This window comes from Marmota flaviventris, chromosome 10 (genome assembly GCF_047511675.1).
Source record: "Marmota flaviventris isolate mMarFla1 chromosome 10, mMarFla1.hap1, whole genome shotgun sequence".
Lineage (NCBI taxonomy): Eukaryota > Metazoa > Chordata > Mammalia > Rodentia > Sciuridae > Marmota > Marmota flaviventris.
This window is the reverse complement of record NC_092507.1, coordinates 65,224,964-65,297,052: the sequence shown is the minus strand read 5'-3', so window position 1 is coordinate 65,297,052 and position 72,089 is coordinate 65,224,964. Positions and strand designations below refer to the sequence as shown.

Below are 72,089 nucleotides of genomic sequence, written 5' to 3'. Positions count from 1 at the left end.
TCTATGACCATGTTCTGGAAGCTTTGGGTTGTGAGAAGTCTCATTATCAAGCAAAGAGAAAGTTACAATTCTAGTCATTCATGATAGATGCATTAATCAACTTTCTTTCAATGCAACAAAATATCTGAGATGATCAACTCATTAAAAGAAAAAGGTGTTTTTGTTTTTGTTTGCTCACAGCTTTAGAGATTCAGTGCATGATCATTTGATCCTATTGACTTGGGCCAATGGTGGCACAGTATATCATGGAAGCCCATAGCAGAGGACAGTGCTCACCTTATGACAGCCAAAAAGCAAAGAAAGAGAGGAGGGGCCAGGATCCCAATACCCCGTCCAAGGGCATGCCCCCTACCGACCTAGCTTCCTTTCACTAGGCCTTACCTCCAGAAGGTCACACTACCTCCCATGGGCTAGGGACTAAGTCTTCAACACATGGGCCGGGAGGGACATTAAAGATCCAAACTACAGCAACCTACTCTACATGATATACACACACTAATACCTATATGGGGCTAGATATGTAGATAGACAAGAAGATAAATAAATGGATAAATTGATAGATGAATGAATAAATAGATCCTGGACCAGTGTCTAAAATAAATGAGAGCAAACATGAAACAAAATAGGCAATCACAGTCAAAAATCATCAATTTGGTAAACATTGATGTAGATAAAATTATTTAAAACAGCACCCAGCACCTGAATTGGTTCAACAAAAGTAAATTTCTCCCTACTTTTAAAAGAAGATTAACGAATCTAAATGCCAACCAATTCTTGGATTCTAGATGTCTCGTTTACTTTAACTCTTTTTCAAAACAGAGTCACTTAACTTTCTTTCTTAAATTGACAGGTGTTCAGTAAAAGCTTTCTGAGCTATATTTCACACACCACCACCTTCTCCACTCCTCATCTGCTCTCTGAATTTTCAGAGAACCCAAGAGACACATACAATCAAGTACATGGTTCCTCTCTGGGTATCTATTGCTGTTCAGCTGCTATTTATTCCCATTGCTCCTATATACTGCAAGGGTACTGACGAACGCTGATTCTCCATCTGTTAGCCTCTGTTTTAAGTTCATAGTATTCCTTTGACTCAGCTCTGGCATGGGCAGGCATGGTCCTTGGAAGAAGAGTGACTCAGTATATGACCTCACATCCTGAGAGAGCATATGTTGGGCCTAGGACACTAAAATATTAGTGTCCAGCGCTTTAAGCACTATACATACAAGGCCCTGATGTCCTAGAGCCACAGAAATCAGTTTGCTCTAGTATCTGACCCTTGAGTAATTGATCCAAGGCCACTATCTCTCTTTTGAGTCTAGGGAAACCAGTATTAGTGATTTTTTTTCCATCTGGGAAAAAAAAAACAACACAAGCTTATTCTATTGTCTTTCCTTTGATAAAAGACTGCCTTTGATACAGTTCAGATCTTTAAAACCAAAACATCTATTTCTAGATTTTGGAGAGAACATTCTAGAGCTCCCACTTCTACCAGACTTAAATAGTTGATTTACCCATCCTATCCACTGCTTCAACCTTCTGAACAGTAGACCTTGATTATCTCTAAGGAAGCAAAGATTTTTGACATTTCCCCTCTCTTTTGTGCTTCATAGGTGATTTATCTTCTCAAAAGCAACAGGTGGTTACCAAGAGCCTAAATGGAACACACTAAAATAAAGTTCCCTACGACATCCCATTGCATATATATACACCACATGCTCAGCATCCTTGCAGAAAAAGTAGTCAGTGTGCTCAAATTTCTTCCAGTGGCATTTCAATGGATCACTCACTGAGGCAAACAATCACAGTTTATTCCTAAGGATTGGAGACTTTTTGTTTGTTTCTTCACAAATATATGCCAAGTAGTAGAAGCAGTAGCTACCACAGCATGGGTACATGAGAAATATTTGATGAATAAATAAAAGTTGGCATAGTACTCTGCTCCTAAGTCTTGTTTGTATCCAAACTGTGTCAGGTTAGTTATTTTATCCAAATGAATTAGAAAAACCTCATTTAAGACTTTAACATGAACTTTATAAATTTTATTTTTGGCCTATCTCTGGGACACCATCCTGCATTGGAATTACTTAAATTTTGCTGATCAGTCTCTGTATGGTAATTCTAAAATGCCTATTTGTTTTGAATGTGAAGGAAAGATACAAAGTCATGCTGAGCAAGCAGCAGAAAAGCAATCTGCAGGAAAAGAATCTGGAAGAAAGTTATTTTAAGTGTTGAAACTCAAAGTATATACCACCGTTCTTCATGCATAATGAATCATTGGAAAGCAATTTGAAGCTAGAATGGCTAATGCAAAATGATTCATCACAGGGTTCGAGTTTTTATCATCTGTTCTTCTTGTAAAAGATGCCTGGGAGTTTTAATAGCCACAAGAATGCAGTTGTTGATTTGTCAACAGCTCTAAGATTTCACCAACTGCCAAACCATGTCAGCTGGCAATAGGAGGCAGCACAACGTGGGGTGTGCAGGGGAGACCTCTGCAGTCCTGGTCAGCAGGATGAGGTTGTGTGAGACTGTCCCATGCTTCAGTTTCTTCATCTCTAAAATGTGAGTAAATACAGTACCTATCATTCTTATGTCATAAGATCCTACACTACTGCAATGTCATTATTTATATCAAGGCCTAATTTTATAGAAATCTTCTGTTTTTAAATTATGGATTAAAATAATCCATAAAATCATCTGAATGTTTTATATGCTTGAAATAATTTCCTCCTCTGCTAATGAATTGAAGTTATTTCATTCATTTCAACTTGTTCATTAAAAGCTTCAGTTAATCTGAGTATAATCCCAGTAAACAACTTCTACAGAATCCTCCCTCAAATCTCAGTGGTTAACCCAAAAGAAGTGCTTTCCTTGCTTATGAGAAAGTCCAATGCAAGCTGGCAGGCAGGTAGAAAGAGGGCATCTCTTTGCTGCATAAAGTCAAAGACCCAAGCTGAAAACATTCCTCCACCTTCAAGACACATCTCTGGGAAAGAAAAATATATAGAATCATGCAAGAGGTTTTAGGAGCTAGCCCCTAAGGAGTTTATATAACTTCAGTATGAAAAGTACAGTACTTCTCCCTGCTCAGTACAAAATGAAATGAATTTAATGAACATACAGCACTGTTCCTACCATCATCTCCTACCAAGGCCTCTGTTACTCATGTTATGTTCTATACCTGAATGGGAGAAAATCGTACCATTATGCCCTGTCATCTCAAAATGTAATAAATTCATGGTTAAGTCTGAACTGTGTCCTCACCTCCCCCAAATTCATATGTTGAATTTCTTACCTCAGTACCCTAGAATGGGACTGCATTTGGAAAGAGGATCTTTAAAGAGAAAAATAAGTTAAAATTAAATTATTAATGTAGTCCCTAATATAATATGACTGGTATCCTTATAAGAAGAAGAAATATGGATATAGGACAAAGAGGGAAGACCATGATGCAGAAGGCAGCCACCTGCAAAACAAGGAGAGAGGCCATAGAAGAAACCAACCCTGCTGACATCTTGATTTTATATAGACTTCTAGACTCCAGAATTTGAAAGAGTAAATTTCTGTTTTTTTTAAGCCACACAGTCTACGATGTTTTCTCATGGTAGCCCTAGCAAACTAATATACTCATTTTATTCATAAAGAAAAAACTAATATTACATAGTGTATTAAGTGATAGAGGTGGCAAAAAAATGAAGTAAAAAACAAAGTAGGACAAATGTAAACTCTACTGCTATATTTGCCTGATAATTTTTTTTCCAAGATGAGAAGAAAATAAAAATGAACTCTACATGTATAGACCACCATTTTTTAAATTAAGGTACTTTCTTTTTTTCTTTCTTTCTTCCATATCAGGGATTGAACTCAGGGGCACTGGACCAATGAGCAACATCCCCAGCCCTTTTTAGTATTTTCTTTAGGGACAGGGTCTCATTAAGTTGCTTAGGGCCTTGCTAAATCGCTGAGGCTGGCTTTGAACTTGGATCCTCCTGTCTCAGCCTCCAGAGCCGCTGAGATTACAGGCGTGTGCCACCACACCTGGCTGGTATTTATTATCTTGATCAGCTTTAAGAGTCCTTAATCAGATATATAATTTGCAATTACTTTCTCTAATCTTTTTATTCTCTTAATATTGTCCTTTAATCAAGAAAATATTTTATTTTGTAAAGTCTAGTTTATCATTTTTTTTTCTTTTTTGAATCATGTTTCTGTTTTTATATCCAAGCTCATTACCAAAAAATAAATAAATAAATCCACAGGGATTTTCTCCTCTACTTTGCTTTGCATATTTTAGTTTTGTATTTTACATTTAGGTGTATGATCCATTTCAAGTTAATTTTCATATAAAGTTACATATGTGTCAGGCTCATTTTCCTGCATATATTTGTCCAACTGTTGCAACATGGTTTTTGTCTTTGCACCTTTGTCAAAACTGAGTTTAACTATATTTGTGTGGTTCTATTACATGCAAGTCGACCTATAGTATTTGTAGGGCCCAATGTAAAATGAAAATGCAATGTTCTTTGTTCAAAATTTCTGAAGTATTTCAAGATTGTGGGAGCACAGCATTAAACCAAGCATAGGGTGCTTCTGATGACACTATGTGACTACACAAGACACATATTACGAAGCTGGCTTTATAAACATGTCTATTTTTACAGTTTCTTTATTATACAGATTTATACCAACTTCAAAAATCATTGTATGTGACTCTGTCAACTTTGCTCTTCTTCAGAATTGTTTTGCTATTCTAATTATTTAATTCCTTATACAATTTTAAAATCTGTGAGATAGCTTCCCAGCATTTTGAATGGATTATATTGAATATATAGATCTAACTGGGAAGAACTGATATCTCAATGTTGAGTCTTCTAATCCACAAACACTAAGTATCTACCCAATGATTTACATCTTCTAAAGTTCCTTTCATTAATCTTTTAGTTTTCAGCACTCAAATCTATCCATATGTTGTGAAATTTCCATGTAAGTGTTTTGCTTTTGTTAATGCCATTTTAAATGGCATTTTCCTTTTTATTTCAAAATCTAATTGTCCATTTCTAGTATACAGTAATATGATTGATTTTTTTAGTGTAAGCCTTGCATCCTGTGACTTTGCTAAACTCCTCTATAAATCCTAAAAATTTTTGCAGTTTTTTTCTATGTACATATTCATGTCATCTGAAAAAAAGAGTCTGATTTCTTTCTTTCTTTCCAATTTTCTCTGAATAAGTATATTCCACTATCCTACACAGACCTTTAGTTCTGTAGGCTTTTATGGCATTACTGAAATAAATATTGTGTCCAATGTACTATCATTTAGAAATTTAATCTATGTGATTTTCTCCTCTTAAGGAAAATAGGAATGATATTAAAGTAGCTTAAATTTAACCAACAGATATCTGTATCTTTGTCATCTAGTTTTTACCTCTATTTCAATATAGCACCATTCATTTTTGTTTATATTTACAGAGCAGACAAAAACTTTTAATCTTTGAATCTACTCTTACATCCAATTTTTTTTCTTTTTTGAGAGAGAGAGAGAGAGAGAGAGAGAGAGAGAGAGAGAGAATATCTTTTTTTGTAGATGGACACAACAAAATGCCTTTATTTTTATGTGGTGCTGAGAATCGAACCCGGGTTCCGCCCATGCTAGGCAAGCGCTCTACTGCTGAGCTACAATCCCAGCCCCCAATTTTTTTTTATTAAATTTTCTAAGGATCATAAGTTTTATTTCCATTTGGATATTTGAATTATCCACATAACTCTTTGTTTTGTTTGATGAAACCAGATAGCTTTCAAATCATGCACCATAATTTAATATAGGGATTTCCAGTTGTATTTTCTAACCTAATGGTCTAGAATTTTTCTGCCCTTTTTTTTAAACAAACTATAAATGTATAGAAACTAGTTATCCATATTTGCACTTGAACATATAATGAGAGAAGATATGATTGTTTCACTCAAGTTGACTGACCCAATTCACTATCTAGTCGGTCATCAATTCTTTCTAGGTCTGGTCTTCCTTAACTCATTCCTGAATAGAAGCACTTATTTAGATTATGCTGTAGGAATAAACTATAGGAAATTTGAGAGGAAACTAGATGATTATTCTTTTCTCAACAAAACCTTCAGCTGAACTTTTCATGTACTTGAAGTACAAGTGGTGATCTTGGCCTGATAATCAGGAATCTATCTCAGTTCTGTATTTCACTTGCTTCCCCTAGAATCAATCACCCACCTTTCCTTCACAATATTAGACTCTGTACTAATTTCTTACTTGTTTGACTGTTTATGTTAGTCCCTTCAGGATGCTATAACAAATTACCATAGACCAGGTAGCTTAAACAACAAGTATTTATTTCTCAAAATTCTGGAAGCTTGAAATTCCTATATTGAGGTGTTAGTAGATCTAGTGTCTGGTGAAGGTCTGTTCCTGGTTTGCAGATGTCTGTCTTTTTGTTGTACTCTCACATAGCAGAAAGAGAAGCCTGCTCTCATCTTTCCTTATAAGGGTACTAGTTGAGAAACTGATGTGACTCCATTTTTAAAAATAAATAAATAACAGCAGCTTCTACCTCAAGGCCTGTCCTAAGGAAGGGGGCGTGACCCTTGTCCTTGGAAAAACCAACAGAGCACTCCTAAGTACATACCCACCCTGCTGAGTTGTTTGTCTGTAAATAACAGGAGAGGTCTGTGGCCCAGGTGTCCCTGACTCAGTTAGGCTAGGTGAGGACCCATAGCAACCCCCCTAGCAACCTCCACTCAGCATGAGACAGGGAAAATACCTGGAATGCCAGATGACCCCCAAGTAGTTTATGGTGGTTGATAACATGTTGGGAAACTATGTAGTTTAGCACATACACCCCTCGTGGCTTAAACCAATCAGTTCAAAGGAATCCCCCTCTAATCACCCCTACCCAAATTGTTCCCACCATTGAATGTGCTAATCAATGTTAAGAGTTGTTGTTTGATTTTTCCGCAGAATGGAATGATTTGCTGTGTGATGTTGTGACGCATAGAGTATCCCCCCAAAACCTATAAAATCTCACTGAACAAAGGACCAGGACTCACTCCCTGGGACCACTGCATCAGGAATGGTTGTGAGTCCAGGCTCGAGCTTACAACAAAGACTCTTGTGTGATTGCATCGGATTCTGCTCCTGGAGGTCTATTGGGGTCCCAGGAATCTGGCATAACACTAGTCTCATCACAAGGGCTCCAGCCTCATGATCCCATTTAACCCTGGTTAGGTTCCACAGGTCCCATCTCCATGAACAACACATTAGGGATTAGGGTTTCAGGGTATGAACTTGCAACTGACACAAATGTTCACCCTAGTAATATTATAGCTATTACTTGACAGTATACAAAAGTAAAAATATTTTACAGCTTTTCTATAAATAAGTGGGCTTTTTATTTTTGTTGTTGTTGTTGTTGTTGTTAAATAGGTAGGATGCAGAATCATTTCAAAAGAAAGGAGTGCTAAAATCTCAGGTTTATAGGTCTTTGTCAAGCAAAAATGATTAGTGCATCACTGCTATAACTGAGTAAATTAAAATAAAATGAAGTAAAACCACATTGCTAAAGAATATTCAGTGTACATTTTTACATCTGACACATTAGGAAAGTTTTAAAATATAAACAATTCATCCCTTTTGTGTCCATAAAACTGTAATGGTAGTAAAGAACATAAATACACTGTAAAGTCTCTTATCTCCACTGTCCAGCTTTATGGAATGGAGAGTATGTCCGTATATTATAATCCATATAGTACTTTTTGGTTATTATATAAGATTAATCTCTTCTCCCCGTTTATTTATTTACTCATATATTCATATCCATATTGGGTTCATAAATGCTTACTTTATATTATAACCCAATATTACAGTTTTTATTTGTGGCTCAAATTATTTCATTTTTGATCATCGTGAGCTCTTTCAGTCCATGGCTGAGTTCCTTTGACACACTCCCAGACTTTAGTGTTTGATTTTTTGGGGTTTTGTCACTATAAGATACTGAAGACTCATCTAATTTTATTCCTGCCCCTGAGAAGCAAACCATTTCTCCAAAGAGAAAATGGTTACTTTCATTTGAAAGTGCAACAGAGAAACCAACATCAGGGCATCAGGTGAGAATCACATGCGATCTAAAGGGAAAAAAAAAAAAGCAAGATATGTTCATGAACTTAAAAGAGATTATGAAGCCAAGAATAATTTAATCTTAACAACTAAAGAACTAAAGGTAACATTAATTAAGATAATGAAATACGGGGTAAGTACATTCATGGGACTTGAGGGGATATCAGGTCAAGTGTTGGGTGTAATTAAAATACTAGGTATATGAATAGTAACGTTGAGTAGACAACCTGGTATTTCAGTCTGGACTTCCTAGAGGTTAGTTCTGTTTCTAGAAATGTTTTATTTGTGCATTACAATTATGCATATTAGTGAAGTTCATTTTGACATGATTACACATGCATTGCATATAATTTGCTTCATTTCAGTCCCCATTGCTTCCTCTCTTCCTCCCCTCCTCCCTCCTACCATTGCCCTTCCTCTTGGGTGATGATCTACCATTTATGATATTTTAAATTGATGCTCCATAGATATATATAGAGGTGGATTCACTGTGGTACATTCCCATGCATGCATAGCATAACTTTTTTTTAATTTCAAGCTGCATTTCCTCCCTGTTCCATCCTTTCTCTCTCCCTTCAATCTCTTTCCTTCGGTCCATTAAGATAAGTTCCCTCTTTCCCTAGCTTCTGAAGTGTTCTCAACATAAATTGATGCTGGATTTTGTCAAAGGCCTTTTCTGCATGTATTGTGAGGATCATATGATTCTTGTTCTTTTTTTATTATTGATTAAAAAAATAAAATAAATGACAGTGGAATGCATACAATTCTTATTACACATATATACCACAATTTTTCACATATCTGTATATAAAGTATTTTGACACCCAATTTGCGTCTTCATACATGTACTTTGGATAATGATGTCCATCATCCTTGCCAATCCTTGCCCCCTCCCTTTCCCTCCCACCCCTCTTCCCTATCTAGAATTCATCTATTCCTCCCATGCTCCCCCTCCCTACCTCACTATGAGTCAACCTCTTACATCAGAGAAAACATTCAGCATTTGGTTTTTTGGGATTGACTAACGTCACTTAGCATTATCTTCTCCAGCGCCATCTATCTACCTGCAAATGCCATGATTTTATTCTCTTTTATTTCAGAGTAAAATTCCATTGTGTATATATGCCACATTTTTTTAATCCACTCATCCACTGAAGGGCATCTAGGTTGGCTCCACAGTTTAGCTATTGTGCATTGTGCTGCTGTAAACATTGATGTGGCTGTGTCCCTGTATGCTGTTTTTAAATCCTTTGGGTATAGTCTGAGGAAAGGGATAGTCTAAACATTACACAAGGTATACATGTATCAAAACATTAGATACTACCCCATTAAATGTATAACTTTTATACATTTAAATGTATAAATTAAATGTATAATTTTTATGTATCAGTTAAAATAAATTTTTAAAGTGATAAATAAATAAGTAACCAAAGCTTTTTGAAAACCTTGTGTCTACTTTATTACCTCACAATTCCATTCCTATTTACCTAATAGAAATCTAAACATATGTAAACAAAATGATTCGTACTTATATGTTCTTGGTAACTTTATTATAATAACCAAAATGTCTACCAACAGGAAAAAAGAGAAATGAATTATATGTTCAAATAATGGAGTACTAATAATTAAAAAGAACAAATTGCTGATACATAAATTAATCTCAAAAACATTTTGCTGAGTTAAAAAAACAGACACTCTAATATATGTGCATGATTCTGTTTTATATGACTTTCAAGAACAGACAAAATTAATCTGTCATAATAGAAATCAGAAGAAATTTCTTCTTGAAAGAAAGGTGGTTGACTAAAACAAGGGTATAACAGAACCTTTGTCTGGGAAGAGGAAATATCCTGTCTTGTTTTAATGGGTGGGTACACACATATGTTAAAAACAATCAAACTGAACTCTTAAGATCTGTGAATATATTATTCCATGTAAATTATATTTAAATTTTAAAACTAAATGCACTTTTTCAGAGTAAAGTTGGCCTGCCATAAACTGAAACTCTGATACTGTGAGCCAAAATAAACTTTCCCCCTCTTAAATTATTCTTGTCAGGTATTTTGGACACACCAAAGCAAAAGAGATTTAAAACACTACTCCTGGTCATTTCTGGTTTCCATTTACATGAAATATCTTTTTCCTTTTGCTTTTAGTCTATATATATCTTCACCAGTGAGGTGAAGGTCATATATAGGTAGTATATAGTTGAATCTTCTTTTTTTATTCATTCAACAATTTATATCTTTTATTTAGGAGATTTGTTCCATTTGCATTCAAGGTTATTACTGATAGGTAACAACCAACTCTTGTCGTTTTGTTCATTGTTCTCTTGAGATTTTGTTTTGTTTTGGTTTTTAGTTTTTGTTTTGTTTGATTGTATAACTTTATTCTTTTCTGCCTCTCTCATTGTTGAGCTTTATAGTTTGCCATTTTTCCATAGCAATATGATTTTCTTTCTGTCTCTTTCTCATCTGTGTATCTAGTGCACTCAGTAAGTTTTACAATTCTGTGTGATTTTTACCATAGAAATTATCATTCTTTCATTTGTAGATACAGGATTCCCTCATGTATTTGTTGTAAGGCCAGTCTAGTGTAGATGAATACCTCAGTTTGTTTTTTTTTTTTTTTTTGTCTCACAAGCAATTTCTCCTCTACTTTTGAAGAATTAGTTTGCTGGATATGGTATTGTTGGACAGCAATTTTTTCTTTATTTTCTTTCTTTCAGCAGTCTGAGTACAGCACTTGTGTTAGTCAGCTTTTTGTTGCTGTAACCAAAATACCTGACAAGAGAAACTACAGCAGGAAAAGTTTATTGGGGGCTCATGATTTCAGAAGTTCAGCCTATGGTCAGCCAATTCCATTTCTGTGGGTCTGAGGTGAGACCAAACATCATGGCAGAAAGGCATGGCAGAGAAATTTGGTTAAACTCAAGGCATCCAGAAAGTAGAGATACAAAGAGAGCAAGGAGCCAGGGATAAGATAATCACCAAGAGTATTCCCCCAGTGACCTACTACCTTCAACCACGTCCCACCTGCCTACAGTTAACACCCAGCAGTACATTCAAGTATTAATCAATTGATGGATTAATCCACTGATGCAGTTACATCTCTCAAAATCTAATCATTTCATCTCAAGATTCCTGATTTTGAAGGAGCACTTCATATACAAACCATTACATTACCCTATTATCTCTTGGTGTGCAAGGTTTCTACTAAAATATTTAGTGTTAGTCTAATGGTGATTCCCTTACATGTAACTTACAATTTTTCTCTAGCTGCTTTAAAATTTTTCATTGTTTTTAACTTTTGACAGCTTGATTATATTGTGCAAGACTTGATTATAATGGCAAGACTTTTGGATGGCGTCTCCTTGGGGCTTTTTGAGCTTCATGTATCCAAAAGCTGATATCTTTCCCAAGACTTTGAGAAGTTTTCAGCGATTCTTTTGTTAAATATGTTTTCTCTGTCTTTCTCCACCTTTCTTCCTCAGGAACTCCCACAATGTGATTATTATACATTATATTTGTTCACTTAATGATGTCCCATAGGTCTTGCACACTTTCTTCTCCCCTTCCTCTTTCTTTGTTTATCTCTTCCCTCCTCCCACCCACCTCTTTTTGATGTTGGGTCTGGCTTAGGGGCATGCAGATGCTACAAGCTGGCTGGCTATGCAGTGGGCTCACTGGGGAACGGAGCAGAGCCATCACCAGGCTGGGCTTGGGTCATGTGGGTGCTGCAGCACAGCCAGTTGTATTTTGGCTTCCCTTTGAGAAAGGCTAATTTTTATTTGGAAGATAGGTCACTATGACGTTTGGAAACAAGGGTTTTGGCCTTTCTTCTTGGCTTATCCTCTGGGCATTCAGAGTAGTGCTTTTTTAACCACCCATGTGAGCATGGTGGAATGAATGTGGAGTCCCAAGAACAGAGATAAATTGTGGCTACCAGATCCCAGGGCAATTACTGCAGGACTCAGGCTGTGGGTCCAGTTTAAAGATGGTATCAGCCACAGCAGCTTAGATCGGGGTGGGTGGGTGGTGTATATGGGCTCCCACTCTGGGGTGATACAATCACATGAACTCCAGGCAACTCTTCAAACTGTTGATAGGTATTTTAGCCCTCAAGTGAGGGCTGCAAGAGTCTCCTGTCAGGTCAACTGCAGTAACAATGTGGACCACTGGGGGTATCCACCTTACCTTTTCCCTGTGGGGAGAATTCTATCTTGCCTTTGAAACTATTCAAGCAGGGGAGACTATATGAGAGAGGCAAGATGACTCACTTTCTTCTTTATGGCTCTTTCTTGGGTTTTCGTGATCCAGAGGAATCTTACCACTTTCCTGCTACTCTCCAGTGTACTTCCTCTGTCACTCCAGTTGGAATATATTTTTTTAAATTCATTGTTGTGGTCCCTTTTTGTAAGGGAGATAAGTGACAGACAATTCTCTTTAGCCATCTTGCTAATATCACTTCTCCACTTCTAAAAACCACCAAAGTGGGGATTAAGTTTCAACATGAATTTTGGTAGGAACACATCTTTATTACATTTTACACATTTCTTTGTTCATTTTATACACACACACACACACACACACACACACACACATATATACATAGATGTGTATGTATCCGTATTGTTGTACAGACCAAGCCTCAAATAATATGCTTCATAGATGCTATAACAGTTTTTCAGAATAATTCTCACTCACTGCTGTATGTGCTCATGTAAGAAACTAAGTGGCTCTTGAGAAGTCTCTCCTTAGTGTAGCCATCACCATAATATCACATCTCACTGTTTTCTAGGTGTCTTTTATGCTTCGATTTCAAAGAATATATACCTCTAGAAATGAAGAACTCTCCTGGCCTCCGTTTATTCTTTCCTCATTCCTGCCTTTCACTGGAGTCTTAAGAATCATAAAATTGGGCATAAACACTTGGAGTAACATAAACCTAGAACTGTTTGGGAGCAAGGTGCCCTCCCTTTCTGATTTGCACCCTGCTTCTCCTACCTTTGGTTTGGGGCACTGATGGATGTATCCTGATCACTTCTGTGAGAGGCCAAACTGTCCTTTCAGGAGCAAATAGTCAAAGTGCTTAATATGACTGACCTGTGGAATCCACCATGTACATTAATTCACATCAGAAATGACTTCAGTTCTGGCTTTGCAGGCTCAAGATTGTGAACCACAATGCATAAACAGAATTGCACAAACATTTCTGCACATCAAGAAAGCTCAAGTTTAACCCAAGTGCAAGTGCATGCCTAGCCTAGCCTATTCTGCCTTTTAAATATAATTCTTTAATTCTGTGAGAATTAAATTAGTGTACAACACTTCAGACTTAGAAAAAGCATATTTGAAGTTGATTTGGCTCTGAGTCTACTCATTGGTTTCTTCATTTTTCTTTCAAGTTTTTCACATTGATTTCAAAGTACCCTGTACAATATTCTTCACCTGGTGAGTTCTATAATGATTAATTGATATTGAAGAGGGATGCACAAGATTAGGTTCATTTTATTTGTGATTAATGTACTTGATTATAAAAAGTAGGCCTTTGGGGACTATCGTATTTTTAGAACTTCTTTAACACCTCATAAACATAGTCAGTAACTCCAAAATACCATTTTAATTCCAGGAATATCATATCAAAATATTTAAAAGATGAGAGATCAATGATTAAAAATCATTAACAAAAGATCTTAAAAAAAATAGATCTTCCATCATGGGCTTCAGTTAGCCAATTCCTGGACACAGAAAAAAAAATCCTCTATTTAATAAATTAAGGATTTAATAAAATCAATTGATGTACAAAGTAATTGTAAGGCTCTAAGAACAAAGTAAACCTTGGAATTCTACTTGCAGAATAAGCAAGACATAGAGTAGAAGAAATTATGTATTTAGTCACACAATTCATTTGTTTTTCTTCCAGCCGTATGTTTTCCAAAAATTGAACTTTGATTTTAAAAAACCATTTCAGAAAAAGTGAAAGCAGAGGGAATAAGGGAAAAGAAAACACAGAGAAAGAACAAGGAAATGTTTCTGTTTCTCTTCTAAGTTAGAAGAGAGCAAAGAGGAAAGCTGTGAAATTAGATAGGTAGAATTTCTAATGAGTACACAAGGTCACTGGAACTGGGCTCAAGGTCAAGCCACTGGGAGCAGTCAGCCTAGCTTTCCAGGAACCTCCCAACCCTGGCATTTTTTTTCTTTATTTATTTTTGCTATTTTATCAACTCCTCTTACTTCACTGGTTTTTCAAGTATTTTCAATAAGTGTCAGTGTTTTCTTTTCTTAAAACTATGAGTATCTTTTTTAAAGTTGATTACATTGTTTTATGTGGTATATTTGATTTCTGTGAACTCATTTCTTTGACAAATGAGTTTTTCAGTATCTTTTCTAGGAAAAGAAAAAATACCTCTTAGTTTATTGGATGATCTTTAATCTTCTTTTAAACCTATGTAAACATCTTTGCCTAGACACCTGGTATCCTGATATCTCTCCAAACATTAACTTTGCATTTTCTTTTATGGAACATATGGTAATATTAAGGTAATAAGCTCAACATAATGCAGAATCACGTAAGAGCAGAGTCCTAAAATCCTGATTCGGAATATTTTATTTCATGGAACTCTAACTTATGTTTTAGCAAAAGCAATTTTAGCCTTGCAAATTCACAATATCAATATCAAAGTGCAAAAGTGCTGTTATTGAATCCTGCTAACTAGAAATGAATCTAGTTTAAATCGTTGTTTAAAATTTGAGCTAAGGCTATGTTTTAAGCTTTTCTGTATGGTTCTTGCATGAAGCAATAGCAATCTGAGGTAAGATGTGAAATTCTTGGTGGATGTATTAGCTCTAAAGAGAAATGCCATTGTAGCTTAAGCTTCAGGGATACCCACTCTAATGGCTAATGGAGATTTCCTGTCAGGGAACATGTTTCTTCCTCTTCAAGAGTCACTAGAAAAATGAACCACTTCTAACTGAAACTTCAGTCCTGTGGGTTCATCTATGAATGTGATGACATTGTTTCCATCACTTCTTTCTCTTTCTAATTTCAACCCCTTGAAGAAGAGTCAACAGAGTCAAAAGAGCAGCAGCCCCTTTCTGGAAAATGGTGCAGTACTTTGATCCTTCAAATACCTCATACTGTGTACAAGGCATTTTACTTCTTCAAATCACTGACAATAATCTTGAAGCACCATAATTGATATTATTCTTATAATTTTTTAAATTGTTGATGGACCTTTATTTTATGTATTTGTATGTGGTGCTGAGGATCAAACCCAGTGCCTCACGCATGCTAGGTAAGTGCGCTACCACTGAGCCACAACCCCAGCACCCATAATTGATATTATAATTGTGACAGATATTTGTTTTGGCTGGGCTAGATTATTCTCACACATATCTGACAGTCCATAAAACTTAATCTTTGCTATTTCCAAGAATTCATATCTTAAATAAACCTCAAACAATATGAAAAGAAATCAAATAGGCAAGTAGTCAGCCTAAGAGCAACACTACACCCTTATTAGTTTTTTCTTTTTCTTTGCTCTGTTTTCTACCTTATTGGTAAAAGACATTTTAACTATGCTGGGCCTTTCCACTGGTTACCCTAGGTTATCCTTGCAAATTCACAATATCAATATTAAAGTGCAAAACTGCTGTTACTGAATCCTGCTAACTAGACACGAATCTAGTTCATGTTCTCTCTGGGAACCTGGTTTCTTTATTTTGTGGGCTACTACACATACGTTCACTATTGACCAATGTTTGGATTTGATTTGGTGTGGCAAAAATAATTGAAAGAATTACAGACAGCAAACAAAGGTTATGGTCAGTGCATATCTGATATTAGAGTAAAACTTTCTGTAGTCCTGAAGAAATTTCCTAAATCTATGTAATAGAATGGTAAAATTTTCCTTCTCAGTTTCCATTTAACACCTTCTCACTCACTTGATAACTATCTCAGATACTCAAAAATCCAATCATGTAAAGGACTTTTTTTGGAACATGAAAATAAGAAATGTATATTTCTTAAGGAAAAAGCAAGTAAATATGGAAAACAAAGCAAAAATGTGTTTTTTCATCTAGTCTTCTAATGGACTTCTTTTAATCTTTCCTAGTTATACTCCTTTATGATCTATGTGAATGTTAAGAAATCAGTAAGCTATCTAGAGTTACTGTAGCAAAGACCAAGAATGCATAGTTGCACTGATAACATTTGGAATTTATATTATTTTATGGCTTTCTGCTATAGAACTTTCCTTATTAATTGAAACTAAGGTGTAGGAGTACTCCGAAAAAAGTCATAAATTATAGCCAACAGAATTAAACTCTGTTCTGCTTCTTATCATCAACAGTGTTTCATAAAATGCTGTTAAGGAATTCTAGTGAGTATGTCAAGCAAAAAGCTTTTACCCTAGCTAATATATTTTTCAAGACATTAAACAGGTCTATTTTTTAATCCTGTTGTAGGTTTTGACATGCCCTCAAATAGATTTTGAATGAGTTTCTCAAATGTATTCAACCAAAGAAAACTTCATGTAAACAGTATCAGTTAACAGGTATTCATCAAAGAAAACTTTGTTTAAACAGTATCAATTAACAGTTATCCTTTCCTGTATTACAGTTTCAAGGAAGTCAGCATATTAATACAGGAATCCTGAAAGCCCAAAATATCAAAATTGAAGAGAATATAATGCTGCCCCATAGCCCTTCCAAGTGCACAAAAAAGTTTCCAAAGATTTAGAACTGAGTGATTCCGGTAACTGAGTCTTCTCCTTCCTTCCCCAAGTGCCGAACTAATCAATTCTTTATGATTTATCTCTAGATAAGAAAGTAGTGCAGTTTGTAAAACTGAATTTGCAAACTTTTAGCATCATTTGTATGACACAGTCCAGTAATTTCCAAAGTCATTCAACATTCCTAGGACGCAAATGAAGTTCAGATGTCACTGGAGAGACTTGGCTGTCTTAGATTCTCTTGTCTTGCCTACTAACAATTTATCAGTGCAATTGGCCTAAACATTTTTGTTTATTTTGTTTTGCTCTGAGTTTGTTTGCTTTTGCTTTGGACATTTTTGGGTTTGATTTTGTTAGGCTAACCTAATTTTCTACCACATTACTTTTCAATAGTAAATTTATGAGGTGATATATGCACAAAGTCTTTTAGAAACCTACAAGATATTTTTCTGTACCACAGTTTTATTGTAAAACAGTGCTACTAGTAAGAGTCTCAGGATCTTCTTGGGAGAATTAGAAATGTGCACCAATAAATAGAGTATACTCAAGAAATAAATTCCCACCCTCTTCCCTTTACACACATATTCTCCTTTCCCAGCTATCCTCTTAGAGTTGGTACAAATGTACACAAGCATCAATTTAATGCCAAATGACATCATTGCTCAAAACCTTCTTGAAGCCAATTATAAAGAGAAAAATGAATATTTTTAAATGTACATGTTATGGTTTAGATATTAGGAACCCTCCAAAAAGCTCGTGTGTGAGAAAACACAAGATGTTTTAAAGGTAAAATGATTGGGTTATGAGAGCCTTAACCTAATCAGTGTGTAATCCATTGATAGGCATTAATTGGGTGGTGACTATTGTCAGGAAGGTTATGACTGGAGGAGATAGGTCATTGGGGCCTCTCATGCTCTCTCTCTCTCTCTCTCTCTCTCTCTCTCTCTTTCTCTCTCTCTCTGTCTCTCTCTCTCTCCTGGTGCCAAGTACTCAGCTGCTTTTGTCCTCCACACATTTCCATCAAGATGTTCTGCCTCACCTCAGGCCTGGAACAATGGAGTTGACTGTCTATGGACTGAGACCTCTGAAACCATGAGGCAAAATAAACTTTTTCTCCTCTAAAATTGTTCTTGTTAGGTCTTTTAGTCAAAAATGTCAAAAAAAAAAAAACTAACTAAAACAGTACATTCATTCTTTTTTCATTTATTAAACATACTTATAATGCCAATTAAAGGTTGATAAGCATATTTCTGAAAAAAAAAACCAAAATTGGCAGAGTATTTTGGAGATATATATTATATATAATAACATATAATAATATATATATAACATATATATAATATAGAATGCTTAATCACTTTTAAGTAACATCAGACAAATAGAATTCTTAATAATAATTCTGACATTCAACTCCATAAATTAGGGAATTCAAAAGGCACTTTATTTACTGTATTTAATTTTTTACTGTATTTTTTTCTCCAGGAGAGCAATATAGGCTGGTCTTTTAATCTTCTCCCTGTACATTTAAGCAAATAGCTTCTCCAACTATAGTTTTTTTTTCTATTTGAAAAGACATGGTAATACAATGGAATTGTCATAACACAGTATAGATCAAATTAGACAACTGATAAGCTTCATCACAAATTGATGAAAAGGCATATGGTCAACTCCATTTAGTCTCAGGGTACAAGCATAGCTATTGGTAAACACCTCTGATGATAAAAGGGACTCAGGAATATCAGAGCACAGAATACAGTTTATAGGCTACCTAGAATCTCCAGAAAGGATCTACAAGAGACACGATATAAAAAAAAAAAAAAAGAATTTTGCTCATCATGCTAAGTAGTTTGGATCCTGGAGGCAGCAGAATAAATGTGATTTGAAATCAAGGAATTAAAATAGCCATAATTTCCACAAAGAAAATTTCAAATAACGTATAGGGTCAAAGTGGTACCCTTTGGAGAACAAAGCGGTAGGAAAAAAGCCCACAAAGGCTACTTGAGCTTCAGTGGCTAATGTAATGAGGAACAAACTTTAGAAGCTTAGATGTTGGGGCTCAACAACCATCTTCCACCTCTTAAACATCAGAATAAAAACTGATTTCTGTCTTTTTTTTTTTTTTGATCTTTAGGCAGTGGAGTTCTAATCACAGACTATATCTCAGATGGTGTCAATATTTTAAAAGTTAATGTCATTCTTCCCTACTTGCAAAATTTTACTCATAATGCAAACAGGAATGTTGAATTTCAGGGGATGGTAATCATCTATTATAAAGAATTACTGGTAGTGCTTATGAGAGATAAGTGATCTCCAAAAGCAATGTAATATGATGACAGATTATCTTCCATTCTGAAAATTGGAGAAACTTTTCTTCTGTGACTACCGTCATTAAAATCCTTTCCCTGCTCTGCTATGCTTCCCCTACCTCCACAATTCAGGAATCTGGAAAGATCCTAAAATACATGTAAAAGTGAATGATAGCAACATTAGACCATAGGCTAAGTGGTTGGTGTGGCTTCACTGGTCAGAATGAACCACTCTCTTAATTCTGATTTGAATCACAACCCATCATGAGTTCTTTTTATAAAGGCAAGCTGGTCCACAATATATTTCTATTTTAGTTGTACGCAAGCCATACTGGGCTTAAATCAGTAAAAGACTAAACCACTCATCTCCACAGGAACAGAGAAGGGGCTGGCAGCAATTCAGAAGACACGGAGACCAAAGCCATTTGATTCTACAGTTGGACTATATATTATTGAACAAAAGTACAGTCACCACACAAATTCTTGCCTCAAGACTCTGGTAAAAAGGGGTCTTCTTGGAAAATCCTTCCTGATCATTATGTTTCTAATTAGTGTATTAATAAGAGATGAGAGATGTATGCCACGAGTCAGAAAGATTCAGAATCTATAGCTAGATCTTCTGGAGAATTCTACATCAAGAGAAATGTAATTATTTCATAAGTCTTCACCAAAAACATTACTAAAGGACAATTTTAATATCTACCTAACCTAAATTAAGAAATAAAATAAATAAAATTACTTCTAACTTTAGTTTCTATAATTTTCTGGATAATTTTGAGCTTTCTATTTTGCACACTATTCTGAATATCTGTGAGAAAATCACTAATCTATAAAATCAAATTCAAAGTGGTGACGAATGTCTCAATTTTTAGAAAACTGTTTGATAGTTTCAGCTCTTCTAATAGTTCAAGTTTTACAAATGAGTATATTGATGCTGAGATTTCAGAAAAATACATTTGAAGAAATGACTACATAGAACATTTATCTGTGTTTGCATTTGGTATCCTGTGTAAGACTCATGGTGACCAATGACATATTCTCCAGAAGACAGAAACATTCCTGGTGGGACTGTGCCTTGCAAAAGCACAACTTGGACTTGAGTTTCTATAGCTTTTATTCTCTTTCTTTTTTCTTTTAACTTTCTTTTCTTTTACCTTATAAATACCATTCATTTGGACTTGCATAAAAGACCTTGATTTTTAGTGCCTTTAGAATAGGATTTTGTGTCCAAGTGTTTTAATTTTATTTTGGTCCATTTATTTTCAACTGTCATTTTAATTATTTCTACTAAAACCCATTAAAATAATGTACTTGTCCCAGAAGAAAAGAATGAACATTGTATTTTATTGGGAAAAGAAATACCCAGTACCCCTCTGAGAAGCCAGACTGATTAAAGATTCATTTTACTAGAGTAGGAAATTACCGTAACACCAACTGGAATCAGACAAGACAGGAAAATAGCAGGATCAAAGAAAATTATAAACATTGGAAGTGTAGGGAGAAAAATGTAAAATTGATCCAAATAGGCCTTCAACTCTTTCTTGAAAAAAAAAAAAGAAAAGCTTTGGTTAGAGTGAGAAAATGTAAGTAATATACCCAGAGATTGGTATGGTGATTTTGCCTGAATACATTTTGAGAAAAATCCTTTTGAAACTAGTAAGAGATTTGAGACCAACTAAATCTTGGTTCATTTATGTTGACTTTGTTTCTCCATAAATTTTAATTGTCCATACATATCACCCCATGTTATTCTAACCCCTCTTTGCATACATTTTTCCACATCTAAATTATTTGAAGTTGGGGGAAAAATTAGGGTAGGAATGAAATGTCTAGTACTAAAAAAATGGTCCTATTTTGCATTATTAAAATGCATCATGGCTCTTTGTTTCATGTCATAACAAGTAGCTGGTTAGCCTCGTTGATTAGACCTGTGGTTCCCAGGTCTAGCATTGCTTGGGACCTTTAGGGACTCTATTGCAAATGAAGATTCTCTAGTCACATCCCAGACCTACTGAATCAGTCACTGAAGTGAGGCTCAACACTTTGATGAAATAAATACTACATGTGAATGGGATGCATGCTCATGTTTGAGAACTCAGTTAATAGGATTAATACATGTGTGGGCCAGTTGTTATAGATTTATAGACATCATTGTCTATACTTGTTACAGACTAAATTATGTCCCTCCAAAATTCATACCTTAAAGTCAAAATCTTCAATTCCTCAGAATTTGTCTACTGACAAATTTGTCTTACTGAGTCTTCACAGAAGTAGGTAAGGTTAAATAAGTTCACTAGAATGAGCCCTAGTCCTGAGCCCTGCTGCCTCACGAAAGCTGATTGAAGCGTAGACACACATGGAGGAAAGAGCATATGAAAACAAAGAAAGAAAATGGCCATCTACAAGACAAGGAGACAGGCCTCAGAAGAAATTACCCCTAGCCCCAGATGTCTGGCCTCTATAATTGTAAAAAAAAAAAAAAAAAAAAAATGTTTTTTAAACCACAGAGTCTGTGGCACTTAGTTATGGCAGCCCTGGAAAACTAATAAATTTTTAATTAACCCACTTAACTATCTACAGACTGTATGCTGTTGGTCACAACAGACATCTGGTGAGAAGAGAAACTAGTATTACAGAAAATTATCTTCTTTACTAGAAAAACTTGTGATAGGTCTTTTGTGTCATTGTAAAATTACTAAAACAAGGGTCATTTTATTATTTTATGGTCTAAACTAGTGTTTCCCAATCTAAGTTAATAATAGAGGCCATGAAAGTCAATATATCAAAAAACTTGATGGAAATCCACCCCAGAAAAGACTTCAAGAATATTACTAAAACAGGGGAGGCATTTATTGGCTACACATTTGGTGGGGTGGGGGCTTAGACCCCTAGCTTACCTGACACAAAAACATAAATTCCATTAAAATTAGAAAATTTAAGGATAAAAAATAAAAGGGAGAGTATGTTTATAATCTTTGAGGACAGAAATATTTCCAAACAAGAAATAAATCAATAATCCATAAAAGATCACTAAGTCTATTATGGTGAAAGACACCCTCAATGAAAAATAAAATGGCAACCTAGGAGAAAAGTATTTGTAACATATGTGAAAAGGGTTAATATTCTTAACATACAGAGTCAAATCAATAAGAAAAATATTAATAGATTAGTATGGACAAAGGTCAGGAACAGGAAATCCATAGAAAAGCAATGATTAACAAATGTAAGAATATGTTTAACTTCATTATTGCAAAGGGAAATAAAAGTAACATAAAATATGATTTGAATATTATTTATTTTGCTGATTAGATTTGTGAATGTAAAAGGCTGCCTTAATACATAGTAGTAATCTCAGAAATTAAGCATTTTTTTAAAAAAAGAGTATGGTCATTCACATTGCCCATTTTAGCAGTGTGTATTAATACTGCAAATGAGTCTGTCTTAATACAGTAAAAGTTCACAAGCCACAATAATAGGATACAAAGAAATACGCACTGAAATAGCATTAGGTGAAAGGGAAATAAATGGAAATAAAAGCAAGTCTCCATCAATAAGAAAAATCATTTTTTAACTTGTGGCACATTCATATTACATAATACTATCTAGATATTTAAAAGAATTTTTTGTATGTACATGGACTATCAAAACAAAAACATTGCCTAAAAAAAAGTATGTATATTATAATCTCACTTTTTAAAAAGTTAAATTATGTTAAGTGTCTACTGGTGTAGAACTACTTTATTTAAAATGGAAAAGTTAACACTTCAACAGTAGGATGAATTTCAATTTGGGGTTTCATAAATCAAACACTGAGAATAATTCAAGTGAAATTAAACATGAAACACTAAGGTTGTTTTCAAAGTGCAAATTTGAATGTGAAAAGGGTTAATATTCTTAACATACAGAGTCAAATTGCCTCAAATCCAAGATATAATTTCTTTAGATTTCAAGAATTTTGCCTCTGCTCTATTATAAATAGATCACTAACCAAAAGTGAAATTTTCATTATATTTAAAAACCTATCTAGATTGTTAACTGAAGATATATGCCTGCAAATTTGAGATTTTTAATAATAACATACTGACTTCCAAATTACTTTCTCATAATTACAAATCACATTTTTATCTTATCATGTTCAGTTAATACTTGTTCAGGGCAGAAATATAGCTCTGCCAGAAATTTTCTGCAATAAATCCCTGTAAGTATCTTAGAACAAAACATTTGTTATAAATGAACTTACATCTCAAGATTGCTAAGATTTAATTTTAGCCAAGTTTCTTATTTACTTTATGTACTGCTAGGTTTGAGTTCAAAATGAAGGGATTCTTCCCTTTGGAGAAAAAAAGGAGAAATGTAGTTTGATCTTGTTTCAGTGCTATTACACTACTTTGAATATTCTGAAAGTTTTACAGAGTTCAGTCTCCTGAGTTATGTCAAGACAAACATATTCTATCATGGAGAAATTAAAAGTGCAAAGGCAAAATTACATTTACTTCATTCTCACTTATTAGAAAAGCAATCATTTCAGACATAGCTGCAAATGGGCAGTGTTTGTCTTGTTGTCTGCATTATTTTAAAAAGTGAGTTTTTCCCTTACTATTCTGTGTATCTGAAATAAAAAAATTATTCATTGTAAGTAGCACGTATTCAACCCTATCTTTATAGATTACAACAGCATACTTCTCAGTATTTATAAATAGTGAACACTAAATGTTTTATTACATTATGTTCCTAAATAAAAAAGTAATTTAAAAAATATGGTTCATGTTTAAATATCAATAGGAAGGCAAGAACTAAAACATTTTTTTATTGAATGTTGAAATAATTACTGCTGTCTATCAACTATTTTCAGTCTTCCTCCTGGTGTATCAACCCAGCTGAAGTCTTGTTTTGGCCAGAAATGTGTGAGTAAATGTATATTTCTTTCGGGTAGATGCTCTAACAGACTGTGTATGATTCATCGTGTTCTGTTGTTTCCCCTCTAGCATAAACAGCAACATATCATGGTGGATATTCAGTCTCTTGAGTTCTTTCAAGTGATTATAGTGACAGGAATCCCCCTTTAGAGTGGACAAGAAGCACAGTTGACCTACAAACATTTCTGAGTTTGCGTCACTAAGATTTGGGGGTCGCTTGCTATCCTAGACCTATGTAGGCTTATCCTACTTTGTATACCTCGGCCACCAGATTTTAGAAACAATCCCATCTAAATTATGAAACTATGGTAAGACTCAGGTTAAAGAAACTTAGATGTTGCAGAAGAGTGGACAGAGAAGGAATAACAGACAGTAACACTGGAAACCAAGTCAAAACTCTTCCCATCTAATAGCAGGTAAAAATGGGCATTCAGGCTCAAAAGTTGAAAGTTTTATACGACCATCTTCAAAATAACCACTCTGGATATAGGTTCTCCACATTTATTATAAAGTCATTTAAGTTTCAAGCCAGTCGAAGCACTAAAATTACATGGGTTATATACCAATGCAAGCAACAACACATACACATCACGATTTAGTCTCTTGTGCAAACCAGCAAATATGAAGAGCACAAAATACACTTATTCACATAACAAAGAAAAACACATTTCATCTACTATTAAAACATGTCAGTAATGAGTGGAAGTTCAACATTATTTACTGGGTGGCAAAGTCTTCTGATACCCAGATGAGGGAGCAAGAAAATATACATGCCCAACCTTGATATTCTGACCCTAGATAGTTAATTAATTGGAGCAATGGTGGTGCACAGGAAAAGCTAAAGCAGTTTTCACAAAAGGCTCACTCTGTATTTAATAAATGTTCATATTAAGGTTGTAAATTCAAATTACGCATAAAACTAAAGTGAATTTGTCTTATTTCTAAGTCTTAAAATGAGCATACAAGACTATTATATACCACAGATTTATCTCCCCCGCCCCATATATGTGTGTGTGTGTGTGTGTGTGTGTGTATGTGTGTGTGTAGACATTTAGGAATTTTCCACTTTAGTTATACAAATCATTTTAAGCAACTTTCCATCTCTAGAAAAAAAAAATTCAAAGGGCATGTTTTTAACACTTAATTGAAACCTTCAGTAAAACATTTGATGTTTTGGATACCAGGAGTCAGCATTCTCTTTGTATTAATAATCATAAAAACCCATATGCATTTTTTGGCTTAAACCACAAAAATTTATTTCTTACAGTTCCAGAGGCGGACGTCCAATATTAGGATATGGATGGGTTCTCTTGAGAGCTCTCCTTGTGGTAGAGGGAAATCTCTCTCATAACTCTTTCTATAAGGGCAGTAATTTAAACAAATTCACAAAGACTCTAAAAAAGTCTGACAAGTTTAGCTTTTGCCTAGAATAATATAATTTTTCAGAAATCATAAGCTCAAACAGTATGTGAAGTTGCATGATTACTACTTTACCTAATGCAAAGGGAAATTATTTCAGTTACCCTGAAGGTCTCATTACAAACTTTAAAACAGAGCTTACAACACTCAAATTAATAAACCTGTTAAAACTATTTGTACTATTTATTTCTGGAAATCAGAACAAATATACTTTCACTTGGAACATGAATGAAAGTTATTGGTGAATGCTACCCTCTATTATTTATTATACAGCAAACTGCCAAACTATGTGCAAAATATATATCAAAAGAAACAAATTCTGAAATCAGCTCTGCCCACTCTTGTGTTTGTTTGCTTTCTTTGGAAGAAAAGCCTAAATCATGCAAACACATATTCTTTTACTTAATTTTTTTCCAGTTTTGATGTCTGTATCATGTGTTTAACATCATCTCAAAATCAATTATATTGCCCTAAAACGATGCTCACATGATACAAGTAATCTTTCCAGATATGCAGAGTGACTCCATTGTCACTCCCCAAAGCACTGGTCATATCACAGATCTCAGTTCAGATGCATACGGCTAGGACCACATCGTGGCAATACAGCAACAATTTTTCCATTACATTTTAAAGACTCTGGGAGAAGAGGCCTAGAGATTCTGAATGAGTTTCTTCTCAGTGTCTTATCCCAGTTGAAATACATGCAAATATTTGCTGCAGGTTTTTTATCCAAAATGACAAGGGAAGGTAGGTAGAGATCTGGTCCCTTGTGCCTCATTTCACAGGACACCAATATTCTTAAGTAGTTATAGAAAATAAATATCTGCTTTGAAAGTTTGTCTTGGCTTAAAGTGCTCTTGAAACACATTTATGCAATGTAATAGCAATCACAAATAGCTTCCTTTTAAACACGTGTTGTATATACAAACATACACACACATACATAATGTATATATACATATACCATAATAATCAATATGTAACTGTCATTTTAAACTAAAATGTGCAAAAACTTTGCAATTCCATGTCCAATTTGCATTAAGAAATTTTTGTCTATAATTCAACTTGACAAGTATTAATCTAGCATATATTATGTGCTCTACATATGAGAATAAATTTGCAAGATTAATCATTTACTGGTCTTAAAATAAGAATATCATGTGCCAGCATGTTGTGATCTGCTTTAGATTTGCAGAAAAAATATTGCCTTCAAATCTTCAATGAGGAAACTTTCTTAATTTCTTTTAATTTACCCATGACAATTTGCCAAAATCCACAAAGTTAACAATGACTTCCAATGGAAATTAACAATAAAAACCAGAAATTTATGAACATAATCATTTAAGTCTAGCTGAATTAACAGAATTACCTAGAGTCTGAAAACAGTTTCACAGAGAAAATTAATTTTTAAATGGACCCAATTTAATGAAAGAAAGAAGTTTTTTAGAAATACATTTCCCTATTATAAAGCAGAACTACACCCTATTCTCTGATGGACCTAAGACATTCTGAATGGGTACTAAATTATTTGGAATGAATCACAAAAACAAGGGAAAAAAAGGTCTGATTTATTACTGGAAATTTGGGGGAGATTATTACCTTTGATTTCTGGTTAGCTATTAAAATGATGCCAAAATGCCTGGCTGATTTCCAATCTTCCCCTTCAACACTATAGCACAAGCTTTAGAAGATGCTATCTTACACATTCAATGGACCTGTTGTCAAAAGAGGATTTTCCATTGTCTGTGGTGAGTATTTTTGTGTACATACATGCATGTAAGGCAGAAACACACTAGATGTAGATAATCTTTGAATATTATATGTTGACTGTGTTTCTTTTATTCTCTGAAACAGAAATAATGGCACACAGCAAAGCACCTTTTGCCCATGTTCTTTGCTCAAATCATTGGGGTATAAGTTGTTTGCATTATTCATGGTAGAGCTTTTTAGGAACTTCTATCATGCAAGTTGCCTATATCTGTGCTAAGTTAAAGCCTCTGTATCTCTAAATATGAACATGTATCAGCATACTAAATTTTTCAAAGGAAACGATTATTTAAAAATTTTAAATCTATACTTGCCAAAAAGCCTTCAAACAATTGACCTTCATAATAATAGATGAAAGTAATCATATTTGTCAAATATGATATGAATTGGCCCATTATAAATAAGCTCAGGAGAGCAGACAACCTATGAGCCAGAACTGACCTATATAGTAGGTTTTTGTTATAAGCCACAGTTGAATCCCAGGTGCCATGGTCATGCATATATTGATTGAGGCTACATAATGACTACTAAAACAGACCAGACAAAAATACAGGGGTCTTGTAGGTCAATGAGCTTTGTCTATGAAGAATAGCTACAAACAGTGATCCTAAAATAGCCAATCCACCATGCAGGTAGTATTAAGGTGTTCCCTAGAAGATAGGCCAAGTAAAAATACATTAGGCCTCAACACATTTATTTATTTTAAAAGCATCAATCACACAGATAAGCTCAAATTTTTTTTTCTATTTGACTCCCAGAAGCATTATTTCATTCTAACTCCAGTTGACAAAAACAAGTGAAAATGTGCAATCATATACTACTTTGACAAATTTCAAAAGCTGAATCCAAAGAAAGTTATCACCAACTACCTGATGAGGTCTGAACTTTCCAGTTAGGCTATGTATATTTATCTAATTAACTGATATATTGCCAAAAATTTTCTTAATCGCGTTCTAGTCCTACACTGACTTACTGTCCCACTAAACTCGGTGCTTGCTGATTTTTTTCTGCAACTGGTGACTCAGAAATAGCAGCAACCTTTAAGGAATTTTTAATAGAGCTAAGCTCCCAAATATGTAAGCTGATGACATGCACTCCACAGCAGCGTCTGGCAAGCTTGAAGAGATTCTTAAGGACAGCCTTCCGGAGAAGAATATATACCCAGGGATCTAAGATTTGATTCCATGTTGCCATTCGGAGAGCAAAGAGCGTTGTTTCACAGGTCTCCAGAGAATTATTTCCATTTATGCCAATGTTGGCCATTGTTACCTATAATACAAGAAAAACAGAGAAATCAATTGATTGCAGGCATTTTTTTTCAGTCCTGTTATTTTTAACTTAACTTAGCTGTGCTATATGACCTTCATTCCACTTCCATAAAGTGATGTTACGCTGCAAAATACTGACAAAAATTAAAGATATAATCAATGATACAGACATTTGAATCCTTTGAATTCAAATTGACATCAGAACTACAACAACAGTAATTTCTAAAAGTAAGTCAGATGTGCATGACTAGAATGACTCAGGGAGAACAGATGTTGACATCAGAAACCACCCTTCTTAGACTTCTGCAGATAATATTATCAAAGCCAGCACACATTTTGCATTTCAATAAAAACTAAATTATATTTAAGTACATAAATCATAGATAAGCTAACAGATTTTTTTAAAAAATGCATGCAGAACATTTGATATTAATTTGTACATAGTATATAATATTATTCTGTAATGCTACTTTTAGAGTTTTCAGCTTGGTAACTACAATGATAATAGCATTTTCTCTTTTCTGAATCTCTTATCCCTACCATAAATAGGCTAAAACATTCTCAAAAGTAAACAATGGAATTTTCTAAGGACTTTGTAGAAATGAGCTTATCGCTATACTACTATATTGTGACTTAATCATAACAATTCTTATTTTGGTCTCCTATCTCCATTTTCTGATCATTGTGATTATAAGGAGATCATTTTGTAGAATCAGTTCCATAAATGGTCCCAGCTACTATTAGAATAAAGCAAATCACGGAGTCCAGCTTTAACAGCCAAACGGTTACAGAACAAACAAAGAGGACTTCAAAAACAACTCAGCTATAAAAAATAATAAACAGGAGATGAAACTGAAATTAAATGGTACTGGGTCATCATGCCACAAAGATTCAAACATGATATCACAAAACCTAAAAATCCCAAATGAAAAGAAAATCAAGACCAATGTCAAAAAGAAGCATCTTTATTTGCAAGGCTGAGATCAATGCTTAAAGAATAAATATCACTTATCAAAACTTCCATGGCCTGTATGACATAGTGCAAACTCTTCAACTGGCACTGTGATGGTACATCTGTAAGTTTACCTCTATAATCTTATCTCCCCTGCAAATATCTTATGTTCCAACCACTGGCCAATATCTCACTTTCAGAGATACACCATGTTCTTTGAGCAATGGCTTATGTAACACCCTTTATTCTGAACTCCTATCCCACTTTCTCTGCCAAAATTTTTCTGACAAAGTTTCTCTGACAAACTCCTATCTCTAAACCCCATATAAAACCCATGCATTTTTCCCAATCTTCACCAAGATGAATGAGCAGTTGCTGCCCTCCTCTGTATTCCCACTGCACTCTGTCCAGTTATACACTTTAAAACAATGCATAATAATTATGCATTTACCTGTATATCTATGATTATCTTTTGTTTTTCTTCATATTTCTAATATCCAGTACAAGGCTGATATCTAAAATGTACCCAGTAAATATTGGTTGAATTTACTTATGTTATTTTTTATTCTTTGCATTTATTTTTTGAAGCACAATGACTCATCATCAGAGAAACCTCTGACCATCTGTCACAAGGGTCTAATATTTTGAAGCATTAAGTGTTTCTAAAAGTTTTAATGTATTACTGAAGGATTCCAGTGTGGTTTGTTGGCACTTGAAAGAAGCAAGATATTGCTGTCCATGCAGATCACTTGGGCAACAGTCTTTTCCCAGGAAATAATGCATCAAAATGCAGACCTAAATATTCAGTAGCTAAATAAAATTAAAAGAGTATTTTCTGCACAACAGTACCTGGGTCAAATATAGACTCTCCTATCATTGTTGTATCATTGTTCCCTTAAATTATGCCTTAGGATTTTAAAAATATACCTACCTATATGGGACCAATTACTCTAAGAAGAAAATAACACCAAGACTTGACTGGCATTTGGACTCAAATATTTTCACTTTATATTGTTTTGTTCACTCAACAAATACTTATTGATTATCTGCTATGTGCCAGACAGTGTGCAAGGAATTGAAGATAAAAATGGTAAACAAAGCAGAAACTATAGAATTTATAATCTGTTTGCTAAAATTGGGTAGGGAGAGTATTAGGATGAATGAATAAATATTTCTCTTGACTCACAGTATTAAATGTATGCATTTTCTATTAATGAATAGGTATGTTCCTGGGTACCTACTCTGTGTATATGGGAGCAAATATACGCAGAACAATTGTGTGGAACAGTTGACCTTGCTTTAGAGATGTGCAAATTTAAAGCATCTCAGTTATATGGCATGCACTTCTCCGATTTTTCCTTTCTTCTCTGAAAATACTCCTATGTTCATCAACTATGAAAAGACACTGAATTTTCTGAAGGAACCCAGAGCCTAGTCTTCTTTCCAGAATACCAGCACAGTGCCCAAGCACTCATAATCACTCTGTCCTTCCTTGACCACCAGCCCCAGTCATGAAGAAGGGTTGCCCCAAAGCCTTGGGAGAAGGAATTATTGTTTAGCTACCCACAAAGCTGTAGGTGAAATATTTCTGTAAAATAGATGTCATTAGTATTTTATTTATAATAGCATCATTGGTAATTCTGGATAAACTAAGTCTGAAAAAAATAGATAAACCATGATAATTTTACATTGTGAAAATTTATGTAGGTACTTCTGTTTGTGATTCAGTTTTAACATTTTAAAATATTTTTAATATTTTGTTTTAGTTTAGTTGGACACAATATCTTTATTTTATTTTTATGTGGTGCTAAGGCTCAAACCCAGAGCCCCACACATGCTAGGCGAGTGCTCTACTGCTAAGTCACAACCCCAGCCCCTCAGCTTTAACTTTTTTTAAAAAGCAAGTCACTCCAGTTAATTGTGTCATCTCAATTTTGAAAAAACAACTGTTGTTTTCTGCATGGGAAATAGACTGGGGTATATACATCAGTGTTTTCATTGGTTAACCCTAGGCAGTAGAAGCACAGAGGATTTTTATTTTCTCCTTTGGTTTGTGTCTAGTTTACTAATATTTTGGATAGACCATACATTGTTTTTACAAGTTGTGCTTTTTTCCCCCAAGTAATTTGTGGAAATACACTATTTTATCAGAAATTGTATGGATTATATATGCATATTCATGCACATGTGATGTGATACTGAAGGCGCCAAAGAATCGCCTGGAAAACGTAACTCTGATAAAACTGGCAGGAGATATGTGGGAGATGAGGTCAGGCTGAGGAATGTCTCCAAGCTGGGCCAACATAGTCATTTTCCCTGGACCTGGATGACAGTCACTTCACATGCCTGGAAAGCATTCTTTTCTGACTGGCCCACCCAATCTTGCATTCCAGACAGTTATCCAGACTCTCATCAATACTTAGCCTTTCATCTAGTTCCCAAGAGAACGAGAGGACATAGAACTAGAGAAATATCATAACCCACTTGAATCAAATTGTGAAATATGATATATCAAGAACTATGTAATGTTTTGAACAGCCAACAATAAAAAATTAAAAAAAAAAAAAAAATAAAATAAATAAATAAATAAATAAATAAAAAAGAAATATATATTATTTTTAAAAATATCTTCTACAGATTTTGGAAAGTTACAATTGTTCATCTTTATCAATGATTACAATTCGAACTGAGAAAATGGACAGGACCAAGTGTTTGCATAGTCTATAAGAAAACAATTAATTAATCTGATACCTCTAACACACTCAATACTAAGACAAGAGAGAAACAATGAAGTAAAAAATGTATAGGAAGGAGAGTTTAGGTGCATTGTCAAATTTCAAGGAATAAAACATAATAAAATCAAATATCTATCTACTTGGGCCACATAATACAATTATATCATCTGTTAAGTTCAAAATTAATCAATCGAACAGATCACTTTACTCAGATAACAGAGCCCATGTAAACTAAAATTTTACTCTGGAAGCTATTTTACATCTGGGTCCGTTGACTAGATTCAGGAAAGCAATGGTAAATTCAATAATTGTGCTTCTGTTCCTTTGAGTATTCATAAAAGTATATCAATCTAGAAGCAGGTAGTTTTTGAGTGTCTGCTATGTCCAGATCTTTTGCAAGATGCTAGTGATGTAGAGACTAATACTTAGATAAGTTCTACCTAACAAATTATATATTTTGCTAGTTATATAGTGTTTATTTGTTTTACCTAACACTAAAATATAATCTTGTTAAAAGCATGCCTTTTAGATTGATCAACTCTTCGCTGATTCCTAGCATCTGGCATACAGTAGGGCAGTCAATATCTACTAAATGAATTGAATGAATGAAGTCTCTGAGAAGACACCAATAAGAAAGCAGCAGCTACAAAAGCCTTCAAAAACAACAACAAAATAAACAAACAAAAAACCCACTACTCTTATGAGTTCCATATACCAACTTTAACCATGCCTAAATTACATGAATTTCTACATTGCTGATTATAGAAGTGTTTTAGCTTTTTGAGTGCTGTGACTTAAAGACCCAACCAGCACACTTGTAGAGGAGGAATAGTTTTTTTGAGGGCTCACAATTTCAGAGGTCTTAATTCATAGGAGGCTGGCTCCATTCCTTGAATTTGAGGTGAAGCTGAACCTCATGGCAGGACAGTATGCAGAGGGAAGCAGCTCACATCAGGAAGCAGAGAGAGAGGAAGAGACTCCAGCTCCAGATACAAAATATTTACCCATAGCTAAGCCCCAAATTAACCACTTCCTCCAGTCACACACCACCTGCCTCTAGTTACCCACTCAGTTAATCCCATCGAGATTAATTCACTGAGTGAGCTAAGACTCTCATAATCCAATCATCTCTCCTATGGAACTTCTTGCATTGTCTCACACATGAGCTTTTGGGGGACACCTCATATCCAGACCATAACAAGAAGATAATAATATTTTAGTCCTTTCCCACTTATTGAATGTCCATCATATTAAGACAATATTTTGCAAATGGTGAATGATTTAGAAATAAATCAGAGAGAAATATTTCAAGAGGAAAAAAGGACAAAGTTATATAATATTTCTTGTGTCAAAAATCTAGAATAGCTGTGAAATATTGTCCATCCCCGAAGTACACATCAGTAATAAAAAATTCACACATTTTTAAAAATTCTTTTTTTTTCTGCTTGACTTTTTCACAAAGAATTAAATGATGATCCAAATAATAGTACATTTCCATCTAAAGCCTTTCAGAGTTGCTAAGAAATGGGAAAAAAGGACACATTGTAGCGAAATTACTCCCTTTGCAATGAGATAATCCAAAATCATAGCATTTTATGATATCTTCCCTCCTTCACATCAGCTGAGGAAATTATATGCAGACTGAACAGCAGGAAAAATTTTACCCAAGTGCATCTTCAAGGAAGAGGAAAAAGTGAAGAAAAATTCATATAGGCAATACTTTATATATTTTAACCCATTTCATTCTCATAAAATCCCTAGGGATTGTTACTATTTCTCTGATACAGTCCATAAAAAACAAATTGCAGAGCTGGAAATTTGAACAAGTTTACACTGCTGGAAAATGGCAGAGGTAAAATTCAAACCTAAGTCCATCTGGCTTCAAAGACTCTTATCTTCTTCTACATCATTCCCATTAATGAGACCAGTGATAACATGTTATATTTATGAACAAGAAATGATTAAAAAAAGAATAATAACTAACATTAACTGAGACCTATGTTGCATAGTACTTACTATATTTAGATGTATTCCCTCATTTAATCCTGCTACTAACTATGAGAGAAGTAATATCCCTACTTGAAGCGATTTCAGCCAATACATGAAGAGGTTAACTCATGAAGGTCACCCAACTAAAATGTGGTAGAGTCAGGATTTGAATAGTGGAAGTGGGTGGATATAGATTCATGTATTGGCCTCCTTGGCACTAGTAGATCTTATTTTGAACTCTATATTTCTATTTCTTTCTATGTCTAGTTGTATTTCTAGCTGATTCTATCATTGTCTTACCCAGTATTTCCATTAATACACATTCACTAGTATCTTTTTTTTAATCAAGAATCAATTCTAATAAATATTTTGCTCCAGATCTCTTGTTGCCATAACCACAGACATAACTGACAAGTAAATCAGATGAGTTGAGTACCATATAACTGAGGTGTCAGTCAGAAGCATAGATACCCAAACTATGAAAGGGCAGACAAGAGCTAGCTGTCCTAAAATGAAAAGGTAATTTTTAAAAATATGAACTAACAGGTTTAAATTGATAAAATACAACAACATTCTGCATCTTTTTTTTTCTTCTTCTTTATATTTACTCCATGATGAATGGCATGATTTTCACTTTCGTAGTCTCCTGCCTTTCATCCTTTAGATTGGTCTTTAGATGTCTATTTGGATCTAAATAGATTGTTTTTTTAATTATTTTTAATCCAAATTTATGCATTATTCTAATTTACCCTTATTTCATCATTTAGTAATGATGAATTTTTTTAAAAATCAATAAGAAAAATTTGAGGTCCTACAAGAAAAAAAAACATGTACATGAAAATATTTATGTTTGTAGGTATAACCTGACTTGTTAAAAAAGGGATTTGAAGCATTTTATTTTATGATTTTAATAATGTTATAAATTCTGTCTCTTTTCAGCTATGATTGTCTTCATTAAACCTACAGTTGTAATAAAACAATATGGTTTATATTCTAAATATTGGCAGTGATAGATGCCTTCCTTTTAATCAAGAAATGTTTGTCTAAAATATGAAAACCAAAATAATTTTTAGCATTTCACCTGTGAATTGAAAAGAAAACAATTAATTGGAAGTCATAGTATCGAAAGTGCTTGGTTTCAGCAAAAGACTACTTTATGTGACTACTTGCAACACTCTCTTTATAGTAAAAGTAGATTAAACCAGTAAGCATTTCAGTAAGCCTTCTGTCCTGAAACACATGTTTTTCCAAAGAGAAATTTCCAACTGGCCCAGTTGGTTTATTATTACAACAGTTTGGAAAGATTTCCCAAAGCATTTTCTAAGCTCTACTACAATAATTCATCATTTAATGGGAACTTTTAATGAAATGGGTGTCCCTTTAAAAATAAAAGATATCCATAAATTTTAGAGAAAATCAGCCTTTTAAAAAAAGCCAACCTAAACCTGCTCAGTGGCACAGCAGATGGAATCCAAGCACTGGGGAGGCAAAGCAGGAGGATCACCTGAGCTCAGGAATTCAAGACTAGCCTGGGTATCACAGCAAGCCTGTACCGCAGGGGGAAAAAAGGAGAAAGGAAGAAAGAAAACAGGTAACCTAAGGCTACAGACCAAATGCAAAGTCTTCCAGAAACTTCATGGCTGAGTCATAGTATCTTTACAGACGAATGAGAGAACAGAATGTGGCGCTAGGAAGGGCTGGGCCAGGATTATATCCAATGCCTATTTAAAGGATGATACAGGTATTGCTCAGGGTGAAAATAATATAAATTTCTGGTCAATTAAAAAAAAATAGCCCATGCTAATTATTCAGGCAATTAATTATAAATAATTCCATTTTATCATGGTACTTGAGTCAATCTGTTTGGTCACAAGATAAAACAATCTTGAGTTTTGTTTTCATTTGTAAGTTTTTATTTTTGCATTTGTTTTTTACTTTCCAGATTAATTTTTTCTGGAGCTATAAAGTAACATTTTAAACTTTACCTAAGTAGCAAACTGAAATTCACCTTCCTTAGTTATAAATTAATATATGTCCTACTTGTCTCTAGAATAACAACCTACACACTTAAATCCTTGATCAGATTGTCCCTCTCCCATGTAATTTTCAGCATTTTGAAGACACATCCTATCTCATGGCCTTACTATACTAGCCACCCAACTCCAAATCCATTTCCTATTTGAAACAATTTATTGCAATAACTAAAGACCACATGATTCTCCTCTCATTGCCTTATTATTATTCATTCTTCAGCTGTTTGAGATTCATATCCTATGGTTTCATTATATCATTAACTCCATCAAGAAAAAAGATTTTGTCTTGTGGATACTGGAAACAAAGTGCACATACTCTATATTTGATTTAGAATTGGCACTGTATAAATACCAAAAAGAAAGGAAAAAAAAATGCCAAAGGAACAAATGAATGAATGGGAAGACATTTTAGTGTCCATGGAAGCCACAAATCATGACTCTTGTTTGTTTTGTTTTGTTCTTGGCCAATTCACTTTATTTATTTTGTTTTGTTTTGTTTTATTTTTCCAAATCACCTTAATTTACAACTTTTAATGTACTCTATGAAGTTCGTGATTTCTTGAAATTCTCACCTTGCCCTTGTAAAGAGTTGAGTCTACACTTTGAGTCTTCATTATTAGGTGGGATACCTAATTCCTCATCTGTCCACTGGGAAGGATCTGGACATATAAAATGACCTGGTGCAGTCCACTGCCTCCACCTGCCCATGCACAGCGGCCGTGTCAGAGCCATGCTCCCTGCGTCCTGACAGCTGTTCCAGCCACCCGTCCTGCTTGCATCCCCATCCATGTCTTTGACACTGTTCTGGGCATGTAGTGGGTATCTAGACATTATCTGGCATAAACCTCTGTAACATGCAAAACTGTTCCACCTTGATTCAATGGTTCATCATTATTACAAAAAAATAGTAACCAACATTCACCAAGTTCCTGATGTTATCATGTTAAAATACAAGAAGAGATAAATCTAAGGAATTATAGGATTTTTTTTTCCTAAGGGGTCTTTTTTTCCTTTTTTTTTAATAACAGGCTATGTTATAGAAATGGTAAGTTGGCACCTTAAAAACTTAGCATAAGCACGTCACTTTTTAATATGATTTTATGGATACAATCACAGTGACATTTTTATATCTCAATAATCATTACTTCACTGAGAACTCAGGAAGGCTGTCACTTACTAATATATTTGCATAATGATTATAATAAAAAATTATAGTAAATCTTTTTATTAGCTGAAGTTATAGTCAAGACAAAGAAGTCATCAATCATTGTCTAAAAAAATCAATTTTACTACTATGTGAAAACTTGCTGTATTAATGCCATGTAAGCTTTTAAATGAAGCTCCCCATTTCTTTTTAAAAATTACAAGTCCAACTTTTAAATAAATAGGAATTTCACAACACACTATACAGTTATTAGATTGGTATTCTCTCTGGATAAAAAATATTGATTGCCAAATTTCTGTCTAACCATCTTTTATGAAGCATTTTGTCTTACCTAAAATTTCATAGTTCCTAACATGGATTAGATCTCCTGCTGCCTTGCCTGAAGTCTGTGGTTTGTGGAAAAGTATTGTTAGTCCAAAGGTATCATACATGTTTTTCACATTCTCCTTTCCCCAAAAAACCTAAGTCTCCAACTTAGATTTTTGATTTCTGACCACTTTCCCAGGAAATTTGAATTAGACCATTTCTTCTTGTTGTTTATTGTCTTCAGATGCTAACTACCTGGGACTCATTCTCTGAAGATATTTCTCTATAATTTATAAAAAGTGTTTTAAGAAATAAGTAACATTTCCAGGGGAAAGGGAAGAGGATGTGCAAATTAATTTAATCTTTCTGTAAGGCAGTTTAACAAAATACATCACACGGTTTAAAGGTTAATTCCCCTTGAGCTATCAATTCCATGTCCATGAGTTTATTTACAGATTAAGTAGTGTGCAAAACTTCAAAGGATGTTTATTTTAGTGTTGTTTACAAAATGAGAAATAGAAGCAACTTCCAACAATCAGAAATTTGTAAAAACAGTGATGCATGCCAATGATCCCAGCAGCTTGGGAGGGTGAGGCAGAAGGATCATGAGTTCAAAGCCAGCCTCTGCAAACACAAGGTGATAAGCAACTCAGTGAGCCCCTGTCTCTAAATAAAATACAAAATAGGGCTGGGAATGTGGCTCAGTGGTCTAGTGCTCCTGAGTTCAATCCCGGTACTCCCCTCCAAAAATTATAGTATACCTACCTACATAATAGAATAGTACGTAACCATTAACATATCAAGATGATTAAGATAAAAATTTTACAATGTAGTTAAGACAATAAAGATTACAAGATAAAGATATTTCAGTAATTATTATAATAGCTAAAATGTACTGCATAATTACTACCTATTTTCTGCAGCTAAGTATCACTAATATTCCCATTTCAATGATAAGGAAAAAGAGACAAAAGGAAGATAATTAACTTACCCAAGGTCAAAAAGTTAGCCAGGATAATCTGGTTCCCAATGTCAAATACAGTCCTTCTAATAAATGTCTGTGTGTGTGTGTTAACTTTCAATCATTGTGACAATATACCTGAAATAGTCAAGTTATAAGAAAGAAAGGTTTATTTTGGCTCGTGGTTGCAGAGGTTTCAGTCCAGGGTCATTGGCTCCATAGCTCTTGGACCTCTGATGGCACTGAACATCATGGAAGTGCACAGAAGGGGAAACTGTTCACCTAGTGACAGCCAGGAAGCAAAGAGAGGGGGGCTGGGGTCCCCACATCCCCTTCCAGCTTCCTGACCTAGCTTCCTTCCACGAAGTCCACCTGCCAAAGGTTCTAGCACCTCCTAATAGCACCACACCCTGGTGACCAAGCCTGTAACACATGGGCCTTTAGGGTGCATTAAGATTCCGACCATAGCATATACTTTGAGAAAAGTGTAATAGAATATAGAGAAAAAACAAACAGTACTTAACAGAGGTTGGGAATGCACTTGTAGTAGAGAGAATTTCCAAAATATCCCAACCTAATCCTCTGAACCTGTGAATAGGATAAGACTCCCATGATTGTTACACTACCTGGCACTGTAGAGAGTGACATTATCAAGGTGGGCTAAGTCTAATCATGTGAGCACAATTAAAAGCAGAGAACTTTCTCCAGCTGGTCACACAAGACCAGAGAGATTCCTGGTATGACAAGGATTCAGTGCATACTTTCTGGTTGATCCACAGAGGAGCCACGTGGGAAGGAATGCAGACTGCCCCGGGAGCAGACTGTAGCCCCCAGCTGACCGCAAGTCAGGAAATGGGGACCTCAGACTCACAGCCACAAGATAAGGCACTGGGTTTTGCCAAAGGCCTGAATGAGCTTTCAAAAGGATTTCCCCCCCAAGACCTTAATGTAAGAGCCCAATTCAGCTCTCACCTTAATTGTGAGGCCCTTGTCAATCCAGACAGCTGGCCTACAGAACTGTGAGAGAACAAACTGGGTGCTGCTTCATGCTGCTGAATTTGTGGAAATTTGTTGCAAAGCAGTTGAGTATCAATATAGTACTTATGAGGGGCTTAAAATGAGGGAACTTAGTGAAATTTATATATCAAAAATCTACAATAGTTGTTGCACTTAATAGATGAATTTTAAAACCTGGGACATGACAAGTATGCCACAACTACTACCACTACTTAACATGGTGCTATAATTTCCTGCCAATGCTATAGGGGAAAAAAATGAGACATAAAAATTAGGGGAAAAAAAGAACTTTTGTTACTTAGAAAAATGATGAGTCATTAAATATTTACAATCAATGAGAGTTTGGCAAGTTGATGAATAATCTGACTATAATAGTCAGCTTTATGTACTACAATAAAATACCCAAGGAAGTGATTTTATTAAAAGGAAAGGTTTATATAGTTCACAGATTTGAAGACTGAAAATCCAAACAGCATAGTGCAGACTTAGCAGCCACCCCTTTTCTCATTACCTCAGACACATGGTAGCTGGCAATAGCAACTGCACATGTGGGAGCAAATAAGTGATTACATCTCCAACCAGAAGCACAGAGAGAGGGTGGGGCCAAAACCAGACTTTTATAATAATCCTCTTGAGGAAGCCAAGGAGTCCTAAGAGAACTACCTTCCAAGGGGTTACCCCCAATGACCTAAGACTCCTATTAACTTCCCATCAAAAGGTCCCATCACCTCCCAACAGCACCATCCTGAAGATCCAGCCTCCAAAGGATTAGAGGGCACTCAACATCCAAACTATGATGTCTAACTTAAAAAATCAAAAACACTTCTCTATGCCAAAAATGCCAACAATATACCACTTTATAGAGATATTTATATTCCTCTATAGGAATATTTGTATATCTATAGTATATATATCTATAGATCTATATCTATATCTATCTCTCTCTATATATATATATATCTTTATGTATATATAAGATATTTAATTATCCTCTGTAGCATAAAGAATATACAATTATACATAGATATTTATATAACAATAGAATATAAAAATACCATTCAAAATATAATACACAAGTGGCTGGGGTTGTGGCTCAGCGGTAGAGCACTCACCTTGCACATGCAAGGCCCTGGGTTCAATCCTCAACCCCACATAAAAATAAATAAATAAATAAGCAAAGGTATTGTGTCCAAGTACAACTAAAAAATAAAAATTAAGAAACATATATATCATACACAAATTTTCTAGATGCTTATTTAATCAAGAAATTAACATAATACTTAATATTTTTAAAGAAATTAGATTTTAACATGTATTTTTCAAATTTTACATAGTGGACATATATTAAAATAATATATCATATCCATGGTCATATTTAAATAATATGGAACATTGGCACCAATCAATCAGAATGACACAGGCAGGGCAGGCCATCAGTTTGGTCAAACAGGGATATACAAGAGGCTTGAATCTCATAGTTGTAAGTTGATTATTATGTTTCTCTCCTTGAAATAGCTCAGAAGGACAAACACTAGCCTTCCATTTTCTCTATGGATGGTTTCTCTCAATGAATTATTTCTCTTACAGTCAGGGAAGAGAAGAGCACAGTTACATCAGGAAGGTACGACAACTCACTTAAGAGATTGCAGACAGAAAAGACAGCTGGCATAGAAGGGAGACGACGGTGCCTACAAAGCTGGAGAATGGAAATAAAGAGAGGAAAACTAGACAACATGGACAGAACCTGAATAGTAGGATGGCCATCCTACCCTGCCTGCCTGAGGGCACAGGGTAAAAAGTGTACCTCAGATTGCTTCTACCTGTATAAACTCAGAAAGTGAATGCTGGAAGATCTTGTCATTGCCTGCCTTCGAAGTATGGAAAGACAAGGCTAAAAATCCCTCATAGAACTTGATTCTCACACCCCAAGAGTTAAGGAAAAGATAACAATGACAGCACATCAGAGTGGTACATAAATAAACACGAGCAAAGCTTAACACAACACATCTTTTTATTTTATGAACACATTCAAGATAGGCAATGTAGATACATCCAATGTAGATACATCTGTACATCCTTTATGATCTATTAATTCCAAATTGAAGGCAATCATCACCAAATTTCACTAACCATTCACTAATATCAGTAGGAAAGGTCTAAGTAATCCCTGCAATAGGTCTGAAATGACCACCAAAAACTGTCTTACTGTCCTCAGGAGATTGTCAGCAAATGCCTAAAAATTTCTTGCTTGCATGATTGCAAAACTACAGCTCCAATTCCAATACTTTCCAGTATATTAATTCTGTTATTTTTTCCATAAAACTATCAAATTTTATGGTATTATTTGCAATACCAGAAAGCCAAGCCCTTCCTCTGTAGTTACATGGAAGAATCGCATTCTTGAGAGGTCTTGAATAATACCACAAAAATGATCTCACCTAAAAGAATAGGATTTCCCAGAAATAACAAGAGAAGTGAGGTTTTACATTCAGGTAAATTATTTAATAAGAAAGGATTGAACTAACTTTTAAATTTCTCTGGTTGGGTTAACCAGTGACAGCTATGAGATTCAAAACCCCTCTCTAACTGAAAAAATTCAGAATCGCAAAAGGTAATGATGGTGGCTGTTTGGCTTCTTAGAGAAGAACTGACCTTATTAAACACAGTCATATTAAGAAGCACATCATGAAGAGAAAGGAGGTGGCATAAACCTGTTCTGGTATTTACTACAAGTTTTTGGAAAAGAAATAAGTGTGAGAAAAAGATGAGGTAATTGAACACAAGGAAGAAAAGAAAAAAAAGCTTATAAGTCAATAATTGAATCAAAAGACAAGAATTGCATTTCTGAAGAGAATCCAGTGTCATAATTGGTAGGTAAGAACTCACTCCACTAAACTCAAAGACCACCAGAGACCACAATGAACCCAGATTCACAGCTTTGGTCAAGAACTTGGCATAGACCACATAAGATGAAGTTTCACAGCAAAGATGCCCCTTTGGAAGATCATGGGCACTTATTCACAGATTCTTTTGTAACGGAGCTAGTTCTGTCCATACCTCCCCAGATAAACTAAAAATTCCATTGAGGATAGGATCCATTTTAGTTATATTAATATATAAATATCATATATGAAAATTCCCATCACAGCTATTCAATGCATATTTTTTAAGTTAAAACTGAGTTTTATTAGAGGGACAAATGGAATCATGGTAAGAACAATAATAATCATCTACAGCACCTTCTATTGGATCCTTCCACATCTTTTGTGAAAACTCATGTTACCTGATTATATGTTATATGTTAATGTCATCATCAGTTATTACATATATTTTACAGAAGTTAAGAGTAAAGTTCACATAGATCTTTAATAATTTGCCCAAAGACATGTGGCTTGTATGTTCAGGCTCAGGTGGTGAGAAATTTTTGCATAATACAATAGAAACTCCCCTAATTAGAAGCAGTGGTTAAAGTATAGACTAAAGACATTGGCCTTCTACTCTCATAGAGATGGTTTTAGTATAGTCATCTTGTGGAGTCACCACTGATGAAGATGTTCAGCAACATGAACAACATAAATCAGACATCTTTGTATACACTAGGTGCTGCATAAATATTTGGTAGGTAAATGCAAAACCAAAGATTTCCAAGTCAAGGAAGGAATACTGATTCTTTCTTCCTAGTAACAGAAGCTAGAGAATAGTTAAGTACCTTGCTCAGAAAGCACAACTTCCTCTCAAATAAGAATTTTCTGAGGTTAATTGTGGTGGAACCATCTTTCTTTATCTCGGTGGAAAGATACACTTCTCCCTGGGACTTAAATTGCAAAATATTTGAAGGAAGGCCTTGTAGAAAAATTCTGCAAAATAAATAATGTGTCTTATTCGTGGTTTACACAGTTTAAGTGGCAGAACTATGGCATTAAAATCTAAAGTGAAAACCTAGAGGGCTTTGTTTGTTTGTTGTTGTTATTGTTTCTGGTGCCAGGGATCCAACCAGGGCCTCACACATGCTAGACAAGGGCTCTACCACTGAGCTGTATATGACCCCCTGACCCCAACACACACAATGTTTTTCATTCCACAGTCCAGCTTTGATCAAATCCCATACAAGGGTTATCTAACCTCCCAGTTCATGGTCCATCTAAAGCTGATTTCTCTAAGGTCAAAAAACAGAGTACTGTCCAAAACTAAAACATAGAGTTACCTAATATTTTGTGTACTGAGGCTGTAAAAAACCAAAATCAAAATAACAATAATAAAGAGTAATAGAGCCAAATCGCTTCTTCTCAAACAAAATAAAAATACAAATCAATAACTACATACTCTTAAGTGAATGTTCATAAATATGACATTTTCTAACCAAAAGAGAAGCTAAGCTGAGATTATGAACTAAGTAAAATAATATGTTTCTTTTCATATTTTGCCACAAAGTCTAATTGTATTTTAAGCCTTAAAGGAAATTATTTTGAAAATGTTCCCTTTTTATTCACAAGCTAATCTTTATTTAATAGTGATGTGTTACTTGCCTTACTTCCCAATAGAAGTGCTAGAAAAGTAATTTCTTTATTACTCATGCATTAAATGAAATTTCCAGCAAAACCTTTCTGCCCTATCTGCTTTGTTATAATTCAGTCTCTACTCAATAAAGTGATATTTTAAAATCATGAGTCAGATCATATCCGTCCTCATTAAGAAACTCTCCAAAGGCTTCCAACAAAATTTTAATCCAAATTCACCATCGCTTGCAAGGTCCTACACAGTGTGACCCCTACCTTCCTCTGTATCTTCAAATCCTCCCACCTTTACCTGTGCTCTCCCTGCTCCAGTTAATGAGCTTTGCTTTGTCCCTTGTTACAAAAAGTTCACTCCTCCCCTTGGGTTTTTGTGCTGGCTCTTCCCTCTGCCCAACCACCCTGCCCCAATATTGTCCCATGGCTGGTTTTTTTTTTTTTGACAATACAGAGGTAAGCTCATCATGAGACTGTCCCTGAACATCCAGTCTAAAAGAGCCCCATCCCCACCCTCAGTAACAGCACTTACAGCTCTTCAAATCCTGTTATTATGTTCAGTTACTTATTATCTATCCTCTCCAAACTGTCCCTAGTCCTCTACAACTCCCATCTGCAGAAGAATGTAACCCCTATGAGAGATGGGATATTGCCTTCTTGTGAAGCACCACAATCTCAGCACCTAGAACACTGTCTGACACATGGAACACACTAAGAAATTTTTTATTGAACAAATAAATGGCTATTTCTAAACATGTTACATTTATGTGTGTGTTTTAGTTATTTTCTAAATTCAGTTCTCACTATGGTCTTATCTTTGGCTCTCTTTTATAAAAATCAAGGACTCTGATATCTTCCAGCCACAAATATGCCTGGGTACAATTGCAAACTGTAGTGCTCTGCTAGCAAGAACATAAGATTTTGCAAGACACTCGGGATAATAAAAAAGTTGCTTAGTAAGAAAAGTCTGCTTTGCTGTAATCTAAATTTTGAAACTGACCACTTTTGGCACCCTCTGGTTTTAATCAACGCCTGACTGATCCCCTCAAAACACTTAGCAATGGGGCTGGGGATGTGGCTCAAGTGGTAGCCCACTCGCCTAGCATTCGTGAGGCACTGGGTTATTTCTCAGCACCACGTAAAAATAAAAATAAAATAAAAAAGTAAAAAATAAAGATACAAAAAAACCCACTTAGCAATGATTTCTCTCCTCTAGAGGGGGTTTTAACCTGTCAGTGACAGAAAAGTAAAAACTCTTCTTCTCAAAGGATTTTTTTCAAAAAGTGGAGAAAAGGGTACACTCATACATTCTTGGCAGGACTGCAAATTGGTGCAACCATTCTGGAAAGGAGTATTGAGATTCCTCAAAAAAAAAAAAAAATAGAAATGGAACCACCATTTCACGCAGTAATCCCACTCCTCAGTATATATCCAAAGGATTTAAAATCAGCATGCTACAATGATACAGCCACATCAATGTTTATTATTTAGCACAATTCAAAGTAGCTATGCTATGGAGCCAACCCAGTTCTCCTTCAGTAGATTAATGGATAAAGAAATTGTCATATGTATACACAATGGAATATTACTCAGCCATAAAGGAGAATAACTTTATGATATTTTCCAGTAAATGCATTGATCTGGAGACTATCATGGTAAGGGAAATAAGTCAATCCCCAAAAAAACAAAGGTCAATGTTTTTGCTGATCTGGAGAAGCTAAATCACATTAAAGTGGGGGAGGGTAAAGAAGAGAAGTTCAGTAGATTAGACAAAGGGAAATGAAGGGAAGCAGGAGAGATAGGAATAGGAAAGACAGTGGAATGAATTTTACATAAATTTCCTTGGTGTGTGTGTGTGTGTGTGTGTATTTTATATATATATATATATATATATATATATATATATATATATATATATATAGTATTTTATATATATAAATATATATAAAATATATATAGTATTTTATATATATAAATATATATAAAATATATTTTGTATTTTATATATATAAATATATATAAAATATATTTTGTATTTTATATATATAAATATATATAAAATATATTTTGTATTTTATATATATATATATAAATATATATAAAATACCTAAGTGAATCCCACCATCATCTATTAGATCCATAAGACTGGGGTCCTAATTAGAAATAAAGATTTACCAGTATGATGTGCTACAGGAAATATTCATCCTGAAGAGGTAATTTTTAGCCATCAGCCGCATAAATGTTTGAACACACTTCATGTTAAGCCATGCAATTATGGCATTTTATTTATGAAAGACTGGATTTTCTTTAAGTAATTTTGAATGAAAAAATGTTTAGTAACCTAACTTTTGCATATGAGTGCTCTGATTTTAACTATAAAGGCACTAGTTAGTAATATGCAATCAATCACCTGTACTTCAAGTCGTGACCCCATGTTAATCTGCTCTTCATATAGATTCATCTCCAGGCCTAAAGTCCACAAAGAAGGCTCCTGATTATTTCCCACAGACCCCAGTGCCCTTCAGTGGACAGGAAAAGTGAAGGTACTTCCAAAGGAGAAAACTTCACCCTTTTGGCTGAAACATAGGGAGAGTTCTTTGACCTTCAGGTGGGGGTTAGAGGATAACAAAGAAATTCCTCAGGACTGCTTGGGTTCTGTGACCTTGTGGGAATCTGAAAGCACAGAAAGAACACCATTCAGAAATCACTGTGAAGCATGATTTCTAATGGACTGCCGCTTGTCTCTTTATATTTTTGAGCAGATAAATAATCTCTCTCGGTTGAAGCTGATTGATTTGAACTTGAGTTTTGGCAAGCAAGTAAAACAAACGAAGAAGTCAAGAGAAAGGTGGTACATTTAACTAACACTAAAGCATATTTATATATTAATGTCAATTCATATCCAAGGGAGGCATTTGACACAAGGGTATTGATATAGGTAAAACAGGTTATTCAGTATCTTTACAGCCACACATTCAATGGCTTCTTAAATTGACCATATGGAAATCCACATCAGTCTAAAACTACCTAAATAATCAGACTGGCCTTTGTATTATGATCATGTGACTTATGCAGACAAATCTGAAGTTGGCAATTGGGAGAAGGTCAACAGCACACAGTAGAAATTACTCTTAGACAGACTGCTGTCACTTCCACCATCCAGGGATATTTTGAGCAAACTGACCTCTACATCCTTCATCCATACATCAGCCTCATGTGAGTTTAGAGAGAAGCAAGAAAAGGCAGAGATTTTCTCTAAATGCCATGCAGTTAGAACTATTCAGTATTTTTTTTTTCTTGACTGGCAGCAGCAATCCTTTATATTTTCATGAAATAAGAAAGAGTCTGCCTTAGCTGTCTTTGGACTTTCAGTGGAGGAAAGAAGCACCACACATTCTTTAATAGCTTCAAAACCTGGAAGACTGCAGACAGTTTAAAATTATTTGGTATGTCATCTACTGTTCTGATTCAGATATAGCATAAGGGAAAAATATGGAAATTGTCAGTCATGACATATATCATTATAGAATTATATAAAGATTGAAATGTTCTCAAGTCTAATTCTGTTCACTGCAAATGAATCCAAGCATGAGATGTCATTTGTTGTCTTATGCTACAAATTGGAAATAAGCTTGACAATAGGAAATGAGGAGTAAGAAGACATTCACACAGTTCATTCTTTCTATGTGTAATTCTAATCCAGCTTTTCCAAAAAGGTCCATTTCTAATTTAAGCAGACCCAGAAGATATGCTAGATTGGAGGGAAATTCTCAGACATTTCTTCCTAGTGCTCGGATCTTGAGCAACTCCAAACCAAAACTAGGGTAGGATTGGAAGAGGGACAAACCAGTAATAGGGGTTGAGGACCACTGAAATCAACATCCAATTCCTGGGACTAGGCAGAATCAACTTGCTTTCTAAAGTGAGAATTCATCCATGCTCTTTCAGCTACTGACCCTCTTTATTCAACTTCACACTTTGTAAATTAGTAAACTTAAGCAACTGTCAGGATATAGACAACAGAACGCACATAGAAAAATTACATTACACATCAAGTTTTTTTTCTTTCTTTCTTTTTTGTCAGAATTCTGGAGGAAACCAAGAGGTACTGAGAGTAAAGAAAAGGAAAGAAAATCTCTATTGGTTCTGTTCTGATCTGATGATTGTTTAATTCATTTAGGAAGAATGGAATTAATCTTTACTGAAAATACCAAAACATCTTACCGGTACAAATGTGAAAGTCAACTCAATAAAAAGAATAGATGATATCATTCATTTCAGTATCTTACAGACTGAAATGGAAATGATTAAATTCTAAATTAATATTAAAGTCAATTTTTATAGTTTGGATTGAATATTATCAGAGATATGTTTTAAAGTAACAATGACCTTTTGGTTTAAGAAGATGATTGAACTTCACATTGTGCTATGTTCCTGCCCAAATTCCCATTGCAATGACCAAATAAGAAGCACCATATATGTTGCCAATTTTGTCAAAGAAAGGAAAGAGTTATGAAGGGATCAAAAACAGAGAATAGGGGAATATGTGAACCCATGAAGTTCTCTGAAATGTAGAGTAGAAGCTGGCATACTCTCTGGGGGACAGTGACTCATTTCCATGCTGCATTTGGCTCAATAAAAGGAGACATAGCTACTCCCCACCAGAGCGAGGGCCATGATGAATCAGAGGGAGGGCAATGCACCAGGTAACTCTGGACTGCAGTAACACTTACAGCAAAACCACGAACTTTCCATCCACACACAAGAGGAAAACAACTCTCACTCAATTGCAAAATGCAAAAATTGCAATAAAAACAATACCAGATTTCTCTAGATAAATGTTGTAGAACTTTTGTAGAAAAGAATAAAAAAGACAGATGTGATGCATGGAAAGATAAGTCTTATGAATAACAAATCAAGGAACTCTGATATTCTTGTAATAAGCATTTCATAAGGAAATAATAAAGTAGGCAGAAGCACAAACAGAAAAAAAATGAAGAAAGAAAATTGCTCTGAGGTTAAAAATCAAAATTGAGTCAGTTTAAAAGAGTACCCTGAGTATAAGCAAAAAGTTTCAAGAATATTCCCACAGTAAAATAAATTTCAAGAATAATCCTACCAGCAACCTTTAAGAAAGGAAAAGAATTAGAATGATTTCAAGCTTCATTATAGAGCTACATGAGCAAAACAAAGAAGAATAATGTTGACAGTCTTTAATAAAAAACTATTTGATGTAAAAATTCAATAATCAGCAAAACTATTAACCAAGGGAAATACATTTTCAAACATAATTTTTAAAGCCAGTCTTATTCTTCACATTAAAAGTCTCTCTTTATACCAAGGAGATCTAGAAATCAACCAAAATCATAAACATTAGAATGGGAGAAATAAAATCAAAAGGAAATTACAGAAATAACAAAGCCAGTAGAACAAAATGTCAATCAATTTCCACAGAATTGTTCAATGTTTATATCGTGGTTAAGAAACCATTCAATGTTTAACAAATTTTATTAAAATCTCATTATGTGACAGAAACTACTCTGCATATGCAAAAATTAGTAAGAAGAACACAGCTACATCATCATGGAACTTCTGAAAATGCTGGAAATATGTGTAGAAAATAGAAAAAAAATAACAATATGAATCTAAATACAAGTAAGATGTTCCTTTATAGTATTGCCAAAAAGTTCCTCTGGAACCAACCTCCACTCAAATAACAACTGTAAGTTCTGGGAATGAAAAGAAAAACACTATCACTACATGAAGACATTGGAGAGCAACAAAAAAACAGTCAAGTTCTGGAAGAGATATGATATATAGGAAAAAGATAAGTTTCCCATTCTACAGCTTCTAGCACACCCCTGTCTGTGCCATGCAAAGTAACTAAAAGCCAGATACAAAACCCACAGTATTTGTAGCCTGAAGAACCAGATGACAGAATTCTGGAAACAAGAGAAGAACAAAGAGAAAACTCCAATGTTATACATAAAATCTCACCAAATCTTGGGCTGACCCTCGAACCACACATATAAGGGGCAGACTCCACTCAACATATGTAAAAATGAAAGAATTTAACTGAAACTTGAGCTGCTTTCCAAAATAAAGTTTACAATTTGAGATTGGTCAAATTAATTTCATGTCAAACACAAAATACTCTTTAGAGAAATATAACAGAATACAGTCATTCTTACAATGTGTGAGATATAATTCAATAATATTCAACGAAGAAATAGGAAAACAGGAGTTACTCTCAAAAGAAAATAGAATCAACAGTGATTGACTACAAAATAATAAAGAATTACCAAGAAATGTAAAAGAAGCTATTATACTTTACTATAATACAATCATATTTTTTCAGAGCGTATAAATTAAGTGGTAAATTTTTGTTTTGAGAATTTACCTATAATTAAAAGATTTTTTTATAAATAAAATTTAAAACTTAAATGAAAAAATAGCCAGACTAAAAATAAACCTAAAACTCTTATCAAGAAAAACATGCTGAAGTGATGGCAAATCATCATATGTCAGCTATGTTTACATTTCTTAAATTTTTCTAGTACATAAAAAAGAATAATTTTCTGAGGAATCTCCATACTGCTTAGAAAACTTTAAATGGAACCACCATTTGACCCAGCTATCCCACTCCTCAGTCTATACCCAAAGGACTTAAAATCAGCATACTATGGTAACGCAGACACATCAATGTTCATTGTAGCTCAATTCACAATAGCTAAACTGTGGAAGCAACCTAGATGCCCTTCAATAAATGAATGGATAAGGAAACGTGGTAAACATACACAATGGCATATTACTCAGCATTATAAGAAAATAAAATCATGGCATTTACAGGTAAATGGATGGAGTTGGAGAATATCACGCTAAGCGAAGTAAGCCAATCCCCCCAAAAAACAAATCCTGAATGTTCTCTCTGATAAGTGGATGCTGATCAATAATGGGGAGAGGGGAAGCATGGGAAATATGGAGGAACTTTGATTGGGCAAAGGAAAGAGAGGGAAGGGAGGGTTCATGTGGGCAGGAAGGATGGTGGAATGAGATGGACATCATTACTGTAGGTACATGTATGACTGCACATATGGTGCAACGCTACATCATGTACAACCAGAGAAATGAAAAGTTGTGCTGCAATTTTGTACAATGAATCAAAATTCATTATGCTGTCATATATACCTAATTAAAATAAATTAATTTTTTTAAAAAAGAATAGTTTTTACTTTAACTTTTAAAATGGGTATAAATGTAGTGTTGAAAGTAGAAGATTAAATTTAAAAAAGAAAATTAGAAATGAATAAAACTTTTAAACACAAAAATGACTCTCAAAAAACCACAAATGTGTGTGTGTGTGTGTGTGTGTGTGTATATATATATATATATATATATATATATAGAGAGAGAGAGAGAGAGAGAGAGAGAGAGAGAGAGCGCTGGGATTGTGGCTCAGTGGTAGAGCACTCACCTGGCACATGTGAGGTACTGGGTTCAATCCTCAGCACCACATAAAAAAATTTTTTAAATGATAAAAATGGTATTGTGTTCATCTACAAATATATATATATATATATATATATATATATATATATATATATGGCTAACAACTGCATGAAAAGATACTCAACATCATTAGTCAGTAAGGAAATGTAAATCAAAGCTACAAGTATTTACTATTTGACATCCACTAGAACAGTTATTAAAAAAAATAAATGTAAATAACAAGTGTTGGCAAAAATCTGGAGTAATCAGGACTCTCATACATTCCTGCCAGAAATGTAATATGGTGTTGCCCCTGTGGAAAACAGTTTAGCAGTTCCTTTAAAAAGTAAATAAACATAGAATTATTACATGACCCGGAAATTCTACTCCTAGCTACATACCCAAAAGAACTGAAAAGTGGTGCTCAAACAAAACTTTGTACTCAATAGTCAAAGGGTGGAAACAACCTAAATGTCCATGAACTAACAAATGGTTTTTTAAAATGTGATAAATTAATATCATTTAATCACAAAAAGGAATGACGTACTGATACATGCTACAACATAAATTTTGAAAATATTAAGCTAAGTGAAGAAGCCAGACATGAAAGATTCCAACTATATGAAATATCCAGAATTGGCAAATCGAGATAGAGATGAGGTTAGTAGTTTCAAGGAACTTCAAGGAGTGAGGAATGAGAACTGATTGTTCCATAGAAACAGGGTTCCTTTTTGGTAAGAGAAACGTTCTGTACCAGATAGTAGTGATGGTTGCATAGCATCGTGACTGTCCTAAATGTTACTGAATTGCACTAAATATGTTAAAATGGCAAAATTTATGCTATGTGAATTTTGTCACAATAAAAAATGTAATAAGATTAGTGTTTTCTTACTTTTATAATATATAAAAACAATAAGATTTAATATACAATAAAATCAAAATCTTTAAAACTTTAGAATATAACTGATGCAAAGCAGTAATATGAAGAAATTTACCAATTTTTATTCAACTCATGACTTTGATGGTAAGATAGATCATGATTGACAAAAGGAATAATAAATTTAGCACAAGTCTTAATAAAATGTGAAGAGGATAAGAATTGTATAGAAAGATATATAAATATAAAGATATAAAGATATAAAAATAGGATGGGACAAAGAGTCCATAAAGATCTAAGCAGGTATAAGAATTCCATATGTAATAAGCATTGGAGTTTAAAACAATTGCAGGAAGATCCTTTAATAAATAATTTGAGTGCAACTGGCTAACTATTCAAAATGATAAATAGATTAGATATTTGCAAATTAAACCATGACCAATAAACCATAAATAAAAATGAAGGCAAAGAACCAGAGGAACAAAAGAAATGAATACTGATACATAATCTTATTCTGGAAAAAAAAGAAAACACATTTCTTAAACCTTAGACAAAAGGCAGCACCCACAAAAGAAATTATTGGATAATTTCCTACTTATAAACAAAAGCACTAAAGTGAAAGGCAATTGCTTTTACAAGTGATTTTATAATTATTTTAATACATCAGAATGATCTGTTCTTTGCTGTCTAGAGTTCTTGTAAATCACGTAGGAAAATACAAATTCCCACACATTCACAAAAGAAAGGAGATAATGCTCAATTAACATAAAAGAAAAATGTTTAATCACTCTTTCATCAAAGAATTAAAATAATACATTTTCCTTATTAGAATGGTAATAGTGGTCCAGATAGTGGGGTTTGGAAGATTTGTTTTTATTTAATTGGCAGCTTGCTATGTATTTTACAATTCAACTTTTTACAAGTATTGTTGCTTAAGGCAATAAATATTATGAACAGTTAACTCACAGTGATTGTTATTCTAGTATCTAGAAGAGTACCTGATGCACAGTAGGTGCCCAGTGCTTATCAGTTCAGTTAATAATTACTTGTGAATAACCAATTTAGAAGTGACAGCTTCCTTCTGTAACACGCATTATTCATTCACTAGTAATTTTAAAACTGGCAAAATTATTAACTGGCAGCATTATCATTTAATAGTAAGAGAAACAATAGTATAATAACTGAACAATATGGTACTTAGTATAAGTCAGACACTATTTTAATATACTAATCTATTTAATCCTCACACCAAACGTATACAGTAGATGCTATTACTGTACCTATTTTACATATGAGGAAATATAAGCACATTGTAGTTCCATTCATATGGCCATGAAGTGAAAGAAACAGGAATGGAGACTGGACTCCAAGCCACTACACTCTGTTGTCTCTCAAGAGCTAATTCTTCAGCTTTTACTTCACATAAGTTATGAGCTCTTTGAAAACAGAACTTTATCTTTCACTATGTGGTACCACTCACAACTCCATGTATAGAGCTTTAATACTAATAGTCTCAACAATTTTTGCTAATTTTGGTTTGATTCTAATCACTTGAAAATTAAGACCTTATAAGTTATAGAATTACAATTATAAATCACTTAAATGTTTTAATAGAACAAGATTCAAAAGATTAGCAGCCCACATCTTTACTTCTGATGAGATAATGAAATCAGGAGTAATGATCTGAAACTTCAAGTGGAAGTGTCCAAGAAAGTTGTCTGAAACTATGAGCTTCTTCCCTTTCTTCCTAACTACAACCAGCCCTTCTTAATGGAGGAGAAAATAGAAAACAAATGAACTAAAAGCAAATGATTATTTTTAATCAAGATGGTAGGCAGCAATAATAGAATTGGATTGAGTGTTTTTAGATTTTGTTGTGCATTTACTACGTGCCAATCATTTTGTAAAGAGATTTTAGGGAGATCAAACCACTTAATACGATAGTACCCTGAGTAAGTACTATCATTAGACTCAGTTCACAGATGTCCAAAATTAGCTTAAAGTAATCCCAGGGTCACAGCTAAGATGCAATAAAGCTGAGATTCAAGTTCTCAGCCTGTACTCAGCTAACATTATTCTCAAGGTAAGGCTTGATTTGAGACAGTGCACAAAAAGCTAAAATAATTGCTTTTATATAAACCAATTGTCTCTGTCTCCTTCACCATCCCACCACAACCACACTCTGGTTCAGCATTCCACAGTCTGAATTTTATTTGGGGATTCAAGAGCTGAGGAGTGAGGAAAACCACATCCCTGTCTGCATAAACCACAACTGTATCCATTCCTCTGTGGCATTAACACCCTTACACCCAGGACCGGGAGACAGAATGACAAGTTTACACAAACTTTGAAAGGTATATTTACAAAGACCAAAGACAAATTTCTCCTATTGGATGAAGTTCTCCCTCAATACACATAAATATCATTGATGTATCAGGTCAAATTGATTGGTGTGGCTATAAGAACCTTTCCCAACATATATAAATTGAATAAATTTTATATACTTCCTATAAGTATCAGTCTGAACAAATATTATTAAGACTGGCAACCCTCAGAGATTTGGAAAGCATCCACATCTTAAATTGTTTTTTTTTAAATGTGCTGGGTCTTACTATAAAGCCCCATACACATTACTCTAGAAGATTTTATACCCATGAGGGTATAAACCGAATCCACATGTTTCTGATTTGCTTACTCTTAAATCATTCAACTAATGTTTTGTAAGTGCCATCTCCATCTTCATGACATCTTTGGGCATTTTTATTAGTCTTTCTCCTTAAAAACAGGAAGTCATGTTTTGCCAAGAATAAATGACCTTAAAATAACAAAGCATTTCAGACCACCATGCTCATTTTAAGCAACAGATTTTCATGTCATTTCTCAACCTGGCCGCATCTTTTTCCAATTGATTGACCTTCAATGGGTCAATTTTACACCACATATTTCCATGGAGGAAGATGATATTCTCTTCAAATGAGTTCAATTTCAATATACATAGCTCAATGTATTTATCTAATCAAACCTCAAGCCTATGTGTTATGTACCTTATACCTAGATAAGGCATGGACAAATGAACTTCTGAATCATTGTCCTAAGGTGGACTCTTCAGGAAATAGACCGAGACAGAGCTCAGCATGCAGGAATCTTTCTGGAGAGTGGGAGACAGTGAGGGTAGTAGAATTGAACAGAAGCAGAGGTGCCCAGCAGGTGCAAGAAACCCTCCAAGCTCTGAAGCCTCAGCAAGCTCTGAAGATGAATAGCTCTTTAGAAATGTTCCAAATGAGGTGAGGGGCACCTCGTATCTTCACAGTCACCTGTCACCATTCACACACAGAATGACCACAGAGACAGGGATAAAACCTTGAGCAAGGCAGCCACCATTAGCTGAAGGAAATTTTTCCAACACTCCCCTAAAAGGGGAATCTGGGTGGGGTACCACAAGATCCGCTAAAAAGATCTCCCACATTTTTCTGGGAATTAATCATTAGTGAACATCAAACCTACCTCATCTTCTAGTCTGCATAACATTAGGAATGGAGTTATATATATCATTCAATCAGCTGCTAAAGACATGACGTTAGCAAGGCCATTTTTCAGACCAATTTCAACACTGAGTGCAGAGATTTCATTTTATAACAATGAACATGCAACATCTGGAAGTCTTTATTCAAAATAATTTACTCCTCTTGTCCCATGACATGACTCCCTCAAAGATGAAACACCAATAAAAAATAAATATATCATGAAAAAAAATTGTGTGGCTGTAGAGAAAAAGTCAGTGCTAAAGACAATGGGGCAAAATTAATCTAAATTTCTATTGCCTAATATTTTCCTTTGCATTCAATTCTTGGTTTATTAGTTTACTCATTCAACAAACACTGATTAATGACTCACTATCTTTAGAAACTAAAACACAACATAGAACCTTGTCACCAAGTACACTGAGACCAAGAGAGAAAATGACACATCAACAAATTGTAGTAATGTCATAAAAGTAAAATACCAAAACTAATTCACTAGTTTGTGAAATTTCTCTAGATGCTCATAAAAGTCCTAAATTCTAGCTCCAGATTTAAACTTTATAGTGCAGGAGATTCTCCTGGACGGACTCTACCTCCTGGCAACACCCTTAGGGAACCCCCAAACAGAGACTTTCCCAAGCCTGGTCACAAATTAGAAGCATTAAAAATATTCCTGGGGCCTAATAATCAAATCCCGATCTCAGCCATGAAGTGAATTCAAAGTAGAAACAAGTGTAGTCGCCGAACAAAACCTCCTTCCCATGAAATCCATTTAGCAAATATTTATGGATACCATGTATGTGCGTGGCATTGCTCTAGGAACTAGAGATGTAGCAATCAACAAGGTCTCCTCCTTCAGGGAGCTTGTGTGCCAGGGAAAAAGTCAAACCCCCAGATGAACCAAGAGATCCATACTTTGTGATCAGATACTGACAAGTGCTATGAGGGAAATAAAGCAAAGGTAAGGGAGAGAGGAGAAGAGAAAGATTCCTTTCTAAAATAGCCTAAGTAGAGGAGGAAATATCTGAGTTACCAGAAAAGAGAAAGAGAGAAGCCACAGGAATGCCGGGAAGAAAAGGTTTCAAGCAAGAAACCACCAAGACTGGGGTGGGGGGACTCCCACATCTCCCAGAACCACTCCTCTGCTAGCTACTATCATTGTCTTCATGCCCCTTACTCCATGCCCACCCCAAAGTGAGAATAAACCAACACGATCCCATTTATAAAAGAGTCCACTTTGTTTTAATTAGGGTACAATACATTAGAAACCCTCTTAAGTGGTATAAATCAGATCCAATATTGATTAGCTAAATAATTTTTTAACTTGGAAAATAATTTAGCAATTGTGCATAGAAACATATAAAATGTACACTTTTATGTATATGCATAAGTACATACAATATGTGTACATACTAGTTATATGTATACTAGTTATATATATACATATACATGTTTATACACATACATATTTATACATTTTGCATCTTTTCTTTTCACTTAAAACATAGGGATGGACATCCATTCACCACCCTTTTGGTGTTAAGTGCACAAACACACACACAGATTCCCATTATGTTATTTTTAAATATAATGATAAGAGTCATCTTTCAAAGAGAACAATCTTCATTTAACAGGCAAATGTCCTACAATGTCACATTGCTCCCATCATTTGCCATTAGGGCTCTAAGAACAGGTCATTATGATGCCAGTACATTAATTTCAGTCAAAGTTCAATTAACAATTCAGTTCTTTGATCTGTTTTTGATAATCACCCTCACAACCAAATGATGGTTAACTACACTGACTAGAAAATATTAGCATAAAGTAACCACCTTCCAAAAATCAAAGTCAAAATCTACATGTGCAAGAGAACATTTGGGTAAAGTAAACTACAAAAGAAATCATTTTGCTCTTTATAGACTTTATAGTTTTCCCCTATTCAAAATGATCCTGTATCCCTTAAGAGATGATAAAACAAACAACTGGCCTTCTACTAAAAGATAGCTGAAGTTTAACAGTTCACAGGTCTACAGTTGCTGATTTAGGAAACATTAAAAATTATCATTGGTTTCAGTATTTGCTTAACTCCTACCAACAAAACTCAGAATCCATATTCTGGTCAATCATTTCCAATCTCTTGACATTAATACAACTTAAGTTACGTCAATCAGTCAACAAGTATTTAAGGCTCTGCTAAATTGTTGAAATACACATAGCAATAATAATAAATCGCTTTTAGTGTTATGTGTTCTAGAAACATAGTATTTAAAAGAACCATTACATGTATAAAGACAGAAACAAAGAATATTAAGAAAATGTTCCTTGAAGATGCTGGTAAATATTCCCCCATAAAACAGAACATCAAAAGAATGTCTTTAAAATGCCGTTGTGGCTCAGTGGTAGAGCACTTGCCTAGCACATGTGAGGTACTGGGTTCCATTCTCAGCACCACATAAAAACAAATAAATAAAATAAAGGTATTGTGTCCATCTACAGCTAAAAGAAATACTTTAAAAAAAAACTTCTTTAAGATCATTTACCAAGAAAAAATAATTTGCCTGTGAACCACACAAGATAATTTTAAAATTGCTTTTGACTCTCAAAAAGTTTGAAGTTAATTTGTTTCTACCTGGCACTGTAAGTTAAACGGCTATTGTAGTTTCTTGCATTTTTCAATTAGGACTGTAATTAAGTGAATTTATATGTGTTAAGCATGTTTACAATTATGAAACCCAGACATTGTAAATTTTTAAAAGTCAATAATAAGTTATGTTTTAAGAAAATGCAATGTTTATACAACATTTCTAAACCTCAATTCCTTTAGGGGGAAGAAAATCACATTTTCCCCATTGGGGAAAAAAAACAGTACATTGTTTCTAATTTCCTGAGTTTAGGGTTTTAATTCATATTTTGAGTATATTTTCAAGTGGAAATAATTTCATCTTCATGAAATTTTCTGAAATGTTTGTAGAGAGTTTATAGGACAGTGGAACTATTCTGTATGGTACTACAATGGTGGACAGATGTCATTAGACATTTGTCAAAACCCACAGAATGTACAACACAGAGAACTTTAAGATAAACAACAGACTTTAGGTAATAATAATGTATCAGCATTAGCTTATCAGTTTGTATTAAGTGTGCCCCACCAATGCACAATGTTAACAATAAGGGTCACTGCATGCAGAGAGGGGGGTTATAGGTTAACAGTGCACCCACTCATTTTTCTACAAACCAAAACTACTCAAAAATATTAAAGCCTATTATAAAAAGAATTCAAATAAACATCACAATCATTTTATCCTTGTATTGGTTGTATAAAATTCAATCTGTAAAACTAATATTCAATATAAGTCTAAGCAATTTTAGAAATTATGCCACCGTTTATTAACTTTTGATACACTATATCCTGTCAAGCACAGACACAAATATCTGCACCTTTCTCACTTCCTCCTCTTAGTATATGTAACTTTATTTCAGAGTGAGGCTTGAATATGACAGTGAACACAGCTAAAATAATGCATTCAGATGTTCATTCAAGTCACAAATCCAATCACTCAAACTGATCAAACATAGAGAAAAGACACATGCTGCAAAGTAGCTCATTGGCTGGAAAGTTGTCACCTATTAGAGTAATCTATGGGAATCTAAAAGCTTGGTTTTTACACGTGCTTTAAAAAGTAAGAAGCATTTAAAACACAAACTGGGCATGATGGGTGGCTCCATCATTAACACCTGTGCAAATCCCCCTAGACATTTGAGGAAAAAGAAAAATGCTTCAACTGAGGTATCAGTGTTTGGGTAATCTGGCGTTTTCAAGCCTGAGTCTCTCCCAAGAGTCACATTTACACCTGCCTGATGACCTTTACTGAATCCTTAAGGCACTTGTGTTCAGATCACCAAACTTACAAATTTCTTATTCAGAAATTACCATGAAGACCTGTCTTCATGAAAGGAGCAAAGAATGCAAAGGATCCTTGAGACAATTCAAAATACCAATTCATTAAGGAGTACCTGTGGTATACCTATTACACATCTACCACAGAAATAATTTCACACTTAAAAGCATTTTATAAGTATTGACAATGGTGTCATAGATGTATCAATAACTCAGTCAAACAGACAGCAGAGCTCAGAAAATGTTTCATGAAAATGAAATTGTTTCCATTAGAAAATACACCCAAAATATAAATTAAATCATAATGTCTATTCCAACAATGAAGGAAACCAAAATATCAGGAAAGGAAATTAGAGAAAAGAATAAATTCAACATATTCAAGGCAAGAGAATAAAATTTTACTTTCTTAAGTCGATCACTCCTATTTCTCAAAGTCAAAAGCCAGAACTAAACAGAATTTTTAAGATGCTCAGAACAAATAATACAAAACAAATGGTAACTCCCATTATCCAGACTGTCTCATTTACTGCACCACCTCATTGCTTTAAGGTTTCCTCCAAAGTTATGACTGTTTTGAAAGTTTCTGTAATATTTTTAAACACTTCCTTTCTGTCTTCATATTCTCTTCACAACCCAAAAATCAATTTTAATTCACTCAGACTCCCTTATTATTTTTAAAAGATACTTTATTTCAAGATTTAAATTAGAAAATGAAGAAGAATCATTCCCCTCATGAAATTCTGTTAGTCAAGCAGCATAAATTAAGATCCCCAAAAAGGACCATTGACGTGGTTCCAAATGTTGTTAAAACTGATCTTTGTTATTCAGTTCAAACAACTATGCTATAAACATAGATCAATCAAACAACTGTACCATAAGCATAAATTGCTAATCCCTAACTTCAGTCTCACCTCTCCTTTTGCCTCACTTACACCTTTTTCTAACCTGTATTATTAACTCTGGATGCCAGTCCACTTCTTAATTTTTGCAGAGAAAGTAATGAAAACAATCTTTGCTGTCACTTGCTCCCTACAGAAGGATTTTTTTTTTCTTTCATGGCATGCTGTCACTCTTTCCATAATAAAGTCAAATGTTGGAAGGAGTTAAATTTATATTATTTTTCATAAATGTTGTTTTGGTTTTCTTTTTCTTCTATCTAGAATGTCACATGAATGATTTGTGTTTGTTTCTAATCCCTAACATTAGCCTTCATTTCCAAATTAAAATACCAAGCTATCGTTCATATATATATATATATATATATATATATATATATATACACACACACACAGAGATATAAATTTATATCTGCTGGCTATTTTAAAGAAAGAAAGAAAATTTAAAAAAAGGGAAGAGTCTCTGGTTCTCCTGTCAATCATACTTTTCCCAGGATATCACCATTGTTTCCAGGATTAATGCACTAATGATTTCTACACTTCAATCATCCACAGGGTTCACCCGAATAATTAACCATCTGAAATCGCCATATTTTACAAATTGAGACCTAGTCATTACATGTGTAAAAGAATTCAGTAGCTGCTAGGCTTTGTGTGCAAATTAAAAGCCTGGATTACTTTCTGTCAAAACTTACTGGATTCTGATCCAATGTTGTATTATAGTTGGTCAATTTTTAGAAAGTAATCATATTTTAGTATATTAAAAATACATTACTTATGGGGGATGGGGTTGTGGTTCAGTGGTAGAGTGCTCACCTAGCATGCATGAGGCACTGAGTTTGATTCTCAGCACCACATAAATGTAAAATAAAGATATTGTGTCCACCTAAAACTAAAAAATAAGTATTAAAAAATTCATTACTTCTGTAAAACTACTTTACTTCTACTGTACTGCATTTAAACAGGTAACACCATGGTTAGAATTGTTTAGTAACACATTTCTTTGAAATCAAAGCCTATGAAAATAGAACCAAGTATGTAAATGCATAGCTTAATTCTAAGCCAGAGCTTGAGTGATGAAATCAGTTTTGAGTACAAGGAAATGCTGGCATTTAAAAGGCTGAAGTTCCAGACTAGCAACTTTAATAAAGACAACAAACTTTATATCAAACAAGGAAAACACAAACTTTCAAAACTTGAGGGTCTTACCAGAAATGGACTCCAGCAAATACAGGAGACACACATTATAGCCAGGAGCTGGATGACCATTTCAAAATGATGAGACCTGCCTTGTCTGTGCTGTTGACTTTTAAATTTAACTCTTAAAAGTGTAATTCCTGTAATGGCATTGCACAAGAAGGAAACACCAAGGGCCAAGAGCCCCAGAAAAGAAAAAAGTAGAAGATAAAATCTATCTTCCCAGTCTTCGATGTGTTCAGTATTGTAGAAACACCAAGTCCTTGATGCTTGAATTTTATAGTCTCGATGCCCAAGAATAGGCAGCAAAGCTATAAAAACAGCGAACAAGCACACGCCACTCAACATCATTTTCACATGTTTGGATGTAATTTTTGTAGAATGAAATATTGGTTTGGTGACTCCGATACACCTCTCAATCGCCATCACACTGCCTAGAAAAAGTGGGCACAAACCAGAGAATACCATGGAGATACCAAAAACACTGCAAAGAACATTTGATTGATCAAAGCGGATCCAGTCTTTATCAGATGCATATACAAATACTGCTATAGTTCCATTGATGAGATGACCAAAGAAGTCTGTGATTACCAGGCCACTAGCCAAAAGCAGAAATGATGCCTTGGACTTCTGTCTAAACCTCTGATATGCCTTCATGAGAATGGCAATGGCAAGGCTGTTTGACAAGATTCCCACTGTCATGAAGATTATTGAAAAAAACACTGAAAGCCGGTTTTCTGTCTGGCAGGTTGTATTTGAAAGGAGCCCAGCTGCAGGAGACACTGGTTGTTTTGAATTGTTCATGGACATTGTTGTGGAGATAACAGCTGGCTCCTCAAGTCATCTCTCTCTCAAAACTGTGCAGGTTTGCAGTCCAGACATCTGTAGCATAAGAGAGAGAGATTATAAATACCAAATTGCTGATCATGTGACCCTTAAAACCAAAGTATCCCAGCACCCTGTGGTGGGATTGGATTTGTCTGGCCTATCATAAGCAAGATTGCATCATACTGAAAGTAGCATCCATCTGTTTCTTTTTTCTTTTCAAGATAATAAAAAAAAAAAAAACGCCAAAATTGAGAGCTCTTGGTTAAATATCCTCCTGGTGCTTCACTAATACCTTAAAATTTTAAAGGTGTGCAAAATACTAACAAGAGTAGATTTAAAGCCAATAATTTTTTTAAAGCATAACAATCTATTTAAATAAATCATTTTTAAATTCCTGCTCCTTTCTCTGAAGGACTTTGTCCCCAAACTGCAGGTTATCACCTAGGTGAACCACCTTGTTTGTCAGGCAGACATATCAATCTTCTCTAAAGTTTGGGAGGGAGACCAACAAGCTCATGTTAAATGGAGCGCTTCTCAATGTTTCTAAAACCTAAAGCACATAACACCAAACTACACACGCATTGACTCTTGGAAGTCTGAGCGGTGAATCTCTGGGAAGGTTTTTCTGATCTAGTTACCACCTGTGCAGAAATCCTGGTTCCTGATGATGAAAGGGAAGGTCCGTGTTTGCTCTGGGCATAGCTGCCTAACTGCTGTTAAGTTACAGCTTCAGAGGAGCAACATCCAATGCGAATTATTTCTTTGTTGCTCTTTCCCCAAGGGGTTGAGTCCTGAGTCACAGCCACTAGATACACACTACCACAACCACCCTGCCTGGAGTTGATTCCATCGGCGTTTCCCAAGTTGCTTTCCGGGAGGCTGGGAATTAGGAGGCCAGCCTTTCCTGGGACCGAAAGTGGAGACGGCTGGGCTACCCAGAGGGCGGCTGCCTCCTCTAGATCTTACTCACAGTTCTACTTTCGCCGGTCACTAACCCCGCAGCCCCTAGGCTTTTGCTTGCAACATCTTCTCTAAACCTACCAAGTTGCTGAAACTTTCTGCAGTTGCTCAAACGCCAGAAGATTGTTTTCCCTTCTACCCTGGGGGGCGCCAAAAGCTTACCAAACTTCTGAGCCAGCCCGGGTAAGGATAAGAACTGTCGCCCGCAAGGAACCACAGGAAGAGAAGGGGATCTTCCCCGTTCCCTATTTCCCGCCTCTGAGACCCCTTCTACCTAGTCCCCATCCGCCCAGCTCACAATCGAACCGGTCAGTCTGAATACCCTTCTTTCTTAGTCTCCGCAGTTTGGGGAATCTGGTCCAAACTTGTTGCCAAGAGCAGCCTAAGGCGCCTTCCAGCGCAGCCGCCTGCATCTATCTCCTGCATCTCAGGGAGAGGGTGGGTTAAACCCAGGCGTATTGAACATCCAGAGGCAGATGCGTGGGAAAGATGGTTACCTCGGTATTCTGGGCGGCCAGCAGGGCTATCGCGGGAGCCCCAGAGCGCTTAGCTCGGTGCGCCATGGTGAGTTCAGCCTCTCACAGCCACCGCCGCCGCAGGTTCCAAGAGCACAGCGCGGCGCTCCTGCTCCAGCACCCACTTGAGTCCCGCCGCTCGTACCCTCTGCGCGGTGGATCCTCTCGCCGGAGATTTGCTGGCTGCGCTCAGCCCCTCTGATCCCGAGCACCTAGCGACGCTGGAAGCCAGGGCAGGATGGAAGGCGCGGGTGACCTCCGCCCCTTCTTCTCTCTCTTCTCCGCCCCCTTTTCCACCGAAGAGGGACAGGGAGAGACTAGGGCAGCGCGCTCAGATGCTAAGGCCACCCCATCTGCAGCAGAGCTGCCCTCTCAGCCGCTGGACTAGCTACCGAAAGTTTTATTTTAAACTCATTTTCAAAATAAAGGGGCCATTTCTGAGGATTCAAGAGAAGAATCTGAGAGCTGAGGGAAGTCTAGATAGAGTCTGTCGGGCTGTCAGATGCAGCTTGCAGACGAACTCCTTTCAAATCCAGCCCGAAAAGGTTAAAGAGAGTGGTTAGAAAGAGACTGCGTGTTTGCGGGAGAATATTGCATTAGATCTCCCCGGGGCAGTGAAAAACAGGTATTCCAGTCACGTGTTGTAAATGAAGGCACAGCCCTAGAGTGTACCCCAGTCAGAGTACTGGACGTTTTTCCTGCTGTCTAAGGAATGAGAAGGGAAATGGGTGAGTGACCTTCAGTGATTATTAAAACCCACTGGTGAGAGAATTCCTAGTGATACGTATACCCCCCAAAAAAGATGTACATCTAACAAATTTTGTGGAGGTCAGTTTATAATAAATATTCATATTTCATTAACAATGATTATTTCTTTTGATTATATCACATTGTCTATATATCTATTAACTGTCTCATTTTTTTTTCCAGCTTAAAGCTTAGGTGAATCTATGAGACTTTTGTTCTTTTTACTTTAGTAAAATGTCGCCACCACCTAAGTGAAAAACCGGTGCCACATGGGAATAAATGCCATTGCTCTCTATTCTGGAATCAGAAGGAGCCTCTGAATTCCTGGAAATTGGAAAGGATCATAAAATGCAAAAGTGAGGTCAAATAAGTTAGCCATTAACTGTAGGAAAAAATGGCTGCAGTTTTCCCCTGTGGTAGATATTGAGATTTTTAAAATTGATATAATCATAACTTGTAAAATAAACTGTTACTTAGACATGGCCAAAGAAGTGAATGTTTTGGTTAATTAAATATTCTGGTTAGTAGAGAAATATTATACCCAGATGGCCAGCACCCAAAGAACAACTGGGTAATGTGCCACACTGAAAATGTGAGCGACACAGAACACAGCTCTTTCCTTTAATAACATTTCATCACATTTCATTGCAATTATGGTTTTGCTTATGTCTCTCCCACTGAAATGAATTCCTACAGGGGTCTCATTCATCTCTCTATCCTCACCTAGGATAAGGTGTGATCACTCAACAAATGTTGTTTAAATTAATAAATCCTACCAGTAATCATTTCTGGGATTGTAGTCCTGCATCTTGAAACTCTCAAGCTTTCACTGGAGCACCCAACAACAGCTGCTCTAGGTACTGCATTAAAAAAGAAAAAAAAAAACAATCTTATTAACTCAATGACAAATTAACATTAAGCCAGGTGCAGTGGTGCACACCTATAATCGCAGTGGCTCAGGAGGCTGAGGCAGGAAGATCATGAGTTCAAAGCCAACCTCAGCATAGCAAGGCAATAAGCAACTCAGGGAGACCTTGACTCTAAATAAAATAGAAAATAGGGAAGGGAAAATAGGCTCAGTGGTTGAGTGCCCCTGAGTTCAATCCTTATTACAAAAAAATCATAACATGAATTATATATTTAAAAGAATATTACTTTCTTTTTCAAAGTACTGCATAAATCACATTATATTTTAAAATCTACTTTGCATATGTTATTGGAATTCCTATTTTAGAATCCACTCTCTAATCAAGACATATTTCATCTGAGTATTAACAAAAGATCCTAAGCACCTACGTGTCTTCTCCTTAAGACAGAAGGCATTACTATTAGTAGAGCAAGTTCCTAATCTGTAAGGAAGAATAAACAATTAACTACCTTCAAAGAAATACAGAGAGAGAGAGAGAGAGAGAGAGAGAGAGAGAGAGAGGTGTGTGTGTGTGTGTGTGTGTGTGTGTGTGTGTGTCTGTCTGTCTGGGCTTAAGCAACCCAAACCTGAGCCTCTAGTCATTGTCGCCAAAGATGGGACCTTGAGATCTGGTGAATCATCATCACATGAGGACAAATAACAAACTAAAAATCTATGGGAGGAGAGGCTCCTGAAAAGCAGTATAGTTTTATTACTATTTCTGAGAAGTGGCTCTCTAATAAAACTAATCATTTCTGTATCCATTCAACAAGTTCACTGAGAACTTAATTTTGTGCCTGAACTATTTCCTAGGTAGCAGAGATATTTCTGTGTGAACAGATACCACAGCCCCTGCTCTGGCTTCTAGGCTAAGAGAACATATTTACTTTTATGGCGTGCATGCTTAAAACTTGATGTAATTTTAGGTATCCAGGATTACCTTTGCACTAAATGGAGGCAAAGCTGATGCCAGCCTTTGTACAAGGCGATAATTTATGACAGGTGTGTGCTTGGTAATCGTGGTTCATGGTTAAATGTAGGACACTTTGCTCAGAAGTTGTGCATGCTATAAGTGAGAGAATAGAGATTCTGTGACATTGAAGTTGAAATAAAACTCCATAAAAATCAAGGGGAGTGCTGGAAATTGGTTTTTGTAGTTTTAATAAAACTGTCTAGAAAAGCTTTATTGGAATTTGCCATCAAGATTAGTAGTGGAAACATGCCCAGTTTAGTAGTAATGAAAATAACAACTTTTGTCTTTTTATTTTTGTTTGTAACTATTTGGTACATAAAAATTTGTATGTGTAACACATTTGCAATTAGTTAATTATAAAAAATAAAATGAACCTATGAACCTAAATCTCAATTAAGTAAGAGCTATATTGTTTCCTAGATCTGCTGTAAAAAAAAGTACCACAAACTGAGTAGCTGAAACAAAAGAAACTTATTGTCTTACAAATTTGGAAGCTAGAAGTCCAAAAACAAGATGTCAGCAAGGTTGGTTTCTTCTGAAAGCCATGGGGGAGAATCTGCTTTAGGCCATTTGCTTATTTCTGGTGATTAACTGGCAACCTGGGTCTTCCTTGTTTCTAGATGCATCACCCCAATTTCAACCTTCATTTTCACGTGCTATTCTCTCTGTAGAACCATTTTCATATGTCCATGATCTTTGTAAAGATCTCAGTCCGTTTGGATTAGGAGCCCATCCTACACCAATATTGCCTGATTTTAACTAATTACATCTGCAATGATCCCATTTACACAGAAGGCAACATTCTGAGATACAGGGGGTTAGAACTTCAACATATCTTTTTTGAAGAAGACAGTTTAACCTATAACAAAGACTGTGATAGAATATTGATAATGTTATATCTATCCGTATGATTCTCCCTCTTTTCCATTTCTCTGTGTCCCTCCCCTAGCTAACCACTGTCCCAAATTTTTGTCATCATTCTCTTGTGGTTTTATGTAGTTTAATCACATAAAGAGATGAGCAAATGTATTATTTAATTTTCCTTGTTTTGTAACATAACCTTCTGCAACTTGCTTTTTCAGGCAAGATTTTTTTAAAGTTATGCATATTGATATATGCAGTAACAAATTATCCTTATATAAAGTTATGTAACACCTCAACATTTGGATATTCAAATTTTTGAAATATTATCTTTCCTAGCCATTGGGTTTATTTTCTCCAATTTTATGAAATATCCTACTATGAATATTCTTGCACACATCACCTTGAATAAGACTTTCTCTTGGATATGTACCTAACGTGAAATTACTGAGTCATGAGGCATGAGAATGTCTATTTGAGTTCGCCTTCATTCACGTTCATGAAAAGCTTTGCTTTTGTCTAGTTTTTAATTTTAACCAGATGGTTGCAAAATAACATCCCATTGTGGACTTAAACTACATTTCCCTTTGTATTCATGTTTCTTCTCCTATGAGATGTCTGTTCATCTCTTTTGTCTAATTTTTTATTGGGTTTTATTATTACTGATTATTCTTTGTTCTATATACTAACCTTCTAAAAGTTACATGTTTTGCAAATGTCTTTGTCTAAATCAGTTTGCCTTTTTGTTTTCTTTTTGCTTCTTTTTAACAAGTCTTAATTTTAATGCAACCAATTCAGATATTTTAAATAACATCTCTTGTATTTTAGCCTTTTTAGTGCTGCATTTTGAAAATGCTTCCATACCCTAAAGTATAAAGATGTTCTACTACATATTTTCTAAATATTTTATCATTTTTTCCATTTACATTTAATCTTTAAACCTTCAAAAATGTTTTTTAATATGCTATGAGGTTTTTTCCTCCATATGGATAACTAATTTTTGTGGTGCTATTATAAAATAATCCCTCTATTATGGTTTTAATTTTGTCCTCAAACATGTATATGTCAAACTGCTAATACCCAGTACTTCGGTAGCAAAGACAGAATCCTTAGAGGTAATCAAGTTAAAATGAGGTTGTTATGTGGGTCCTAATCCAAAATTGGTATCCTTACAAAAAGAAGATATTTGGAGGCAGATTATGCAAAAAGGGAAAACAAAAAGTGAACAAGAATGTGGCCATCTAGAAACCAAGAGAGGTCTGGAACACATCCTTCTCTCATAGTCCACAGAAGGAACTAAACTGCCAACCCCTTAATTTCAGACTTCTAGAATCTGGACTGTAAGACTATAAATTTCTGTTGTTGAATCCACCCTTCTGGGACACTTTATTATTACAGCTCTGGCAAACTTACATACCCTGCCTTCCCCACTAATCTAGAACACATAACTTTCATGTATGAAATTCCCATATGTACATGGAAAATCACCATTTGTTGACTGTATACCCAACAATAAAACTACACTATATGCTTTAAATATTTAATCCTCTATAAAATTGTATGAAGTCCAAGTGGACATCATCCCTTACTTAAATTGTAGCAACAACCCCTCCCCGCAAAAGTGTCCAATCTACTTGACTCCAATTTGATGTTCTTATGCAGTCCAATCATTCTTTACTTTAGCAGGCACTAAATTAGATTGAACCCATTCATACTCAAGCTCTTCCACTTATAACCAGTTCTGTAACCTTAGAAAATTATACCAAGCCTCTTTATGCCTTGATTTCCTGATTTTATCAATACAAAAATAGTAATAATAATAATGATGATAATATCCACTACATAAACTAGTTATGAGAATTCATTGAATTAAATAGTTTGAAGATTATTCAGAGCTCCATATGTGGCAGATAATATCGTATATTTTTAAAATGCAAGTGTGATTACATTGGCCCTCAAATTACTGCTCTGAAATGGCTTCCTGTTTCTCATTATTTCCCCCAGGTAGATTCTTAGGAGCTTCAGTTCATAATACATATAGATGCAGATATAGATATTTAACATTAGTTAAATTTGGTGGATGCTGGTAAACAAATTTTTAAACCCAATTTACTGTAGGAAATTAGCAGATACTAATGTACATTATGAATCTTCTGGAAAGGAGAAGAAGTTCATTGGGTCTCCCTGAACTGTAGACCCTAGGAAAATATCATTTGGGAAGCTCTATTGCCATCCTTAGGATAAACTCTGATCCATTTAATGCGGCCTCAGGGTCCTTCCTAATCTGTCCCAGCTACTTCCTTCCAAGGTTTAACCTTCATCCCTTACCCTTAGACTCAGTCTTAGCCGACATCCTCAGCTCCTGAAATATGCATGTCTTCATACACATGGTGCCCTCTGTCTTCAGCAATCTTCCTACAACCCAGCAGGCATCCACTGACTCCTGTTTAGTCTACAGGGCTCAGCACCCACAGGTTAGCACCCACAAGTACCCTGTGCTGAACTACATGTCTGCTGTTATCATTGTATTTCCAGCACTTTCACATACTATGGTAGATGTTCAACAATTAATGAATAAATAAAGGAAGTACATGTATTACCAATGTGGAACCCCAAGCACAAAGAAGTAACTCAGCTAGGTAGAATGGCAAGCACATGTAACAAAGCCAAGTCTGTCTGACCACAAAACCCCCACTCTTACCAAGTCTTCACACTGCCTCTGGGTTTAATAAAACATGAAGTACTGTCCTTTAGGTACAAGGTTGTTGCTGCTAACTCTACCACCAGAAGGACAGATGTCCATATTGTTTTGCTTTCAGTGCAGAAGGTTTTGCAATAACCCATCAACATTGTTTCACAATATTCCAGACCAGCAATGGCACTTTTTTTGTTAACTCTTCTTTCTTCTGGAAGAAAGAAAAGAAAGGTTGGGAGGAAGCTCAATAGAAAGAACATACTTAGTGTTCTCCTATTCTGTGCCCAACACTGTGACAGGCTCTTTTAATGTGCACATGAATGGCACCATGTAATGTTTACGCTCATTATAGAGAAAAGAAATGAGAAAATTGAAGCTCAGAAAGCATATTTGATTTGCCCAAGATCACACAGCTATGGGGAAAGAGTGATAGGGCATAAACTGTGACGTTCTCGGCTCTTTCTGATTCATTCTGGGGACAAGAGGACAGTGCTGACCCTCTTCAACCTCTTACCAATTCCTATCTCCCCTTCTTCACCCCTTCCATAGCCCTAGATACCCTATTTCCATTCTACAAATTGATTTAACTCATAAGGGGAACAAGGTGTTATGCAAAAGATATTGAAGATGCAGAGATGATTAAGTCCCACTTTTTGCCAGTTGTCATTAACCCTTTCCACTTCTTACTTCTTTTTTATTTTACCTTCATCCTTGACCATACTTCTATTTGCTCCTTTAGAATTTTATCTCACTTCAATATTTGGCAGAGATACCTAGATCCAACTAAGACACAAATCACAAATTGAATCGACCCAGTTAGCTTTTTTTTTTTTTAATGGCCTTCAGGAGGTGAGACATAGGAGAGTGTTTGGCAAAGGTGAAAGTAACAAGAGTTTGTTATATGGAAAGGAGTGGATCAGATGTAGCATCACAGAAATGCCTGCAGGCACAGATACCCCAAAAGCAGTGTGCCAAAAATGAAAGAGTGCTAAGGAACAGACTGTGTCTTTTACTCTTTGTGTTCATGTTTACATATTAAAAGATATAAAGTTTACATCTATTAAACACTGAATATGTGTCAAGTACCATGATAAACACTTGCATGTATCATTCAATTAGCTCTCACAAGAACTTGATGAGAAAAGTAAAAACCATAATCCTAATTTTGCACACGGGGCAACTGAGACACAGAAAATTCAATGGGCTAAGTCATAGAATCATGGAGAAGGAACTCAGTCCTAGGTCTGCTCAGTTCCCGAGCCTCTGACCTTAAACCTTGACCCATGCTGGCCCATGTCACTGAAGATAAGAAGCAGCCAAGACTCCCCTGCACATTCTATCTGGACACAGAGGGTTGTTCAAGTACAAGCAGCTGTCAGGGCATGCCCTTTTGTGGCTGAGTGATTATCAGGGGTCATCTTGACTCCCTGGCTGCATGCAATCAAGACTTGACTGCAATTTTCTCGTGAATTTCACTTTAGTAAAACTTCAAGATGCCAGCATCTAAATA

The 72,089-nt window shown here is 35.1% G+C and overlaps 1 protein-coding gene across 1 annotated transcript; it reads right to left on the bottom strand.

The window, feature by feature from the left end:
• Positions 1–28,251: 28,251 nt before the first annotated feature.
• Ptgfr (prostaglandin F receptor) lies at positions 28,252–64,442 on the bottom strand. The gene is made up of 3 exons (XM_027935257.2): positions 64,379–64,442; positions 62,106–62,975; positions 28,252–28,551 (listed from the first exon to the last, which is right to left on the bottom strand). Exons 2-3 carry the CDS (start codon positions 62,901–62,903, stop codon positions 28,252–28,254), a joined length of 1,098 nt encoding a protein of 365 aa, XP_027791058.1. The 5' UTR covers positions 62,904–62,975; positions 64,379–64,442.
• Between the last annotated feature and the right edge of the window lie 7,647 nt (positions 64,443–72,089).

Excerpts from the sequence above, each read along its gene's own strand:
- Ptgfr (XM_027935257.2), bottom strand. The coding sequence starts at position 62,903 with ATGTCCATGAACAATTCAAAACAACCAGTGTCTCCTGCAGCTGGGCTC. Across the intron at positions 28,552-62,105 it reads TTTGCTGGAGTCCATTTCTG|GTAACAATGGCCAACATTGG; the intron begins GTAAGACCCTCA and ends CTTGTATTATAG.